General features: G+C 51.5%; 1 protein-coding gene across 1 annotated transcript; it reads right to left on the reverse strand.

Annotated features, from left to right (window-relative positions):
- Positions 1-38072: 38072 nt before the first annotated feature.
- Positions 38073-50243, reverse strand: LOC101558060 (aldo-keto reductase family 1 member B1). Its single transcript, XM_004608250.2, has 10 exons — positions 50085-50243; positions 44556-44723; positions 44029-44145; positions 43482-43559; positions 43196-43318; positions 42041-42147; positions 41674-41755; positions 41396-41479; positions 40538-40620; positions 38073-38472 (listed from the first exon to the last, which is right to left on the reverse strand). Exons 1-10 carry the CDS (start codon positions 50184-50186, stop codon positions 38430-38432), a joined length of 987 nt encoding a protein of 328 aa, XP_004608307.2. The 5' UTR covers positions 50187-50243; the 3' UTR covers positions 38073-38429.
- Between the last annotated feature and the right edge of the window lie 20956 nt (positions 50244-71199).

A 71199-nucleotide genomic window follows, 5' to 3' on the forward strand; every position in this document is an offset into this window, starting at 1 on the left:
ATGACGCTAAGCTGCTCAGCTGAGTCAGGAGACACCGTCGTGTACCTGCAGGCATCCAGACTGGAGGGGTTGGTCTTCAATCAGTTACAGGTGTGCATCCCTTAGCCTTATGTTGTCAACATGGATTCCCTCATACCCTGGGGGTCCCAGTGGGCTCTGGTTGACAGCCCGGGGGTGGACTAGGCAGTCCCATCAATCTAGGTTTACAAACTTTCACTCTCTGGCATTCACACTGCCACCAAATCCCCTTAGGATGCATTTCACAGCCCAAATCCGGTCTTTCCGCAACGCCTGACTGCCGTGATACAAACACATTCAAGATGCTCATTGTATTAGGTGCTTTGATGGAAACGCTCAACATGTGGGTTGCCTTGTCAAGGAGAGGGATTTGCTCTAGTCTGGGGAATGTCTGAGTTGAAATGGGAAGGAGTCCAAGATGAAGGGAAGAGACAGGCCCAGGGACTCGGCCCGGGCCCTTGCCAAGGCCCTGGGGTAGAAGGGGGCATTTATTTAACACCCATGTGCCCTTCGGGCTGGAGTGATAGCCCAGTGGGTAGGGCATTTGCCTTGCACGTGGCTGACCTGGGTTTGACTCCTCCGCCCCTCTCGGAGAGCCCGGCAAGCTACCGAGAGTATCCCCCCGCACAGCAGAGCCTGGCAAGCTCCTCGTGGCATATTCGATATGCCAAAAACAGTAACAATAAGTCTCACAATGGAGACGTTACTGGTGCAGCTCGAGCAAATCGACAAACAACGGGAGGACAGTGCTACAGTGCCCTTCATGATTTTCTAAAATTGCCCTCCTTCAGATGTGCGGCTCTGTGAGCACAGGGACGACACTGGCCCCGTCCACCCTTCTCTCCCCTCGCTCACCAAAACCTGCCACACAGCAGCTGCTGAGAAAGTGCGTGTGGAAGGAGTGAGTGAGCAGCAAGGCAAAGCCGTAGACGGGAGTGCTGAGACCGTCCGAGTGGCCTTCCCAGGAGAGGGGGGCCTTAGCCGCGACACCAAAGACAGGTGGGATTTTCCTACAGGAAAATTGGGAGAAGCAGCAGGGGCAATCGGGGCTTTAGCAATAGCTCATGAGACCCATCAAGTCCCCACAGAGGCACCATCAGCCAGGGCCATAGAGTGAGGACAGAGCAGAGCATGGCAGGGCATGTAGAGGGTCCTGGCAGGGCCAGCCTCGGCGGTCCCTGCAAAGGGCCATCATGTGTGAAGCAGGGTGTGGAGGGGAGGTGGATATTGATCCTGCTGAATTTGAAGTGCTTTTGCCGCAACCTCAGACACCAAATCTGGTGTTAAAATAACCAGGTTGGGGCTGGAGCGATAGCACAGCGGGTAGGGCATTTGCCTTGCACACAGCTGACCTGGGTTCGATTCCCAGCATCCTATATGGTCCCCTGAGCACAGCCAGGAGTAATTCCTGAGTGCATGAGCCAGGAATAACCCCTGTGCATTGCCAGGTGTGACCCAAAAAGCCAGGAAAAAAATGGCCAGGGGGCTGGAGCAATAGCACAGCGGGTAGGGCGTTTGCCTTGCACACAGCTGACCTGGGTTTGATTCCCAGCATCCCATATGGTCCCCTGAGCACCGCCAGGAGTAATTCCTGAGTGCAGAGCCAGGAGTAACCCCTGTGCATCGCCGGGTGTGACCCAAAAAGCTAAAAAAAAAAAAAATGGCCGGGTCTCAGGTCACTGTGACAGTACAGCAGACCTGGGGCTTATCTGGCATGTAACCGACCTGGGTTCTGTCCCCAGCACCACCTGGGGTCGCCTGAGCTCGAGCACTGCCGGGTGTAGCCCTCAAAACAAAAATTGCTGGGTCTCAGGGCCGGAGCCTTGATAGTACAGCAGGTAGGGTGTTTGCCTTGCATGTGGCTGACCCGGGTTCGATTCCCAGCATCTCATATGGTTCCCCAAGCACCTCCAGGAGTAATTCCTGAGCACAGAGCCAGGAGTAACCCCTGTGCATCGGCTGGGTGTGACCCAAAAAGAAAGAAAAAATCACTAGGTCTCTCAAATGCCCATCGGTGAATAAGTCTCTCAAATGCCCGTTGGAAAATGATTGGCTTGAGAAGTCTCGAGGTGCATCCCAGTGGCATACTCCTTGGTGACATTAAAAAAAAAAAAAAGGTTGTGCAAAGTGCAATAAGGCAGAAGCTAATGACAAGGATAGTTTCACTTGTGTAAGTAACCAAAGCAAACCAGCTGGAACACACAGCCCAAATACTCGGAGATTGGGTGAAAAATCTGCAGGTCACCTGAAAGAGAGAGAGAGAAAGAGAAAGGTGGGAGGGATGTTGGATAGATTAACGCTGCTGGGTCTTTCAGGGGATACAGTGAGACCTATACATGCCCACAGAGGATGTGAAGCTGGGCCCCCCCCAAAAAATAACACAGCGGTGTCAACCAATGGCAAATCAATCCCTTTTCCCCCCCTTTTATTTGCATCACACCTGGCAATGCTCATGGGGTCACACTGGCATTCTCAGTGCCAGGGATTGAACCTGCATCAGCTGTGTGCAAGGCAGGTGTCTTACCTGTTAGATTATCTCTCCGGCTTCCATCAAACCCATTTATGTGCATGAAAATTAAAAGGTTACCTGGTCTGCAGCTCCTCCGCTCCTGAACAGCCATGATCCCAGCGCCACAGAAACCAATCTCGGAATGCAACGGCTGCTGGCAGAAATACCTCTGGATTTAATACTAGAATCCCAAATCTGGGCGGCCGCTTTCGCGACCGTGCAACATCATATGCTCCTTGTTACCAACAATAGAAAACATACGATCTAATGACGCCATTCCGACAGGTCTGACTGCGGGAGGAAAAACTCCAAATAATGATCGTGAGTTTCCTGTCGAAAATTGAATGTAATCATAGTAAGGAAAGAGTAAAGTGAAAATCATCTGCCACACAGGCAGAGGGGGAGTGGGGGGAGTGGGGGGGTATGCTGGGGTTTTTGGTGGTGGAACATGTGCACTGGTGAAGGGACGGGTGTTTGAGCATAGTATGACTGAGACTCGATCCTAAAAGCCCTGTAACTGTTCTCACGGTGACTCAATTAAAAAATAAATTTAAAAAAAAGTTACCTGGTCTGAAGTCATGCTGTCTTTTCTGACTGAAGGTGGGCGCCCCTGGGTCAAGACCCTCAGCATACAGAGCAGGTACCCCTCTTATCACACTTTGCCTGGCAAGGGCGGTTTATGCCCATGGAATGGCCCGAGAGGGAGAGAGAGCTAAGGGAGAGAGGGGACGGCGGGGAACTCGGAAGGGACAGCGCTGGGAGGGCCCTGCTGAAGGGCGAGAGGAGGGCTGGCAAGCGGCTCCCGGAGCAGGGGGGAGGCGGGAGGAGTGTCAGCTGGCACGCACCTCCCAAAGCAAGTCCCTTTAAGAAACCCCGATTCCAGAGTGACTTTTAAAAATAGCCATTAGCGAGGAGCCTTTTTGGAAGTCTAAATGAATGACCGTCGTTGGCTCCCTCTTGTGCGCACATTAATCTTCCCCGCGGCTGGCGCGCATTCATCACCCGGCCCGTCTGGGACCGCCTGGCCGCCCGCGTCTGCATGTCTGAGCGCGCCTCATCGATCGCTCCTCCTGCCTGCGCCGGCGGGGGCTGCCCGGGTCCGCAGGGCCCCCCCCTGCAGAGCTGTCCCCGGGCAGGAGGGGGTGTGCTGCAGGGGGGCGAGGGCGGTCCCACCGCAGCTGCCTGGACCCGGCTCTCAAGGTTCTCTATCGTGATGGGCCCCGCAAGGGCTGAGAATTACACAGTTGCACTCCCCTCCCTCCCGCCCCCCCCCCCCCCGACCTCCCACCCAAACCAGCTTCTCTGAAGTCATGGGTGAGCTGCAGCCTCGCCAGTGTATTTACACGGACTTGAGGAACTCAATAATTTAACGCTATTTGCTTAGCTGTCTCCCAAGGACCTGCTTCAATAAATCCAGAAATGACTCAGCCTGGCCTCTGGGTCCCATAGGTCGGACACATACACCTTCTCCCTCCGTCCGGGTCAGGCCATCGGCCAGGGACCGAGGGGCCCGTTGACTTGTGAGAGCCTCGAAGGCAGAGAGGATCCTATTCCCCACAAAGCATATTGGAAGTATTTATTATTATTACTATTATTAGTAGTAGAAGGTACATTTTAATTTTATTTATTTATTTAATTGACTCACCAGGCTGGAGCAATAGCACAGCGGCTAAGGCATTAGCCTTGCACACAGCCGACCTGGGTTTGATTCCTCTGCCCTTCTCAGAGAGCCCAGCAAGCTACTGAGAGTATCTCGCCCGGGTAAGACAGAGCCTGGCAAGCTCCCCTAGGTGTATTCAATATGTCAAAAACAGTAACAACAAGTCTCACAATGGAGATGTTACTGGTGCCCGCTCAAGCAAATCGATGAGCAACGGGACAACAGTGATATACAGTGACAGTGATTGACTCACCATCATATAATGAGTCATGACTTGAAATAGAACATTACAAAACTGTTATGATTGGGTTTTAGTCATGCAATGTTTCAACCTTCCACCTGTGTATGGGAAGGTTTTTTTGTTTTTCTTTTCTTTCTTTCTTTCTTTCTTTCTTTCTTTCTTTCTTTCTTTCTTTCTTTCTTTCTTTCTTTCTTTCTTTCTTTCTTTCTTTCTTTCTTTCTTTCTTGCTTTTTGAGTCACACCCGGCGATGCACAGGGCTTACCCCTGGCTCATGCACTCAGGAATTACTCCTGGCAGTGCTCAGGGGACCATATGGTATGCTGGGAATCAAACCCAGTTCGGCCGCATGTAAGGTGTGTGCAAGGCCCTACCCGCTGTGCTATCACTCCAGCCCCGTTTTTTTTTTCTTTTTTATTCTGTTGCTTCTATTTTGCCCCAGATCTGCCATACTTCAAGGGCTCCCAGATTTTGTTAAATGAATCCCCATCATGGAGAGAAGGCACAGCCCCCTTCTCTTCAGCCTTCCCTCAGGGGTTTGGTCTGGGTGGAGGCTTGTCTGGGCTTCCTGTGAGCTAGTTAGCCCCTAAGAGTACATGAGTCCAGACTAAGTCAAAGACCTGAGTCCAGCTCTTTTGGGGGGGATGAATCTACAGAGGAGAGGCGTCGGGGGTGATACCAGGCACAGGAGCTCTGGAGCTTTAGGGAAAGGTGGGAGCATATTTTTACGACTTGCCTCGAGGTCCTTAGTTGACTTCAGGTCTGGGAAATATATTTTGTCTCTCTCTCTTCCAGGGCCATCTCTAAAACAGTTAAATTAACCGATTCCTAGATCATCCCCAAATGAAGTCCATCAGATCTGATCTTCATGTGGAGGGAAGAGTCTACGCTGTTGGAAGAGATGATTTCATCTTGGGACAGGCTTTGGGGGTCCCTGGGATGTCCATGCCCAGTCTCAGGCGGCTGACCATCACTCCTGCAGAAGTCGGGTGAGAAGCTTCCCTCCTACTGATCCACCATCCCCTCTTTGCTGCCTGAAATTGGGCTTGCTTTACCTGCCCACGATGTCCAGACCTCCTCTACCCATTAGTCAAACAGCTATCTAAAAAATCTGAAACATGGCATCCCAAAAGTTCAAAATGACCCAGGTTGTTAATATTAGAGAAATAATGTTAGAGAATAATGTTAGAAATAATGTTAGAGAAATGTGAAGTGGCTAAATCCTTGCTCAGCATGACAAGGAGAGAGCTCTGGATCAGAGAAGTTATTTTTGTTGTTGTTTAAGATTCTCTCATTTTTTTTATTAGTGAATCCCCGTGGAGGTACTGTTACAGACTTACAAACTTTCATGCTTGCGTTTCAGTCATACAATGATCGAGTCCGCATCCCTCCACCAGTGCCTATTTTCCACCACCAATGTCCCAGCATCCACCCCGCCTCTGTGGCAGGGCATTCATTCCCTTTTGCTCTCTCTCTCTCTCTCTCTCTCTCTCTCTCTCTCTCTCTCTCTCTCTCTCTCTCTCTCTCTCTCTCTCTCTCTCTCTCTCTCTCTCTCTCTCTCTCTCTCTCCTTTTGTGTGCTGTGGTTTGCTGAGAAGCTATTTGAGTAATTCCCTGAGTTTATTGTCAGACAAGGTGTGTGTGAGTGGTTAGGCTAGAAGATGCTGAACTTCCCTTTTGTTTTGTTTTCTTTAAATTTTTCTTAAGACACATTGATTGGGCCTGGAGCGATAGTACAGCAGGTAGGGCATTTGCCTTGCACGCGGCTGACCTGGGTTCGATTCCTAGCATCCCATATGGTCCCCTGAGCACTGCCAGGAGTAATTCCTGAGTGCAAATCCAGGAGTAACCCCTGTGCATCTCCAGGTGTGACCCAAAAAGAAATTAAAAAAAAGACACCATGATTTACAAAGCTTTTCATAATAGAGCTATTTCAGACATTCAGACCTACTATGTTCCCATACCAACAACCCCATCCCAACCTCCACCACTGTCCCGAAGTTCCCTCTCACCCCCACCCTGACCTGTTGGCCGGCATATTGCAAATTTATTTCATATTAGTTGCTCAGTAACATTTAAAGAAATGGCAAATGGAATTATCAGAAAATAAATCAATAAAAATCAATTTGTGATGACTGATTGCTAAGTGATTTTAACAAATATTAATGTCACTTTTGTCTGTGATCTCCTTGTTTCTCTTAGGTGATCTGAGAAGCAAAGGACACAATGGAAAGGTGATATACCTTCATCTGAAGCAAACCCAAGTCTCAGGAAGAAGGTCAGCCTGGAATAAGAAGACAGTAGGGAAACCCTGGTTAGGTACAATACCTATCTTTAGGGTTGCTTTAGAATAGAATGTCTATAGAAGGACTGCACTCATTTGTGGAGTATAGAATAACATCACATGAGGCTGACACCCAAGGACAGTAGATACAAGGGCCAGGAGGATTGCCCCATAGCTGGAAGTCTGCTTCATGAGCGGAGGGGAGAAGGCAGACAGAATAGAGAAGGGATCACTAAGAAAATGATGGCTGGAGGAATCAGTTGGGATGGGAGATGAATGCCAAAAGTAGATAATGGACCAAACACGATGACCTCTCAGTGTCTGTGTTGCAAGCCATAACGCCCAAAGTAGGGAGAGAATATGGGGAATATTATCTGCCATGGAGGCAGGGGGAGGCTGGAGAAGAGGAGGGTATACCGGGGATATTGGTGGTGGGGATTGTGCACTGGTGGAGGAATGGGTGTTTGATCATTATGTGATTGTAACCCAAACATGAAAGCTTGTAACTATCTCACAGTGATTCAATAAAATTTAAAAAAAAGAATAGAATGTCTATTACAACAAAACAGTAGTAATAGAGCAAGCAAGTAGAAGCAAAGATAAACAAATGTGACTACATTAAATTAAGAAGCTTCTGCACCTCAAAGAAAACAATGAGCAGGGAACAAAAACAGCCCAGGGAATGAGAAAAACTATTTGCCCAGCACTGATCTGATAAAGTGTTAATATCCAAGATATACCCAAAAAGTTTACAAGGAAAAAGTCCAACCCAATAAAAAAAAATGGAGAGAAAATATGGACAGAAGAAGAAATACAAAGGGCCAGAGGCACATGAAAAAAGTTCTATATCATTAATCATCAGGGAGATAAAAATCAAAACAACAGTGAGATATCATCTCATGCCATAGATACTGGCACACATCAAAAAGAACTGGAACAATCAGTGCTGGTGTGGATGTGGGGAGAAAGGGACTCTCGTTCACTACTGGTGAGAATATCGACTGATCCAGCCTTTTTTGTAAAGCGATACTGGCATCCCTAAAAAATCTAGGAATTGAGCTTCCATTTGGCTCAGCAACCCTGCCTCTCAGATTATATCCCAAGGGTTCGAAACTAATTGGGGAAAAGACTTTTGCACCACAAATGTTCCCTGCAGCTTTATCCACAGTAACCAAATTCAAGATTCAACCCAAATGTCCAAGAATAGATCACCGGATAAAGAAACTAGGGCACATACACACAATGGAATATTACTTAGCCATAGACAAGATAAAGTCATGCACTTTGCCGCTACATGGAGAGATTTAGATTTAGCATCGTGTTGAGTGAAGTTAGTCACGGGGGAGAGAGACTGACACAGAATGATCTCTCTCATATGCTGAGTCTAGGGAAACATGATGGGGGCATCACAAAGTCCCAAAGACAATGGAAACAAGGAGCATGAGAACTGGTCATCAGTGGGACACATGGTACTTTGGGAGGCGGGTGCCGAGGGTAGCCAGCAGGGGACAACAGCAACGGAGGCTGAGGGGAGTTCAATCAGGAGGAGGAAGTGGTGCTGAAAGGCGGAAAAGTGTCATGCATGAAAGCTGATCCGCCACAGCCCTGTCAACCACAGTGCGGGAACATGTATACTAAAGAACTGCCCTTGTAGAGGCAGACTGGTAGGTGGGAGGCAAATGGCGGGGAGGGGGAACGAGGTGGAGGGAAGTGGACGCTGGTGAAGAGATTTGTGTTGAAACAATGTATGTCCCAAACGGAGTCATGAGTAGCTTTGTAATTCCCACAGTGACTAAAATAAATACATAAATAAATATGGAATATCTTGGGCCAGAGAGACAGCACAGGGTAGTACTATCTTCCTTGCTTCCTGCTGGCTCCAGTTCAGATTCCCACTGCCAAGGGTCTTGTTTGAGCACAGAGCTAGGGGTAGCTTCTGAGAACCACCCGGTGTTGGTCACCCACCCCCAAAAGAGTCAGGGATCAGAGGGATAGTACAATGGGTAGCGTACTTCTTTTGTACGCAGAAGATGTGGGCTCCATAGCTGGCACTGCGTATGCTCCCCCAAAGTACCACCTAGAGTCATCCCTGAGCACTGAGCCAGGAGTAAACCCTGAGGACAGCTGAGTTTGGCTCCCACATCAACATCCAAAACAAATACATACAATAAAAAAAGATAATGGCAGGGCGGGGGGGGGGGAATGCCTTTCCTTGGAGGATGGAGGAGAGAGCCTTGGAGAAGGAGAGTGGTACCCGGTTCTGAGATGCACTGAAGTCCTGGATTCAAGGTTTGGATTCAGTTAGAACTGAGACTCGTGGCAAAGGCTTGAGCAAATAGAAAGATAGAGCAACGACTGGAGTGGCCAGATCAGGACCAGATAGAGACTAATAGCCTAGGTGGACTGATTCTACCTACTGGCTAGAGGCAATTCAATTTCTCCTACCTAGATATATAGATATATAACGGAAAGAGCTCAATGTGGGCAGGGCGGTGGGGGGGGGGGAAGGAACCGTGCGTCTCAGCTGGTTATCGATGTCAATCTTGCTGAATCAACTTTGAAAAATGCAGAGAGAGAGAGAGAGTGGCAGGATCTTAGAGAACATCTGCACAGACAGCAAAGCCAGCAGAGGGGTTTTTCAGGGCTAACTTTTACATCTGTTAGATGTACCATCCTCTGGGAACCCTTAAATGGGGATTTTCACACAGCAGTAAATCAGGGAAAGTGCTGAGTCGGCCAGACCTGAGTGCATCATCAGAAATCAGCGCACACGCCAGGGACGGACCATCAATGGGAGAGGAAGGAGACACCTCAGGTCACCGTAAAGCAACTCAGCGACTGAAAAGAATCTCGCCCAGGCAGGGTAGTGGTGTGTGTGTGGGTGTGTGGGTGTGGGTGTGGGTGTGTGGGTGTGTGTGTGTGTGTGTGTGTGTGATAGTGTTCTATGGTTCTATGTCCCCGGTTCTACAGAACATAGAGGGTTTCTTTGACCTTCTAGGAAATCTCATCAGAGAAAAGCCACCAGGAAATGCGACACAGTCAGTAGTTTGCGCTTACACTGCTCCCTGATCCTCCCCTGGTCTCGGCTCCTACTGTCCCCAGCTTGCCACGCACCCCGCCCCGGCTCCTGTGACTCCACTCGTGCTTTGGAGGGGGACCCTCAGGGAAGGGGAAAGAGCTGGGCATCCCAGCTGGCCTCTGAGGAATCCGCCTGAACGCCACTTCTCCCCCTGTTGCTGTCCCACTATGTGCATGAGCCTTCTGGCACAAGCGCCTTTGCCGGCCATGTGCTTGGGAGACAGCACGGACATGGGTGTGTATATCCGGGGCCTCAGACCGGACTCAGTGAGTAGAGGGCAGGCAGGTGGAGAGAGGTGAGAACGAGTAGAGCATCAAGGGACCCCACCTTTCTCTTATCTTTTTTTTTTTTTTGCTATTCGGGTCACACCTGGCAATTTACAGGGGACACCCCTGGCTCTGCACTCAGGAATTACACCTGGCAGTGCTCAGGGGACCATATGGGATGCTGGGAATTGAACCCGGGTCAACCACGTGCAAGGCAAATGCCCTACCCTCTGTGCTATCACTCCAGCTCCTCTCTTATCATTTTATTTTTAAATTTTTTGGTTTGAGGCCATGCCTGGTGGTGCTCAGGAGTTACTTCTGGCTTTGCACTCAGGAATTACTCCTGGCATCCCAGGAGGACCATACGGGATGCTGGGGATCGAACCAATATCCATCGCATGCAAGGCAAGTGCTCTACCCACTGTGCTATCTCTCTGGCTCAATAGAGGTGTTCGGGATGTGACTCGGTTGTAGGATGTATAGTTTTGTTTTGTTTTTGGGTTTGGGGGCTGCTCACAACAGTGCTCAGGGGTTACTCCTGGTTCTGCATTCAGGAGTTACTCCTGGTGGGGCTCGGGGGACCATATGAGATGCCGGGTATCCAATCCAGCGGTGGGGGGTTGGCAGGCAAACACCCTACCCACTGTGCTATCGCTCTGACCCCTCTTTTTCCCATCTTGAGGACATAAGCAACCTGCAAATCAGACGCTTCTGAAATGTATGGCACAAAGTTGGGGACGGAGCTGTCCTGATGGTGGGGGGGAGGGAGCGTGCTGTTTGGGAACCATCCCCTCGCACCCACCACCTGGGCCTGAGTTAGGTGACACAGTGTGGAATCAGGCACACACAGGGATGCAGATAGGGGGCGAGAGGGAGCACCACTGACCAGCGGCAGGCATATGTGAGTGATGGGGCCAAGGGATGATGCTCTTGGCCGGGCAGAATCCAAGACCATCCACCGGCCCCTACCTCCTGGGGCGACACCCTCACCCCTTTAGCTCTGGCTTTTACCGCACATGGACAATGGAAACAGGTGGAGGCACCAGAGTGACCGTCAGCCCTGGTTCCTGAGCCTCAAATGCTACGAGAAGCTCTCAAGTCAGGGAAGGGTCATTTCTGTCATGTGGACGGCTGAGATGCTCTGCAGGTGGGTGTGTGCTCTGGGCCACCGGCCTTTTGTCCCTGCTGCGGTCACGAAGGCCAAGAAAGGCTCATGCAGAAACATGTGCAGGCATAGATCGCTCAGAGAAGAGAGATTTTGTGCGTCTAGGTCTCACCAGGGGGAGCTTGTACGTGACCTTCCCAGGCTGACTGCTGAGGAGAACGGGGCAAGGGTGTGTGTGTGTGTGTGTGTGTGTGTGTGTGTGTGTGTGTGTAGGGGTGGGAAGCAGAGAAGGGGGTTGTAGCTGTTGTTGCCTTTTTTTTTTTTTAGTGAGAAAATTACTGCCTGGTAAGAGAATTATAGTTGGGCTAGTAAAGAAGAAAGGGACTGTGTACGGCAGGGCGAGAGTATTGCATTACAATAGATCGACTTCAGAGCGTGCTCTGCATTTCTGCCTCCCAACCTTTCCCTCACCGAGGGGGCCTGGAAAATAGGGCAGGAGGGCAGGTGAGCATGAAAGGAGAGGTAGCTTCTGGCCGAGGCAGACATCGGGGACACGGGTCTACCAGGGCAGGGCAGCTCCAAGGGCGGAGAAGGTCAGAAGCCTGCAGACCAGTGAGCCGCTGGCAGTAGGTGTGTCCGAGGGGCTCCTCAGCGGACCCTCTGAGAGATTGACACGTGTCGGGATCAGAGGCGTGACTGGGCTAGGGAGCAGCTGGGTGATAATAAAGCGGCCCAGAGCCGGAGTGAGAGTGCAGCGGGAACTTGCCTTACACTCGCCTCTCACGTGGCCAGCTCAGATTCTACCTCTGGCATCCCATATGGTCTCCCGAACCCGCCAGGAGTGATCCCTGAGCACAGAGTCAGGAGGAAGCCCTGAGCCTGATGGGATGTGGCCCCCAAACTAAAATAAAAAGTTCCAGAAATCCTTGGGAGCCCCTGGGGGAGCTCCAGAGCTGCCTACTTTGAGAGATTGGCAATCAGGTCTGACTACCAGTGCCCAAACCCCGACCAGGACGAACACGGGAGGGATGTGGCTTTCCACAAGGGTCTCTTCAGAGCAAAGGCAATGCCAGATCCAGACTCAGACAAGAGCCCCTGGGTGCCGTGACTGCCAGCTGCTGACAGAGCAGATTCTTCAGCCCTAATGGGGTAGGAGTTCTGGGTAGTCTTCACACTCACTTCCGGCAGGTTGACATTCTATGATCCGAGGGAACGGCCACACTCTCCCACAGAACGTTCTTGGTGGTCAAAGAAGAAAACCAGAAAGCATGAAACCAAGGTCTTACCCAGAATGCCACTGGGGGGTGTTCTTTTAAGGACAGGCATCCCAGCAGACGGCCAAGGTTCAGAAGGCTGCAGGAAAAGATTGTCGGTCTTCACACAGCACCAGCAGGTTGACGAATGCATTCCACACACTGCTATTTATTTGAATTCAAGCAGACTCTTCTGCAGCATTTAATTGTCATGGACATCATGTAGCAAGAGGCAGCTGAGAGACTGAAATGAGCTTCCAATTTGTCTTTGGAAAATTTTCTCCATTATGAGACTAGAAAGATTAAAGGGATAATAATACCTCCTGCCCATATCATGCTTTCTACTAGCAGAGAGCTTTCATAGTCACATTATCTCATTTCGGTGTCCTGATAGTCGTGTGAGGGAATTAGAATGGGAATATATTCATCTTAGAGGTGAAAAAATTATAACTTTGGAAACTTTATTTAAAATTTTTTATTGAGACTCCGTGGTTTATAACTGCTATTAATAATGATTTCTCGTGCACATAATTCCACCTTCTATTGCACAAATGGGTTGAAGCTCTCTGCAAGGGACTGAAGGGCAAATTTGTGGCCCTCTTGTTCCTCATCAATCACACGAGAAGACGGGCTTTCCTGGCCTGGGCAGTTGCTTCCATCCCAGAATCAAGAGGTCTGTAAACGCGTCCCTTGGCTGAATCTTTCAACATCACCGTTGGCACCACAGGAAATGAAACCAGGCCTTGCTCAGGACCACCTCCTCTCACAGGGGGACCGGGGAAAGGAGGGTATGGCACCAGGACCCCCATCTCCCTCCAGGGAAGGCGGGAAAGTGAGACTCTACCTTTGAGGCTGGAGAAGGGAAAAGGCACGAGTCTGCTGGGAGACACAGTCAGGGAGTAACACACGGCCAAAGGCAGTAGAACCTAAGAACAGGTCTATAGAACTGGACTTGCTATGCGGGGCATGGGGGGGAAGAGGAGGGGGGGCGGGGGGGTTGGAGGGTCACTCTGGGGGAGGGGTGGTTTTGGAGCATTGTAAACACAAGATTCTATCACTAACAGTATTGTAAACCAAGGTGCTTAAAGACGGGAAGGGAAGGGGAGGGAAGGGGAGGGAAGGGAAGGGAAGGGAAGGGAAGGGAAGGGAAGGGAAGGGAAGGGAAGGGAAGGGAAGGGAAGGGAAGGGAAGGGAAGGGAAGGGAAGGGAAGGGAAGGGAAGGGAAGGGAAGGGAAGGGGAGGGAAGGGAAGGGGAGGGGAGGGGAGGGGAGGAGAGGGGAGGGGAGGGGAGGGGAGGGAAGGGAAGGGGAGGGGAGGGAAGGGAAGGGAAGGGAAGGGGAGGGAAGGGAAGGGGAGGGAAGGGGAGGGGAGGGGAGGGAAGGGAAGGGGAGGGAAGGGGAAAGGGGAGGGAAGGGGAAAGGGGAGGGGAGGGGAGGGGGGAGGGGAGGGGAGGGGAGGGGGGAGGGAAAGGGAAAGGGAGGGAAGGGGAAGGGAAAGGGAAAGGGGAGGGGAGGAGAGGAGAGGGGAGGAGAGGGAAGGGGAGGAAAGGGGAGGGAGGGGAGAGAGGAGGGGAGGGGAGGGGAGGGAAGGGAAGAAGGATGAATCTCTCTATTGGGACTGCCAGCCTGTCTAGGATTTATTCCTGGTGCCAAGTACTACCAGGTGTGGCCAACAACAAATAAATCAGTCACTGTCACTGTCATCCCGTTGCTCACCAATTTGCTTGAGCGGGCACCAGTAACGTCTCCATTATAAGACTTGTTGTTACTGTTTTTGGCATATTGAATACGCCACAGGTAGCTTGCCAGCCTCTGCCGTGTGGGCGGGATACTCTCTATAGCTTGCCAGGCTCTCCGAGAGGGACATAGGAATTGAACCAGGGTCAGCCACATGCAAGGCAATTGCCCTACCCGCTGTACTATCCCTCCAAATACAACAAAATATTATATTTAGCAAAACAACCCAAATGGGACCAAGAGGATGCTTCCTGCACCCCTGCCCGCGCTGCCCGGATTCCACAGGCAGTGTCGTCGGGCGGTTAGAGCTCGTGTCTCCCGCCACTCCTTCACTTTGTCCCTGCTTTGACCCACTCGCCTGACGACTGTGGTTCTTACATGGGGCCCTTCTCTTCGTACCTGCACCAACCTGGGTCCCCTCCTGCCTGCACCCAGACGAGCCCCTAGAGAAGGGCCAAGGCGTCTGAGAGGGTCTCCAGTTTGGGGTGCCTTGGAATCAGAAGGAAACGTGGGCTTCTGGGCCCCAGAGACCTTCCCTCTGGCTGGTCCAAAGACCGTCCACGGACCTCAGCTGCCCCAGGCACTGGGTCTGTGAACTCCTGAGCCTTTCCCCTCCCTTCTTCCCAGCTCCTCTCTGTCTTTTCCTCTCTTTCCCTCCTCTCTGTCCTGGGCAGTACAGGGGAGTTAGTTGCTTGGCAACCCAGGGTGCGGCACTTTCCCTTCACGTGCAGGAGAGACCGAGTACCCATCCCTTCGAGGGAACAGCAAATGCTGAGGATCTACTCCATAACCAGTGCTTGAACAGGCAGGGGGCAGAAATAGGGGACCAGGAAGAAACTGGGGCCTGGAGCCATCTCTCACAATGGTCTTTCCTCCTGAGAGAGAAATAAAACACAGGACTGGGGTGTGGACTAAATGACTTGACTCGCTAAGTGCTCGGCTCCCAGAAGGCAATCAACCAATGCTGGGCCGTTAGGGTGCTTAGGATAGATCGTTACTGAGTTAGAACAGGGGGCAGAAAAGTGACCAGGAAGCAGAAAAGTGACCCACTGCACCATCAGGACTTTGAGTTATGGGGAAACCTTTCCTAAATTGGCTGTCCCAGAATCCTGGTCTTGGTGGATGCTTTGTTATCATCATCATCATCATCCTGTTGATCGTCGATTTTCTCGAGCGGTCTCAGTAACGTCTCCATTCATCCTAGCCCTGGGATTTTAGAAGCCTCTCTCTACTCGTCCTTCCCAACAGTGCCACATTGGAGGCTCTTTCAGGGTCAGGGGTATGAGACCCAGCATTGTTACTGGGTTTGGCATATGAATACACCATGGGGAGTTTGCTAGGCTCTCCCATGTGGGCAGGAAACTCTCGGTAGCTTGCCAGGTTCTCCCAGGGGAGAAGTAGGCTATAATATGTCCAAGCTTCCGGGAGCTTGGTTTTATAGTCTCTGGCTGTTGGCCGTTGGTGGGATTACACAGCGCCGGGGGCAGTCCCTGGGTGTGACTGCCTAGCTATTGGAAAATGGGGGATCTGGGCGGAAGAGGCCCAGTCCCAATCCGAGCAAGCTTGGAGGTCTCAGCCCCGGATCCTGCACACCTGGGTTTCTCTGCCGGTACCTTCATGCGTGAGGCTCGTCCTAATGTGTGGAGAGGAGCCTTGAGCATGGCTGGGGCTGGGCTACAGAGGTCTTCGGCTGTCAGGAGCTCTGCTCAGGGCGGGCAGGGAAGCTGGACTCCACCCCCTCCGAGGGGCCCTAGGGAAGACAGCTAGGTGCTAAATTGGTTGTCCCAGAATCCTGATCTTAGTGGATGCTTTGGTATGATCTTTAATGAAATCCAGTATGTACACCCCCCCCCCACACACACACACACATACACACACACAAAACCTGTACTGAGGGCCAGAGAAATGCATTCCACCTTCCAGACCTACCGTGTGTGCCACCGTCTCTCGGAACTGAAGATTGCAACAGAGGATGAAAAACTGATCCGGACAAACACAAAACTACGTCAACCATCAACGCAATGAGGTGGGAATTTGCCGGGCTCCTCAGCCCTCTGGGAAATGGAAAGTGGAGCAATGGCGCCACCAAGTGGTGTGATTGGGGAAGAGCGTGTTGACGACTGGCTGGGCATTCGCTTTAACATCCTCAGAGTTCCGGGTACCAGGCTGGTCCAGAGCCAGGCTCCTGAGAGTGTAGGGAGGTTGAAAGCAGCCGCCCCAACACAGAACAACCTCCTCAGACGGCTGGGCAAGCAAGGCAGTAGCGATGGAGCAGCAGAACTGAGTCATCTCTAGAGGGCAAACAAGAAAGGGTCCCCCGGGTCAGAGCGATGGTCCAGCGGCTTGGACGCTCGCCACCCACGCGGGCTGTCAACCACAGTCCAATCAGCGGCACCACACTTTGGTACCACAAGCCCCACCAGGAGCGGTTCCTGAGCTCAGACCCAGGAGTAAGCCCTGAGCACTGCCAGGTCTGACTCCAAAACAGACAGACAGACAAATAAACAAACGAAAAGATAGTGACACAGGAAAGCAATAGAAACAAAACCTGGGGTTGGGCCCATGACTACTATGGTCAGGGCTTCCTCCCACCCGGAGATGCACAGGGGTTACTCCTGGCTCTGCACTCAGGAATTACCCCTGGCGGTGCTCAGGGGACCATATGGGATGCTGGGAATCGAACCCGGGTCGGCCCCTGCATGCAAGGCAAACGCCCTACCCGCTATGCTATTGCTCCAGCCCCAAGGGCTTCCTCCTTTTTAAAAATATTTTTTAATTAAATAGCTGGGAGATAAGCAGCTACAAAGTTGTCATGATTGAGTTTCAGTCATATGCTGTTCCAACACTGTCCCTTTACAAGTGTACATTATCCATTACCAAGGTCCCCAATTTCCCTCCCTTCACCCCCCACCCCCAGTTTGCCTCTACATTCTACAACTGACACTTTCTCCTCTCTCTGTCTCTCTGTCTCTGTCTGTCTGTCTGTCTGTCTGTCTCTCTCTCTCTCTCTCCCTCTCTTGCCTTTTGGTCATTATGGTTTGTGGTACAAGTACCATAGGTTATCATGTTTCTCCCGTTACCTCCTTCCAGCACTTTCTTGTCCAGAGCGAGGGACCATTTCCAACTGTCATCGTCATAGTGGTCCCTTTTCTATCCTAACTGCCCTCTCCCCCCACCCCTGCCACTTGTGACAAGCTTCCAACTGTGGCCAGTCCTTATTTCTATTATCCTTGGGTATTAGTTTCATACTGTTATTTTTTTTATATCCCACAAACGAGTGCAATCACTTTATGTCTATCCCTCTTCTTCTGACTCAGTCCACTCAGCACAAGACTGTCCGTATGTCCATATCCTCCCATTTTAAGCCAATTTCAAGCATACTCCTGGCTTTGTTCTCAGGAGCTACTCCAGGAGGGGACTGGGGGACCGTTGAGGTGCCAGCAATCAAACTCGGGCGGGCCGCATGCAAGACAAGAACTTGTCTTCTGTACTAGTCCTCCGGCCCCTTGGAGTCTGCGTTTATGTTTTGCTCTGGGCCTCACCCAGCAATGCTCGGGAGTTGCTCATCTTGGCAGTGCTCTGCAGTGCCAGGAATTGAAAGCAGGGTTGGTGGTGTGAAAGGCCAGCACCTTACTATCTCGGTGGTCTCTGGAGCCTGCACTTCAGCAGGACCCCGGGTGGGTCTGGTGAGCATATTAAAAGGTGCCCACACATGCATGTATCCATATACTTACATGCAGGAACACACAAGTGCATGTGTTCATACATCCTAGACATGCAACTGGGCACATATGGGTGTAGAGACAAATTTTGTTTGCTAAACCACAATCTTTCCTTGACCTTAACACATTGATACCAGTGCAATGACCCCTGGTAGCTCACACTTGGATGTAGCTTAACATGTTTTGCAGTACACATGATGTCACTGTGTTTCAAATCCAGTACAGTTGCCTTGCTTAAACACATCCCACTTCTTGAAAAAAAAAAAAGTATTATAGCCCTGTGGGCTGGAGCAATAGCACAGTGGGTGGGCATTTGCCTTGCACACCGCTGACCAGGTTCAATTCCTTCGTCCCTCTCGGAGAGCCCAGCAAGCTACCAAGAATATCCAGCCCCCATGGCAGAGCCTGGCAAGCTCCCCATGGCATACTCGATATGCCAAAAACAGTAACAACAAATCTCACAATGGAGACGTTACTGGTGCCCGCTCGAGCAAATCGATGAACAACAGGACAACCGTGCTACAATAGTGCTATAGCCCTGTGATTTACTAAGTTGTTCACAATGCAATTGTTTCAGGCATTGAATGTTCCAACACCAATCCCACGACCAGTGTGCCCTTCCCTCTAGCAATGTCCCCAGTTTCCCACCCACCACCCCAGCCTGCACCCCCCCACCCCAAGCTGGCACAAAAACATTTACTTCATATGCTTGTTACAACCTAAAGGGCAATGGAATTATCAAAACTCAGATCAATGAAAATCAGTTTGTGACTATAGCTCTGTCTGACAGTGGTGTCACTGAAGTGATCTGGGGAGTTGCTGGGTTGCTCGGTGCCAGTTGAGCCTTCTGTGTTACTGTTTTTGTTCGGGGAACCTGGTGGTCTTCCAGGTTGGTGCCTGATGGGAAACATCACATTTCCCGTCAGATTTTCCGGGACCCTCCTGGGCTGCGGATACTAAGGAATGTGGAGGTGTCTCCAGGGGCTCCGGAGCTGGGGCGATGTGACATCTGGCAGCTTGATGAGGTCCAGTTGTGGAGCTGGGCCATTTCGGCGTCAGCCAGGAGGGTATTGAGGGTGTTGGGTGTGGCTGTGGGCTGCTCTGCCTTCAGGCGGGAAGGGGAACCTGCCTGCCTTGTTCTGAGTTGTCAGCCTACTGGGACGAGGAAGCATCATGTTCTTCCTGAGACTAGCAGGGCAGCTGGGCCATTGTCCCTGCAGGCAAGATACAGGAGGTGGGCGGTGGGGATGCTGGGTTGTTGGTTTGACTCTTTCTAGACCTCGGTTTCCTCATCTGTAACAAGATGGAGTTAGGTCACATGATTCTACGTTTTCTTTGGTATCCCGGGATTCTCTCGTCCTGGGTCCCTGTCTCTGGGTCCCCCTGGCCATCCCCAACCTGGGCTCTGACTGACTTGGCTTGTCATTGACCTCTACCTTTTTTTTTTTAAGTAAAACAGATTTTATTTGGAGGGTTTTGAAGGTGTGGAGGAGAGAGAGAGAGAGAGAGAGAGAGAGAGAGAGAGAGAGAGAGAGAGAGAGAGAGAGAGAGAGAGAAGAAACGCACTCAAGAGAGAAGACCCTGGGGTTCTCCACGGGTGGAGAGAGCCTGCCCTCTGCCACCGACCTCCCTGTGGGGTCAGAACTCTCTCATTTTCATGGACTCATGAGTGGAGCTTTGTCCTGTGTAACCCTGAGGCAAAGGTTCCCCAATACCTGACCTGGCCCACCCAAGGCAGGATTCCCTTGGAAATTCCAGAGAGTTCCAGAGACGGGCAGGTCTGTGCCAGCTGGGAGCAGTAGCCTTGGGGTCTGAGGTGCTGGCTTCTGAGAGGGTGTGTTGGTTCTTAGGCTCAGGAGAAAGCGTGGATCTGAGTCCACGAGTGTGGGGACCCATTCCTGATGAGGTGACAGGCTGGTAGAGTCGGGGGCAGCACCCGGCCTTCCTGGGGGTCCATCTCAGCTCCCAAAAAGGGTCAGTTAGGTGCTCTGGGGTCTCCTGACCCCCAGAGCCCATTTGTGGAAAAAAACCCTTTACCCTTTGACTCAGCCTAGACTGCGCTGGAATTTTCCAGAAGGAACTTTTCCTCAAAACAAGGAAATCAAACAGGCGCGAAGACCTGAGGAAAAATCCCACTCACTGGGGTGGAGATTTCCAGAGTGATGACAGAAAAGGTGGGGTTCCCTCACAAAGGCCCCCACAGGGCCCTGGGTGTCCCCGCTCCTCTGCACTGCACACCTACACACACACACACACACACACACACACACACACACACACACCTACACACACACACATACACACAGAGACCTAGGTGCCTGCAGCTACCACAAAGTCACACCACACACACATACACACACACTCTCTCTCTCTCACACACACACACCACACACACTCTCTCTCACACACACACTCTCTCTCTCTCACACACACACTCTCTCACACACACACACTTTCTCTCACACACACACACTCTCTCTCTCAAACACACTCTCTCTCTCTCTCTCTCTCTCTCTCTCTCTCTCTCTCTCTCTCTCTCTCAGGCCTTGGTGTCTGCAGCTTCCACGACGCCGAGGCCAGGGCTTGATGCAGGGGCCCCAAGCAGCCTCCTGTCTCTGGGCTCAGGCCCCGCCTTCTCAGGCCTCGCTCTCCTCATCCTGGGGTTGCTCCTGGCCTCCTGGCCCGCACCCCCTTTACCGCCTTGCCCAGGCCAGCCCCGGGGTCCCTGGAGGGAGCCTTCGTGAGGGCGGCCAGCACAGAGCGGCCTCCCGGCATCGGCTCCCAGCCCAGGCCAGGCCCAGCCCACGGTGGCTTCAGAGAGGACACCCTGACTTGTTGTCCTCGGCCCGCAGGCCCTGGTGGCCTGGGCGGTGGCCTGGCTGGAGAGGTGACCCGGGGGAGTTTGTGGAGAGGAAAATCGTTTTATTTTTCCCAAGATTTTTTTTTTTAATTGAATCACTGCGAGACAGAGCCTTCCAAAGTCGCCCATGATCAGGTCTCCGTCACACAGGGAGAACTCTTCTCAGTCGGCCGTGGGGGGCTGGCTGTGGGGGGTGGCCGGGCCATGTGGAGCCCCGGGGGCTTCAGAGACCCCAGCTCTGCTCAGCTGCGGGCCTGGGGCCCCACGGCCAGAGTCGCCCCACTCAGGTCAGATCACAGAACTCTGGGTTCTGCCCAAAGTGCCCATGAATGTCAGTGACAAGGCCTGGTGGCCCCCGTGACCCCAGTTTCTGACCCCCCAGCAGTCCTAGGCCCCCAAAGGTGCTGAGTTCAATGGCCTGGGCCCCTGACCCACAAATGACTCTCAACAAGCTGAGCGACCTTGGGAGGGAGAGACCGTGACACTCAGGGCCCTCTGCCTCTTACGACTGCCTCCCTCCCTCCCTCCCTCTCCTTTCCTCCCTCCCTCCCTCCCTCCCTCCCTCCCCTCCCTCCCTCTCCTCTCCCCCCTCCCTCCCTTCCTCTCTTTCCTCCCTCCCTCCCTCCCTCCCTCTCCTTTCCTCCCTCCCTCCCTCCCCTCCCTCCCTCTCCTCTCCCCCTCCCTCCCTTCCTCCCTTTCCTCCCTCCCTCCCTTCCTCCCTCTCCTCTCCTCCCTCCCTCCTTCTCCTCTCCTTCCTCCCTCCCTGCCTCCCTCCCTCCTCTCCTCTCCTCCCTCCTTCCTTCTCCTCTCCTCCCTCCCTCTCCTCTCCTCCCCCTTCCTCTCTTCTCCTCCCTCCCTCCCTCTCCCTGTCCTCCCTCCCTTCCTCTCCTCTCCTCCCTCCCTTCTTCTCTTCCCCTCCCTCCCTCCCTCTCCCTGTCCTCACTCCCTTCCTCTCCCTCTCCTCCTTCCCTCCCTCTCCCTCTCCTCCCTCCCTTCCTCTTCCTCACAAATGCACACACATTCACACACACTCACACACAGACCCTTCATACCTTTACACACACACACACTCACATATATATATACTCACACATATATACTCACATACACATATATACATACTCACTCGATCACAACACACACATTCATACAAACCCTCTCTCACTTATTCATACATATATATTCACACTCATATATGCACTCACAGACATTTATATATTCACCACACACTCATATACACGTACATACCCTCACACATACTCATACACACACACACTCACACACATATAGACACTCATATAGACATACTCTCATACACACACTCATAATATATCCTCACACACATACTCATACATACACAATAATGTTCATTTACACATATAAATACACACTCATATAAGCACTCACATAAGCTAATATATGCATACACATCCTCACACACATCCTCACATACAGAAACACACACACACTCACTTAGACTTAAACACACACCACACACACATATACACACACTCATACACACTCATATACATATACACTCATAGATACCTCATAGATACATACCTTCGTTTGCCAAGGCATCAAAAATCAGATGGGCTGGACACATGATGTGATTCAGAGATGACCGCTGGACTAGAGCTGTTACCAACTAGATTCCATGGGACGTCAAAAGACCGAATGGCCGCCCACCTACAAGATGGTCAGACTTCTTCGTCAAAACCCTGAACAAACGGTTTGAGGCTCTTCCTGTTCCTGGAGCGAGCAGATACCATTGGGCTACACTAGCACGCACCAGGGACGAATGAAGATGTTACTGGCACCCGCTCGAGCAACTCGAAGATCAACGGGATGACAAGTGATGCAAGATATATACTCATGCATGCCCTCAAACACACATACTCATATATACGTACACACATTCATACTCACCCTCACAGACATACTCATATAGATACCTCACACACTTTCACACATTCACACACACATACTCATATATACATGCACACTCACACACACTCAAACACACTCATATACATGTACACACACACTGACATACACACACACACATGCCCACTCACAGCTACTTCTGTCAGGGAGGTGCCCAGGGCCACAGGGTTGAGACTCCACCAGGTGCCCCTGGCCCTTAGATCCTACCAGCACCTGCCCCGGGGCCCGCGGGCCTCAGTCGACTCGGCTCAGAAAACTCCAGTGTCCCCTAGGCATCATCCCCATGGTGTTTCTCCATTTCAGTCTTGAGTTTCATTCCCTGGTGACTGGGCCTGAGCCGTGAGTCCCCCCCACCCCCCATGGCTCTCATCCCTCTCTCTCCTCCACAGTCTGCCGTCTGGCTGGCTTGCCAGAGACACAATCTCCTGAGAACAACCGCCCCCATGATCCAGCCCTGGGAACTTTCATTCCAGAGGAACCTGGGATTGGAAATCACCCAGTCTTAGTTGTCACAAACCTCCCTTCACACACATGCGCACACACACACACACACACACACACACACACACATTCATAGTCAAATTCATTCTCTGTCTCTGTCTCTCTCCCACTTTCTCTCTCACCCTTATACTCTGGGACCGGGAGCACGGGGGGAAGGAAACCAGAGTCTGGAGGGGAGCTTGGTTTTAAGGATGCTCGCAGACGCCCAGCAGGTAGCCGAGCACCAAAGCCAGAGCCCGGCCAAGCCTCCAGCCTGAGCAGACCCAGAGAGGAGAGACTGAAACGGGAAGCGTGTGAAACTCTCTGGTTTTCTCTTCTGTCTTCAGAAGTCTGTGCCCTCGACCCAGATCTTGCCTTGGGTCTGGGAAGAGACGAGCATGTGGTGCAACTACAAGACAGCCAAGTCACCCTTCAACTTCCCAGCGGAATCACGTGGCAGGATGGCAGCCTGTGGTCTTGAGGGAAAAAATAGAGTTCCTCATTCGCCCTCTCCCGACGCCTGCACCAAGGCGGTGAGGCGCCTTGATTTGGGACTCAGGAGAAACTCTGGATGAGGGTCCAAGGAGCCTAAGGGCAGTTGTAAAAAGCAACTATGCTGCCTTCTTTTTTTTTAATTAATTAATTTATTTTTTAATTAGTGAGTCACAGTGAGGGTACAGTTACAGATTTATACATTTTCGTGCTCATGTTTCCCTCATATAAAGTTCGAGAACCCAGCCCTTCACCAGTGCCCATTCTCCACCACCAGTAAACCCAGCATCCCTCCCACCCCCCCAATCCCATCTCCCCCCACCACACTCTGCCACTGAGGCAGGGTATTCCCTTTTGTTCTCTCTCTCTAATTAGGTGTTGTGGTTTGAAATAAAGGTGTTGAGTGGCCATTGTGTTCAGTCTCTAGTCTACATTCAGCATCATCACCCTTCCCCCGCATGGCCTCCAACCACATTTTACTTGGTGTTCCCTTCTGGATCTGAGTTGCCCTCTCCCCAGAATGTGAGGCCAGCTTCCAAGCCACGGAGTCAACCTCCTGGTACTTATTTCTACTATTCTTGGGTGTTAGTCTCCTACTCTGTTATTCTATATCCCACAGATGAGTGCAATCTTTCTGTCTGTCTCTCTCTTCCTGACTCATTTCACTTAGCATGATACTTTCCATGTTGATCCAAGCCTTTTGGATCAGGAAGTGAAGGGGGAGGGGAGTGAGGCAGACCCGGTGAAGAGTCCTGCAGCCGGAGGCAGCTGAGATGCGGCTGGGCACCCAGAGACTCCCCGGGCCCCGATAGCTGGCTCAGGACCAGAGGCCAGCAAAGTCCCCAGAGGCTAGTGAAGGGCTGCGGAGCGTCCCATGGGCCGCTGGACCCACACACCCCAGGGCAGCAGGCTACTCCTTGATGAGAAAGTCTGTGCTCGCTGAAAAACCGGACATACCCATCCATGAAAGGTGTCAAAAGTAAAAGAACTTTACAACAAAGGATCTCTGGATATTCTTTATCTGATCCTGCATGGGTCAGAGTTCTTGCTATTCCTCCTTTTAAACTGCAAGTCATAGTTCATTAGTAGAGAAATAAAATTGGAGGTACTCAGGATCAGCACTCTGCAATTCACTTGAAAACCAGGGGGGAGAAACTCCAAACAATAATAGTGACTTTTTCGTTGAAATATTGAATGTAATCAAAGTAAAGTGAAAGTAAAGTGAAATTTACCAGTTACACATTCGGGGTGGGGGGCTGGGGAGGTGGGGGGGTTGGGGGGAGGTATACTGTGATTATTGGTGGTGGAATATGTGCACTGGTGAAGGGATGGGTGTTGCGTATTGTATAACTGAGACTTAAACCTGAAAGCTTTGTAACTTTCCACATGGTGATTCAATAAAAGAATAAATTATTAATAATAATAATAATAATAAAGAGAAAAGAACCAGAGCAGGCGAGAATAGAATAAGAAAATATGAAGATTACATTCCAATTATACTATCAGTCTAGAATAAAAATATTCTCCTGTAATGTACAGGGTGAGGTTTTTTTTAAATAAAAAAACAAAGTTTTTTTTTTTTGCAAAAGTTTTGCTTCAATCTAAGTATGCATTTGGGCCATGATGTAAAACACTCTTTTTTCTTAGTCGAGGCTACAAACTGCTTTTAGAACTTGGCCTGATGAAAACAAATGCATTCACCCCTTTTCCTGCGGCTCCAAGGGTCTCCTCAGCCACATCTTCCTTTTTTTTTTTCAACTGAATTCTCTTTCGTTTGCACCACTTCCATTTTTCATGTGATCAGGCCCATCTGTCCTTTGTGATTTCTTATTTCAGTTGAAAACAGAAATTCATCTTGTCTTTACAAAGGTGATAAATGATCCATCCTGTGTTTAGGTTTTTTTTTTTTTGGTCAACCCAATTTCTTCTGAAGCACCCTCCGGATGGCCCCCTCATTTATAAAAAATTTACACCAGGGCTGGAGTGATAGCACAGCAGGTAGGGCATTTGCCTTGCACGCGGCTGACCTGGGTTTGAATCCCAGCATCCCATATGGTCCCCCAAGCACCGTCAGGAGCGACTCCCGAGTGCATGAGCCAGGAGTAACCCCTGTGCATCGCCGGTTGTGACCCAAAAAGAAAAAAAAACAAAACAAAAATTTACACCAATTCAGCAAAATGCAAGTACAGAACGTGGGTACAAGTGCCTGTCTAGACTGGGAAAAATCGAGAGTCTGTGCTTATCCTGGGAGGGCGGCCTTTCTTCCCTTCCCTGCATCAGAATTTCTGCTACATCTGCAAAATGAGTTCTGGTGCGAATAAATCCTGGCGAAGCAAATGTTAGAACCGTCACCCACAGAGAGCTCGGGAGTGACGGGGAAGAAAGTCAAGTGGAACTTTGCAGAGCACGTAGAGATGAAATGATACAGGCTGGATAAGACGCAATATGGAACATTGTAAGAGGACATGAAATATGATACATATTAAAATCAGAATAATTTATGAGAGACAAGTTTTGAGACAACACAGAGACTGAAAACGATGATAAGAATGATTGTCAGGGGGTCTGAGAGATAAGAGAGCAAGGAAGCCACTTGCTTTGCATGGGCCCCCACGCATCACTGGGTGCAGCCCTAGAGGTCACTGGCATCAGTGGGGTGATGCAGGTAGAACCGAGAGGCCTGAGCAGCACTGCACCCCCCAGGCCTTTGCATCGAACTACCAGCCTGGGAAGCTGAGAATAGCCAGGTCTCCTGAGCTTACCTGGGAGGCACCAAAAGGAAAAAGAAGAAATTCCATCAATAGTTAATACTAATAGCAATGAAGGGGCAAAAAGATCAGACAGTGGGTAAGGCATTTATTTCCCTTGCATGTGGGTGACCCTGGGCTGGAGTGATAGCATAGCAGTAGGGCATTTGCCTTGCACGGGGCCAACCTGGGTTCGATTCCTCCGCCCTCTAGGAGAGCCCGGCAAGCTACCGAGAGTATCTCGCCCTCAAGGCAGAGCCTGGCAAGCTCCCTGTGGCGTATTCGATATGCCAAAAACAGTAACAACAAGTCTCACAATGGAGACGTTACTGGTGCCCACTTGAGCAAATCGATGAGCAATGGGATGAGAGTGACAGTGACCATGGGTGACCCTGATTTGATCCCTGACCCTGAAAACAGCCTCCAATCGTTGGGAAAAATGAGTAAGGAGAGGCCGCTAGAATCTCAGGGCTGGGATGAATGGAGACGTTACTGGTGCCCGCTTGAATAAATCGATGAACAATGGGATGACAGTGATACAGTGATACAGTGATTGAACAACAAGATCAGTGGGTCCAGAGTGATAGTACAGTGAGCAGAGCATTAGCCTTGCACACGGCTGACCCGAGTTCCATCCCCAGCATTCCATTAGCCCTCCCCTCCCCCACCATCTCCAGGAGTAATTCCCCAGCACAGATCCAGGAGCAACGTCTGAGCATTGCTGGGTGTGATCCCAAAACCCAAAATATAAGTAAATAAAATAACCAAGACCAGTGACATCATAATTATAAGCAATGTTGAGCCTAACTGGTATTTTTGAGGTATTTGTAACTGTGAAAAGCGGGTGTCGAAATGCTTGCAATTTCTTTCCATGACAAAGTGAAGATGGGCGGAATATGTTTTTCCCACGTCCGCATGCTCAGGACTCTTGAACTTCTGTCCGAGCTCCTGGTAGAGCCACTAGGGTGAATGAATGTTAGTTTCGAGGAGAAAGGTGAAAAATTGCACAAAGATCCAGAAAGCTTTGTAAGAGAAGGCCTGGATGGCCCTAGGTCTGGTGATGGAGAGGAGGGGAGAGGCGACGAAGGGCAGCGGGTGCCAGGATACGGGTGATGGAATGAAGAAGCCACACACCTTTGTGTGTGGCTGGAGAGGCTCAAGGGTCCTAGACCATCCCGCACACAGCCTGCCTGAGATGGGGGCTCAGAACGTGGACGTTGGGCAGCAGAGTTTGAGCCCCACCTGGCCACCAACCGGCGTGTACTTCACAGGAGGAAGGGGTTGAGGAAGCCCCTCAACCCACGACCAACTTCCTCCTACGCTTAGTTCACCTGCCTCTTTAGAAATCCCTTTGAGGATTGAAGGAGACGCTGGCTGCATAAGGCTCAGTACAGTCCCGGGCGTACTTTTATAACCCGTTACCTGTAGTTCTGGAGATAGCATTGTGACTGTGGTTACCAGGAAAGCCCACCTGCCATACCGAAGGGAACCCCACCCACCCGCCCGCCCCAAGCACGTGTTTTTAAATCGATGTTGATGCTCATGGCCAGCAGGGGGCAGCAAACACAGCATCCTACCAGGGTGAGTGTGTGTGCGCGAGCGCGCGTGTGTGTGTGTGTGTGTGTGTGTGTGTGTGTGCGCGCGTGTGTTGCACATCTAGTGATAGTGATAGCACAGTGGGCATGGCGTTTGCCTTGCACGTGGCCGACCCGGGTTCGATTCCTCCGTCCCTCTCGGAGAGCCCAGCAAGCTACCAGGAGTATCTCGCCCAAACGGCAGAGTCTGGCAAGCTCCCCGTGACTGTATTTGATATGCCAAAAACAGTAACAAGTCTCAACAATGGAGACGTTACTGGTGCCCGCTTGAACAAATCGATGAGCAACGGAATGGCAGTGATACAGTGATACAGTGAAGTTTTATCCATTAGTGTTATTAAATTCTCTTTTTTAGTTTTGTGGACCACAGCTGAAAGTGCTTCGGGCATAATCCTAGCTTTGAGATCAGGGGTCACTCCTGGCAGGGTTCGGGTGATGATATGGAATGCCAGGGATTGGGTCTGGGTTGGTCATTAACAAGGCAAGTGCCTTACTTGCTGTCCTATCACTCCAGCCCTGAAGTCTTTAGCATGATGCCGTGTCCTGGAAATAGATGTAAGACGGTAGGCTAGAAACCAAGAATCCAGGATTCTTGTTTCGTGACCTTTGGCTGGCTGCTCTCTGATGCTCAAAGATTTTTGTTGTTACCATTATAAGACAAAATGGTTTGCTTGGCTGGTAAGACCAACCGCACATATATCACGGTATCACTGTATTGCTATATCACTGTCATCCTGTTGTTCACCGGTTTGCTCGAGCGGGCGGCAGTAATGTCTCCATTTGTCCCAGCCCTGAGATGTTAGCAGCTTCTCATTACTCGTCCTTCCAAACGGTGCCGCAGTGGAGGCTCTTTCAGGGTCAGTGGAATGAGACCCGTAATTGTTACTGTATTTGGCTGGATTCCGGAGGTCTTCAACTGCCGGGGCTCTCCTCCCCTCTCCTCTCCTCTCCTCCCCTCCCCTTCCCTCTCCTCCTCTCCTCTCTTCCCCTCCCCTCCCCCTCCCCTCTCCTCCCCTCCCTCCCCTCCCCTCTCCTCTCCTCTCCTCTCCTCCCCTCCCCTCCCCTCCTTCTCCTCTCCATTCCTCCCCTCTCCATTCCTCCCCTCCCCTCCCTTCTCCTCTCCTCTCCTGTCTCTCCTGTCCTCCCCTCCCCTCCCCTCCTCTCCTCTCCTCCCCTATCCTCCCCTCCCCTCCCTTCTCCTCTCCTCCCCTCCCCTCCCTCTCCTCTCCATTCCTCCCCTCTCCATTCCTCCCCTCCCCTCCCTTCTCCTCTCCTCTCCTGTCTCTCCTCTCCTCCCCTCCCCTTCCCTCCCCTCCTCTCCTCTCCTCTCCTCTCCTCTCCTCTCCTCCTCTCCTCTCCTCCCCTCCCCTTCCCTCCCTTCCTCTCCTCTCCTCTCCTCTCCTCTCCTCTCCTCTCCTCTCCTCTCCTCTCCTCTCCTCTCCTCTCCTCTCCTCTCCTCTCCTCTCCTCTCCTCTCCTCTCCTCTCCTCTTCTCTCCTTTCCTCCCCTCTCCATTCTTCTCCTCTTCCCCCTCCCCTCCTCTCCTCCTCTCCCCTCCTCTCCTCTTCCCCCTCCCCTCCTCTCCTCCTCTCCCCTCCTCTCCTCTTCCCCCTCCCCTCCTCTCCTTCCCTCCTCCTCCCCTTGCACCTCCCTCCTCCCTCTGGGATTTTAGTAATTTAGTAGTTACTTCTGTAATCCTTTCTGAACCACATTCCTCCGCAGTCAGAGGACAGGAGATCAAGTGGAGACAGGAGATTGGTATGACGTCACTGGTCTTGTTATTTTATTTACTTATATTTTGTGTTTTGGGATCACACCCAGCAATGCTCAGACGTTGCTCCTGGATCTGTGCTGAGGAATTACTCCTGGAGATGGTGGGGGAGGGGGAGGGCTAATGGAATGCTGGGGATCGAACTCGGGTCAGCTGTGTGCAGGGCTAATGCTCTGCCCAGTGTACTATCGCTCTGGACCCACTGATCTTGTTATTCAATCACTGTATCACTGTCATCCCCTTGTTCATCAAGTTATTCAAGTGGGCATCAGTAATGTCTCTATTCGTCCCAGCCCTGAGATTTTAGCAGCCTCTCTTTACTCGTTTTTCCCAACGACTGGAGGCTCTTTTCAGGGTCAGGGGAATGAGACCTGTTGTTGTTATTGTATTTGGCATATCGAATACACCACGGGGAGCTTGCCACACTCTTCTGTGCGGGTGCCATACTCTCAGTAGCTTGCCGGGCTCTCTGAGAGGCATATATATATATATATATATTTTTTTTTCCCTTTATGATTATGTGTCATGCGCAAAGCGGCCGTGTGGTCCAGGAATATGTTCACTCATGTATGAGGCTCGGCCCAAGCATGTGCAAAGTGGCCTGCAGTGTGGCGGCGGTGGGGTAGTGGAGGTCAGTTGCTGGGGCTGGCTGGGTCCCTTTGGGCAGGGAGGGCTCTCACCCGCCCCCCTCTGGGGCACCCCTGGTGCGGAGTCCAGTGGCATGGTTACGGGGGCCTCATTTTATGCTCCCTTCCAGGAGAAGCAGAAGTTCTGGAGGGTGGCCTATGAGGAGATTATCTGGCACCGGCAAGAGGTAGCTTAGGTGTGTGACCCCTGAGTCGACGCAGACTGGGGGAAGCAGGCAGAGGATCTCTGCTCCTGGGTCCCGTTGAGCCCAGAGTCCAAGGTCACAAAGTTCCGCATGACAGACAGTGCTTCGGAACGGAGAAGCCTCTCGGGGGCTGGATGGGGGTTGTCTGAGCTGCACTGATTTCACATGGAGAAGCTTGAGGGTTTTTATGTTTTATTGATTTTTTTTTTGGTTTTGTTTTATTTGCTTGTTTGTTGGGGGTACTGTGCTTTACAATTTTGCAACCCTGTCCATGAGCTGGTTGCATGAACGCAATAGTCCCTCACCGCCTTCCTCCCCAGAGAGCTCCTTCCCCTCCCCTATTCTCTCAGGAGCCCCTCTGCCTCTTCCCCCACCAACACCCCCACAGCCCACTGCCATGGTAAGCTCTCCACTCTGTATTTTTGTTCTGTTGTTTTCGTTTTGTGTTTGGGGGCCCACATCCGGAGGTGCTCAGGGGACCGGCTGCGGTTGGTACCTGCAGGCACGTGCCAAGCCAGCGCCTTACCCACTGCACTATCTCTCTGGCCCCTAAGCTTCTGCTCCGAAGACCAATTCTTAGAGTCTGTAGCTTTTTTTTTTTTATTATTTTGGGTCACACCCGGTGATGCACAGGGAGTCACTTCTGGCTCCACACTCAGGAATTACCCCTGGCTGTGCTTGGGGGACCATATGGGATGCTGGGAATCGAACCCGAGTAGGCAGCGTGCAAGGCAAACGCCCTACCCGCTGTGCTATCGCTCCAGCCCCAAGTCTGTGGCTTTGAGCCTCTCGTTCTCCCCCTCCTCTGATTCCTTGTGCCCCACCTGTGAAGGAGACGGCTCTGGGTCTGTCTCTACTCATCTGCCTGGCTTCACTCAGCACGATGCGCACACCAGGATTTGGTCTGTTTATAGTTGGGGGACTCTCCATGGTGCCAAGAAGGGGACCCAAGGCTCTGCCCCGCACTTAGAGGTTCCATTAATTTTTGTTGCTGTTGTGCTGGGACGTTAGGTAGGGGCTACTCCTGGTTCTGTGCTTGAGCATGCACCATGGGACGCCCGGTCTCCTCACCGTGAAGCCCACGTTGCATGCGCACCGCCTCGAGGAATGTCTCCAGCCCGGGGTCCATTCACTGTTATAAGACAAGTTCTGACCTGCTCAGGGGGCTGTTCCATGCCCCGCGGCGGAGGGAAGAGCACGGAAACAAAAGCTGGTGTCCCCTCGGACTCAGCCAGGATTGGGGATGGACAAGGGTCTGGGGAAGCCATCCGCAATTCTACCAGCTGGGGCCAAACTCCCAGCAGGAGCAGCCAAAGGTTCTTGGGATTCTGAAGACCAAAGGGCTTCCTTGGAGAGCGTCACCAGAACATGCCTTTGAGACAGAAAGTCTCAGATGTGACTTACAACTGGCTCCCAAGAAGGCATGAACCCCCAGAGGCAGCTGGTCCCCCCCCACCCCAGGAAGCTTCCTGGGATGAAGCCGGGGCTAGCTTCTCTAGGCCAGATACCTCCCAAGATTTTGGAAAGGAGAACCTCCTAAGAATCAGGGTAGAGGTGCTGGAGCGATAGCACAGCGGGTGGGGCGTTTGCCTTGCACGCGGCCAACCCAGGTTCGATTCCCAGCATCCCGTATGGTCCCCTGAGTACTGCCAGGAGTAATTCCTGCGTGCATGAGCCAGGAGTAACCCCTGTGTATTGCCGGGTGTGACCCAAAAAAAAAAAAAAAAAAGAATCAAGGTAGAGAACCAACCTTGCACGTGTGAAGTGCTGGGTTTCATCCCTCGCTCTGCAGATTAAAAAAAAAAAATAGTGTGGACTTATTTTGGCCCACGCTGTATGAATGGCTGGAATTTTACCAAAACAAAATTTCACACCCAGAGCGCACAATGGGGACTAAGTTAAGGAGACCACAGGGCATCAACACAGCCCTGATTGCAACAGCGCGGCTTCTTGCAGTCTGCCTGCACGAGTGAGCACCGTCCACACCACTGTTCCCGGGGCCGCAATTCTGGAATAACCTGCTCCAGCAGACGTGCCCGGGCTGGGGTTCTGCTCCGTGATGCCCTCACCTACACAAGGCGAGGCCCTTCCTCTGGGGTCTGGCCCCCACCGCCGGGGAGCCATGGTGAACAATGGAATGAAGCAGGCCAGGATGCAAGCAATGGAATGAAACTGACCCAGCCGGAGGCTACATTCCAGCACTGAGCCGGGCCCCCGGGGAGCCCCTCGTGCACCGAGGTCACCCACTGTGGCCCAAATCTCCTGCTATCTTCAGTGCACGTGTGGGACCAGCCTCAGTGTCGGGCCTTGATTCTTCTCCAAGTCACGCTGAGGGAAGGAGGGCAGGAGGCGAGTGTGTGTGCACCTGGGGGCATCGTGGGAGTGTGGGGCATTTCTGGCTGAAATTTTTTTTTTTTTGCTTTTTGGGTCACACCCAGCAATGCACAGGGGTTACTCCTGGCTCATGCACTCAGGAATTACCCTTGGCGGTGCTCAGGGGACCATATGGGATGATGGGATTCGAACCCGGGTTGGCTGCGTGCAAGGCAAACACCCTACCTGTTGTGCTATCACTCCAGCCCCTCTGGCTGATTTTTAAATTCTCTCGATTTGACGTAGACTCCCGCAGGTCTCTGATTGTAAAAACTTACTACGAGGCTAGATTCAGTGTACGGGGTGAAGGGGATTGCCTCGCACCCCTGCCCACCCCAGTTGGATCCCCTGAAATAGATATGGTTCCCCAGCTCAGGAATGATGCCTGAGCACGGAGCCAGGGGTAGCCCATGAACACCGCTGGGTGTCACAAAACTGAGTGTAGCACTGTCGTCGAGCTGTTCATCGATTTGCTCGAGCGGGCACCAGTAACATCTCCATCGGGAGACTTGTTACTGTTCTTGGCATATGGAATATGCCACAGGGAGCTTGCCAGGCTCTGCCATGCGGGCAGGATACTCTCGGCAGCTTGCCTAAATAATAAATAAAAGTAAAACTTGCCACAGTGCCAGTGCCCAGGGCTGGTGCTTTGGTACTCTGGAGGTGGTGAGATACATCTGAAGAGGTGTCTGCCTGTGCTCCTAAAACAGGGTTTGATTAGTGGATGTTACCACAGTCAAAAAATCGTAAATAGAAAGCCCTAAGAGATAGTACAGCGGGTAAGGGGCTTGCCTCGCATATGGCTGGCCTGGGTTCGAGCCCCTGCACCATAGAAGATGCACCAAGCAGTGCCAGGAGTGATCTAGGAACGCAGAGCCAGCAGGAATCCCTGAGCACTGCAGGTGTGCCCCTGGCCCCCCACCCCAAATAAACAAGTATATGTATATTTAATGGCGTTCAGTTTCTGTTGTGTGGTTTTTGCCAGGGTTTGGGTTGGGGCATGGTTCGAGGCCCACATATGGCAGGGCTGGTACCCTTAGCGGAGCTAAGGCCTCGCACAAGCAGACCATATCCTCTCCCCAGCCCCATCATTTCAAAGATGACTTTCCCGGCCAGAAAGACAGTCTGGCAGGCTGGGCGCTTCTCAGCATGTAGCGGACCGCAGTTCCATTGCCGGCACCCCGTAGGTCCCCTGAGCCCTCCCAGGAGCCATTCCTGAGCACAGAGCCAGGAGTTCTGAGCCGAGGTGAGGTGTGCCCCACCCCCAAACAAACAAAATGAACGACTTTCCACAGAAAGTTCATGCCTCTGGGTCGTCTGTATTGGGTGGCAGGGAGTGTCACTACCAAGCCATGCTCAGGCAGCTGAGAGCCACTTCCGGTTGGGGCTGGCATCTCTAGGCCAGATACCTCCCAAGATTTTGGAAAGGAGAAAGAACCTCCTGAGCATCAGGGTAGAGAACCAACCTTGCACATACGTGTGCTGCAAATTAAAAAAAAAAAAAAAAAAGATAGTACCCGCTGTACTATCTCTTAGGACTTTCTATTTATGATTTTTTGATTGAGGTAACATCCGCTAATCAAACCCTATTTTAGGAGCTCAGGCGGACACCTCTTCAGATGTATCTTACCTCACCCTGCTGATTTTAAATGAAAAAAAAAAAAGTGTGGACTTAGTTTGCCCCACACTGTATGAATGGCTGGAATTTTACCGAAACAAAATTTCATACCCAGAGCTTAGCACGATGAGTACTAAGTTAGGGAGACCACAGGGCATCTACACAGCCTTGATGGCAACGGTGCGGCCTCGCTGGCTGGCAGTTCAGGGCTAGAATACGGTGTTACTTGGGCTCTGCCGCATTTGAGGGCTCCCGGGAGGGGCCGTGGGTACCCAGCACTGAAGCAGGGGCTGTCCCCTAGGGTGGCAGCCATGCACCCTAGGGTGGCAGCCATGCACCCTAACCCCTGACCCTTGACAGAGTTGATCAAAATTGTGAAATGAAGGGCCAGAGAAATGAAGGCACCGTGCTTGCCTGCAAGAGGCAGACCCAGGTTCGATCCCCAGTACCCCTTATCGTCCCCTGGGCCCCGTTAGGAAGAATCTTTGAGCACAGAGCCAGGAGTAAGCTCTGAGCACTGCTGGATGTGAGCCCCAAACCACCAGAAATTTGTGAAATTTGTTGGAAATTTGTTTTGTTTTGTTTTGTTGGGCTTTGGGGTCACGCCCAGTGATACTCAGGGCTCACTCCCGGCTCTCCACTCAGGAATTACTCCTGGTGGTGCTCGGGGGACCAAGTGGGATGCTGGGGATCGAACCCAGGTCGGCCGCGTGCCAGGCAAACGCCCTCCCTGCTGTGCTACCGCTCCGGCCCGAGGGGGGTATTGCCCTAGGGGGAGACTCATGCGTCCCTCAGTGCTGGTGCTGAGTACCTGGACTGGGCGGATGATGGGAACAAGCCTCACCATCCAGTGCTCCGCTCGGGGAGACCCCGAGGGAGACTGAAGAGGTTTGCAGCTGGACGAGGGAGAAGGTGGGGCCTGCCTTGCCCAGCTGGGAAGTGTGGCCAGGTGTGTACCTTGGGTTTCCAGGCGGCGAGCAGCATGAGCGGTAGGGGCGGTAGGGGGGAGGCGCGGCTCAGTCCCCCACAGTCAAGCCACTCGGGAGCCTTGGCGCTCAGCACCACAAACCCGACACAATTATCAGAGTCTGAAGAGGCCCTCGGGCACCCAGCAGCTGTCACGCAGCCTCTGACAATCACAGATTCGGGGGCTTCCTGACCTTGGTCCATCCAATTCTTGGTAAAATGTCATTAAGAAAAACTCAAGAGCAACGCGGCCCGGAAAATGCTCCGGACCCGAATTGGGGCCAACAACACCAGGGAGCCGGAAGGAGGAAGTGCAGCCTGCACACCTTCTCCAGATGGAGCCCTGGCGACACTGAGCAGCAACTAACACGGCTCCGGGATTCGGGACTGGGACACATCTGAGCCGCGCGACCTTTTCTAAAACCTGAAAACATACAATCTTTTAATGGAAAACTAATTATCAAATGCTTCCTTATTAGGGTTATCTTGTTTGGGGGTATAACTCCCACACAATAGTGAGTTTTGTATTGAAATATGGAACGTAATCAAGGTGAAGAGAAAATGAAGTGAAATTCATCAGTTATACAGTTGGGGTGGGGGGCGGAGGGTATACCGGGGATTTTGGTGATGGAATATGGGCACTGGTGAAGGGATGGTGTTTGAATATGGTATAACTGAGACATAAACCTGAGAACTCTGTAACTTTCCACATGGTGATAAAATAAAATTAATTAATTAATTAATTAAAAAAAGAAAAACTCAATACCTCTACTGCAAACCCCGACACCCAAAGGGAGAGAGAACAAAAGGGAATGCCCTGCCGCTGAGGCGGGGTGGGGGTGGGGGGTGGGGAATGGGGTGGGGGTGGTGGGAGGGATACTGGGACCCCTGGTGGTGGAGAATGGGCACTGGTGGAGAGACGGCTACTGGGTCATTGTATGACTGAAACTGCAAATTGGAAACTTTGTAAGTGTGTAACTGTACCTCTTTGTAAGTATGTAACTATCTGACGGTGATTCACTAATAAAAATAATAAAAACAGGCGGGGGTGCTGGAGAGACGGCACATGGGGTGTTAAGGTCCTGGCGTTGCCGGTGGCCAACCAGAGTTCCGCCTATGACGCCCTGGCACTGGCAGGGTGACTCCGGAACACAGCCTGAAGGCCTGGGCACAAGCAGCTGTGACTCACTCCTCCTCCCCACACCCCAACGCTGGGGAATGTATGGAGATCGTACAATGTAACACGCTTGCCTTGCACACAGCCCGCAGTGGTTGGCACTGGGGGTGATCCCTCGGCACAGAGCCGAGGGTAAGTCCCTCGCAGAGCCCCGCGTGCTCACCCCACCAGCACAGCAACCTGCAACGGCGTCTGCAAACATCAAAGAAAGGAAACGGGCTGGAAAGACAGCTCCGAGGGCTGGAGCACAGCATTCCTGTGTGCGCGAGCCGGGCACTGCACGGTCCCCTGAGCACTGGAGGGTGGCCTTGGTCGCCCCCACACAGCCGGGTCTCCGCAGTGAAGAGTCTGCACCAGTTGGCCCAGTTCCCCCAGGAGTGGCACTGCTTGGGGGGGCGGGGGGACGGGGAGGGGCACACACCATTCACAAGCCCTTGCTGATTAGTACAGCGGTCTGGAGCTTCGCTTTGACTGGGCCCAACCTGGGTTTAATTCCCAGCACCCCCCAAGCCCCTTGAGCCCGTCAGGGGTGAGCCCCGAGCACAGAGCTGGGTGTGGCCCAAGACACAAAACTCAATTAAAAATAAGGGTTTGCAGGGTCAGAGTGATAGTACAGTGAGTGGGGAGTTTGCCTGGCACGTGGCCGACCCAGGCTCAATCCCTGGCATCTATATGGCCGCTCCTGCACCGCTAGGAGTAATTCTGAGTGCAGAGCCAGGAGTAACCCCTGAGCATCGCTGGGTGTGACCCAAAAAGAAAAAAGAAATTAGGAGGTTGGAGGGAGTACAGCTGGTGGGACACTTGCTTTGCAGGGGGGCTGGCTGACCCAGGTTTGATCTCCGGCATCCCATACAGTCCCCTGAGCCCCAGCAGGAGCAAGCCCTAGTAGGCAGAGCCCAGAAGAAGCCCCGAGAACCACCTGGAGTGGCCCGCAAAACAGAATACAAGAGTCGCTCTCCCCCTCTCTGCCCTGGGGAGGCGGCCGTCAGCAGAGCAGCACGGGAGCTTATTGGCCCACGGGCCTTGACACGGAGGGGACCTGGCTCTCAACTCCTCGGTGCGGGTGGGACGAGGGGGAGAGCTGGCTCCTCCCACAGGGTGGGACCCTCAGCCCTGGCCCCTAAGCAGAGGCGTCTCAGGGGTCCAGCCCAGCACGTGATGCCAACCCACAGCCACGGGGAGACCTGAACCCTAAGCCCCCAAAGGCGAGCCCCTGGAAGGGGAGACAGCCCGCCCCCCCACTTCCTGCACAGCCGCGTGGGCTGTGGTGGGTGTTGAGGGTAGGCTGGGGGGGTGGGGCGGGGAGGAGGTAGGGAATCATTTCAACAAAGCAAAGCCAACATGGTCAGATTCACAAAAGCACTTTTTATTGAGGGGGGAGGGGAGGGAGGGCAGGGGGTTGGGGGGCGCCCGCCTGAGAGGCTTACAATTCCCAGAGTGGCTCTCGCGCCACTCTTCACTTCCTAGATTGGAACCAGAAACGTCTGCGGTGACTTCCTCAGCCAGACGGGAAGGAGGCTTCGAACCCACGGACCCTGTCCTCTGACCCCATCCCCAGGAGTGTGGGGGGGTGAGGGAGGGGTGCAGGAGGCCGAGCAGCATAGAGGGACCCCTGGCCACATGGCCTTGATGTGGGGCGGGGGGGAGGACGGGGCAGGAGGAGAGGCAGCTGGCCACCAGGGACGGGGCGGGCACGGCGGCTTCAGAACTCGATGGTGAAGGGGTAATTCCGGTGCGAGGTGCAGCTGTGGGGACACAGACCCGTCAGCAGGGGGATTCCTCCACGGACACCGGGTGGGAGGGGGCAGAAACAGCCGCTCTGCCAGCCACTCCCCCCTCCTCCTCTGCCCCAAGCGCCCAGTGCTATGCCCCGGGGTGCTGGACGCCACGCCCGGTGCCCGATCCTATGTTACTCCCTTCACGTGCCACCCCACCGCCCTGCCCTCTCCCGGCTTGCCCGGTGCAGCCCCGGGGGAATGGGTCTGGGTCTGAGCACGGGGCCCAGCTCTGCCCACTCGCCATTCCCGGGTGGGGTGCCTCCCGACCCCGTTAGCAAGTTCCGCGGGGAGACTGGCTTCAAGGGAGAGGGGAGTGGCCCGGCCAGAGCGCGGAGAACGCGGGCACAGAGGGCCACAGGGTCCGTTCCCTACAACTCCCCCCGGCCCTCCCACCCCGGCAGTGGCCCTGAGCCCCAGCGAGGGGCTGAGGATCCCTGCAAACAGCAGAGGGACAGGCTGGGGGCAGAAGGCGGTGGTCCTGGCCCAAGGCTGGTTTTTTTTTTTTTTTTGCTTTTTTGGGTCACACCCGGTGATGCACAGGGGTTACTCCTGGCAGTGCTCAGGGGACCATATGAGATGCTAGGAATCGAACCGGGGTCGCCCGCATGCAAGGCAAACGCCCTCCCCGCTGTACTATCGCCCCAGCCCCTCCGGGCCCAAGGTGGGTTCCACGCCCCGCCCCCGCCCAAGCGGGGCCTGAGGGGCGTGGCCAAGAAGGGGAAGTGATGCAACTTATAAAGACCGTGTTGGGTTGGGGGGAGAGGGGGACCCGACGAGGACCCGGAGTCTGACTCTGATGTTGAGACACTCAAGTTCCCCGCGCCCTTTTCTTCTTGCACTGCATCCCCCTAAGCCTGAAGGTCAGGCTCAACGGCCACCTAGCCCCAGGTGCCCCTGGCAAAAAGGTAACGGAAATGCAGGAGAAAGTTCCCGAGGGGCCCGACCCGGGCTCCCCAGCAGCTAGAGGACGTGCTTAGCGCTGCCTGCGCACAGCTGCGGCTCCCAAGGCTGGGGGGGGGGGAGGGCGGGGTCTGTGGGTGCAGGGGATGGGCCAGACCCTCCCCCGCCGCAGGGGGCCAGAGCAAGGAGCTCCAGGAATCAAGGGCTGAGGTGCGCGCAGGTAAAGACGCAACCTTGTGAATGAGTCACTTCTCTCCCCCACCCCACGCCCCTTAGATCCAAAACAGCGTTCAGGGGGGCTCAGGGTCACCGACCCGTGAACACAAACAAGGGCAGGAGAAAGAGCCCTGGCTTGGGGCTGCCTGCCGGGGACTTAACTTTCATTTTTTTCCTTTTCTTTTTTCTAGGTTTTGGGCCACACCTGCCGGTGCTCAGGGCTTAGTCCTGGCTCTGAGCTCAGCTCTCACCCCTAGCAGTGCTCAGGGGACCATATGGGGTGGCGGGGATCGAACTCACGTGAGCCTGACACTCTGTTACTATTTCTCCACGCCCCAATGCCAGTGACGGTATAAAAAGTAAAAAAAATTCAATTAAAAAATTTTTAAAAAGCTCCCGAGGTGGCTTCTGTGGAATGAGAGGTTGCAAGAGCAAGCCTGGGGCGGGGGGCGCCACCCACGGGTCTAAGAGCCACTCCCAGGGAGACAGACAGACACACCAAGGAGGGCAGAGGGCAGGGCGGTGCCAGTCCACTGTGGTCAGTGGAGTCTCCTGGGTGGGGACAACGCCGGCCCACCCACAGCTGACCAGGACACTGCCGGGGACCGCACCAGCTCCTTTGGGGACCCAGGAGCCGCCCGGGGCCTGCGGGAGCCTCTCGGGGTGTCTCTGCCTTCCAGCCCCTGGCCAGCGGCACCCACCAGCTCCTGAGACTTGGATCTGGGCTAGGGTGCAAGAGGGGCGGCCGCTGCCCGGGGACTCCCACCCTCTGAGTGGACACGGATAGCCCAGGGCCTTTCCCTCGGGCTCACTGGCCGGAACTCCCACCCGGGCAGAGGCGGCGGCGGCGGCTGCTGCGCGGGGACCCTCATCCAGGGCGGCGTCCAGCCAGGGGCGGGGGGCGGGGCTCGCTCACCTCACCAGGGCGCAGACCCTCCAGTTGCGGTTGAAGCTCAGCAAGGTGTTCACCTCCTCGGGGCTCAGCTCGAAGTCGAACACCTGCAAGGAGGCCGCGGGGGCCGCGCTGCTGAGGGGTTCCCGCACCACCCTAGGGGGCCCCAGGGGGTCGACCCGCGCGGGTGGGCGACCGAGGAATCCCCCCATCGACGCACGGCAGCTGGCGCGACATCTGCTTTATCCCCAACTCCCAGAGGCTCGGGGTGCCCCACCCCGCCACCCCGAGAACGAGCCGGGCGAGAGCGGCGCTCACTGCACAAGGCCAGCGGGACGCGACCCTCCGGCTGCGAACCCCCCCCCCAGTCCCTCCCACCGAGTCTATAACATCCGGGCATGCGCAGCAGGAGCCGCTCCGTTCCCGGCCCTCCCCAGGGCGGGAACATGGCCTGGGCGGGGTGGGGGAAGGGGACCCCGCCCTGCCAGCGGCCAGTGGGGCCAGGGTGAAGACATGAGGTCCCAGAGGCAGGAAAGAGGGGGGCAGAATCCCATGCCAGCGAGGGAGACACCCGCCCACTCCAGGTCAGCCCAGGCCCGTTCCCTGCCCTGGACGACGCTAAGCACCGGGCCCCCTTCCCGCATGACGTTTCGCATTTGGTGACAGCTCCTGAAAACGGCTTAACAGCCCAGACATTCTTGGGGCCCCCTGGGCACCCCCCACCCAGTAATATGCCTCCTGCTGCATCCTCACGGGGCTCCCTGCAGCTGGGCCTTGAGGGCTGGGAGAGAGGGGCCCCACCCACCCACAGCCCGCGGGGAGGAGAAGCCACACGCCCCCACCCACCCCGCCCCCACCCCTACCCACCGCCGCGGGTCTCACCTTGAAGTTCTCAGCTATGCGTTCGGGCGTCACGGACTTGGGGATGACGATCAGGTTCCTCTGCATCGGGAAGCGGATGAGCACCTGGGACGGGAGGAGCCGGGGCGGGTGTTGGCCAGAGGCCAGAGCTGCTGGACACCCAGACGCAGAGACGGGAGGGTCCCCCCCATACCCCCCCCCCCCGCAATGGGCAGGCGTCCCTGCCCGGGGGCATCCCGAGCCTGCAGGCCCCTGCCAGGGACCCCACCCGAGGCTGATTTCCTGGAAGGCCGGTCTACCTGGGCCGTGGTTTTCTTGTGCCGGGCCGCGATCTCTTTGATCCTGGGGTCCTCCAGCAGGGAGGGGTCCTCGGGCTTGGCCCTGGACACAGAGATGGGGCTGCATGAGCAGGCTAGCAACACCCCCAGCGGGGAGCCCCCAGGCCCGTGGCCTCCTGGGAAGCTGGCCAGAGCCCGAGCCCGCCCCTGCAGGCTGCAGAGCTCTGGCGAGCAGCGGTCCTGCTTCTGGAAACGCCCGGCAGCCAGGCTGGTAGAGGGGAGGCTCAGCAGGGTCCCGGGGCAGTGCCAGGGGGCACGTCCCTTCCTGCCCACAAAGTCCCTTCCCGGGGCTGTTTCTCGTCGTGCCCAGTGCTGGGAGGACTCGCACCAGGGCCTGTCGGGTGAGCCGAGGGGGCTGTAGGCGGTGACGGCGATGCCTTTGGACTGGCAGTATTGGATCAGCTTCTCCTGGGTGAGGTAGGGGTGGCACTCGATCTGCGGGGGCAAGCAGGCGGCACTGTGGGCCCGGCCCCGGGATGGGGGACGCCCGGGGGCTTTCCCCAGAAGCATCTGTCTCTTCCCTCCCCGCAGAACCCACTTTCATCCCGTCCGGGACCTCTAGGGATTGCTAACCGCCCTCTTGTTTCCCAGAGCCCGTCCTTGGCCTGGACACAGATGGGCCGGCCCCTGATGACGCACCTCCGGGCCCTTTATCAGCTGGCAGGGGGCTGAAAAGCTCAGTTCCTTTTTACACTAATCAGAGTCGTCACAAGCCTGGGCCAAGGCCTCCCTCCCCTGCTCTTCCTACTTTGATCCCCCGCCAGGTCACTTTTCTTTCTTTCTTTTTTTGCGCATCATGATATGAATCAGGCTTCTACATAGATGAGAAGCAACAGGGGGCCCTTGAAGCAAAGGCGTCAAGTCAAGGGCACTCCTGATACAGGGTGTCCAGGAAGGAGAGCCCCGAATACCCAAACCAGAGCCAACAACACTGAAATTGCAAGACCCACATTTTTTTTTAAAAATTTGTTTGTTTGCTTTTGGGGTCACACCCGGCGATGCACAGGGGTTACTCCTGGCTCTGCACTCAGGAATCACCCCTGGTGGTGCTCAGGGGACCACATGGGATGCTGGGAATCGAACCCAGGTCGGCCGTGTACAAGGCAAATGCCCTACCCACTGTGCTATCGCTCCAGCCCCAAGACCCACATTTTAATAGCCAGGTTTAAAAATGTTCCACCAAGAGGGCAGACTGGGGCTAGGCAGGGGCGGGGGAATGGGGGTCTGGGGGAGGAGAGGGGTCCTGGGAACGCCGGTGGAGGGAGGCTGACACTGGTGGCGGGATGGGTGATGGAACACGACGTGTCAAAAAAAACAAATGTGGATAACTCTGAAATACATGGCGCTTGAACAAAATAAAATTGGGGGGTGGGAGGGTATAATAAAATAAAATAAATAAGTCAGGTCTCTGCTAGTGCTGGGGGACCTGTCTCCGGACTGCTCCCCGCGGGGGACAGGGACGAGCAGTGACCCCGGGGCTTACCTGGTTCACCGCCGGCTTGTACTTCAGGCCAGGTTTGTTCAGGATCTTCTCGATCTGCAGGTGGTTGAAGTTGGAGATTCCGATGGCTTTCACCAGCCCTTCGTCCACCAGCTCTTCCATGGCCTGGAGACAAGCAGGAGGGTCTGCGTGCTGCCCACCGGGGTCCCCTCCGGGGGCGGCCGGCTCGACAGGCCCCCGCTGGATCGGACTTCCGCGAAGCCGGCACGGAAGAGCAGGGCTGGCCTGCGGGGGCCGGGGAGGGCAGGGGCAGGGGCAGCGGCCTCACCGTCCACGTGTCCACGAAGTCCGTCTCACAGGGAATCACTTTGCCGTCCCCATCGAGCGGGAAAAACTCCTTGGCGGGCTGTCAGGACACACAACACACAGACACACACAGACACAGACACACACACACACACCACACGCAGAGTCAGTGTTGACCCTTCCAGAGCCCTGAAGACAGTGCCAGGAGCCCTGGGCGTCTAAAGATGACCACGGGCACATCCGGGAGCAGGCAGGGACAAGGAGGGCGGGCTTCCACAGCCCCTGCTGCCCCCCAGCTCTGGTGAAGACACTGTGTGCGCCCCCTCGGGGAACCAGGATGTAAGATGTGGAGGCCCCCAGGAGGGATTCTCACAAGTAAATCCAGCCCCGACGCCCCGAGCTAACAAAGGCCCCCTGACAGCGAGCGCTATGTGCAGTGATCCCGGGGCCGGCGTCCCCCCTCCCCCCTCCCCTGACCCGGCCAACGGAGCAGAAGGCACAGAGGCCACAGCTAGAAGGCAGCAGGTGTGAGCCACCCCCCCCCCCCGCCCCCACTGTCCCGGCCCTACCTTGAAGCCGGTGGGCCAGTGGATCAGGTAGAGGTCCAGGTAGTCCAGCTTGAGGTCACTCAGCGTCTTCTGGCATGCGCCCCTCACCAGGTTTTTCTCGTGGTACGTGCACCACAGCTGCAGCCGGGGTGGGGGGGAGGGGGGGAGGGGAGCAGGGAACGAGGCCGTCACACACACCCATTCTGGGGCACAAGGTGACGTCCCCTCCCGTGAGGCTGCACGCCCTGGCAGGGCCTCTCAGCTGGGGGGGAGGGCGCGGGCGTGGGGCGTGACCCGTCCCACAGAGGGTCCCGGGTCACAGGAACCGCTCAGAGGCGGGGAGGCCGCAGAAACCACCCCACGGCCTCCTGGCTGGTCCTCCTGGAGCCCGGCCCCTGTCTCGGCTGCAGGACCAACTCCCCGGGCAGGGAGGGTCGACCACCACCCCCGCCTTGGCGGCCGGGGTTGCTGACTCTCGGGCCCCCCCCACGGAGGACCTTGGGGCACCAGCGGCCCCCGAGGGGGCCCCCAGGGGCGCGCCCCGCTACCTTGCTGACGATGAAGAGGTCCTCCCGCTTCACCACCTTCTGCTGGATCTTCTCCTGGATGGCCCCGCCCACCTCGTTCTCGTTCTGGTAGACGTGGGCGCAGTCGATGTGGCGGTACCCGACGTCGATGGCCGCCTTCACCGCCTCCGCCACCTTGCCCGGGGGGGACTGCGTGCAGGGGGAGGGCAGGGGGTGGGGGGACAGACAGACAGGGACCCGAGGTTAGCAGGTGAGCCGGAAGAGGAGTGTGAGCCCCGGTTTCCTTCCAGAAGGTTCCAGAGTCAAACACAGGTGCTGGGGGCGAGGGGCGGGCAGAGGAGCTTCCTGAGACCCCCCACGACCGCCCGCTTCCCCCAGCGGGGACAGGCCAAATAGCACCTTGCCTCTCACGCCGCAGCCCCTCGACCACAGCACATGGCAGCCACCCCCCCACACACCGACCCACACACACAAACACACACACACACACACACACACACACACACACACACACACACACACACACACACTCTCCTGGACTCTTGTCCCCAGGACAGGGCAGGGGCCATGGCCTTTGAGGACCTTGAAATCTCGGCCGTCATCTGCCCGCACCCCACGGGGTCTGTGACCTCGGCGGGGGCCTGGCCCCAGCCACCCCCCTGCGCCCACGCTGACGGCGACCGTCGCTTCGTGTGTGTCATTCCAGGACGTTTATCGCGGAAGCTTCAAGGCCTTCCATTCTCACTGTGCAAGAGGAAGAGCGCGGTGGGGGGTGGGGGTGGGGTGCAGGGGTGCAGACAGGGGCCCCGCGAGGAGAGGGAGCGAGGAGGGGCCTGTGAGTGCCCTCTGAGTGGGCCGCACCCACAGCAGTGCCCAGGCGGGCGGCGCGGACGCTTCCCTCCCTCTGGCTCTACTTGCTTGCCCCCTCCCCCCTCCCCCCTCCCCCCCAGCCTAGCTGCTACTGCAGCTGTTGCTCTTTCGCAGCCAGCTGTGGAGGGCAGGAGAAGCGGGTTGGCACAGCCCGTTTTCCCCTGCCGTCACACACGCCAGCGGCCTCGCTGGGCCACTTCCTACTCTTTCCCATCCTACTCTGATCCGTCGGCTCGGACGCATGCGCCGTCAGCAGGCCTTTCACTTCTGACCCAACTCACTGCTCAGGATGTATTATTCCAAGGACCGACAAATTGGGGTAGAATCTTCTGGAAGAGGAGCTGGCACGCTTCCTCCCGGGAGACAGGGAGACTCTCACTGATGGGCCCCTCAGCCCCCCCGGGAGCGGAGACGGGGCATCCCCCCCTGACACCCCCGTTTCCCAGGAGGTGCGGGCGGTGAACATCGGACCTTTGGGGACCCGGCAGCATCTGTCCCTGCTCCACTGTCAGCAGTTCCACTCGGCGGTGGCCGAGAGGGACCTAGCTGGGCCGTTCACTCTGACGCTCTCCAAGCCATGCTCAGTCCGCACCCCTGGGAGACGCCCCCCCCCCCCCACTCCAGGAGAGAACGCTGCTGAGTGCAGTGCACGGGGTGACCAGCGTGACCCTGGTAGGCGACACTAAACGTGCCTCCCCGTGTTCAAGAAGTCTAGCTGCGCCCCCTCCCCCCCCCCCCCCACACACACGCCCTCCCACGCACCTACCTGGCTTCCAGCCCGCGGGCCCAAGCTCAGTTTCCAGATTCATCTCGTCAACCCCAGTCTCCAATCAGAGAGCCGGGGGATGCGGAATCTTTCCCGGCCGCCTTATCACAGGAGCACACGGGGCTACTACTGGGCAGCTCGCAACTGGCTCTGACCACAGACAAACGCTCACATGGGGATCACCTCCCCCAGCTCCCTGTGCCACCTGCGCCCGCCCGAGGATGCCAGAGGAGGGAGGGCCAGACCAATTGCAGGGCAGGGGGTAATTCAATCTCTCATGGCCAGCCGAGGCCTGGAGCGGGGGAAAAGGAGGGACCTGACCCTCGGCAGGCCTGGGGCCGCTCCCCTCTTGTTTCACTTGGGACAAGTGACGGAAGTCTTGCGTGGGGCAATTCCCACCTCGGACAGTCTCTGCTTGGGAAAATATCGGAGGGTTTTTTTTTTTAGGTTTTTTGTTTTTCAGTCTTTCGATTTTTGTTTTTTAATTTTTTTGCTTTTGGGGTCACACCCGGCAATGCACAGGGGTTATTCCTGACTCATGCAGTCAGGAATTTCTCCTGGCAGTACTTGGGGGACCATATGGGATGCTGGGAATCGAACCTGGGTTGGCTGCGTGCAAGGCAAACGCCCTACCCGCTGTGCTATCACTCCAGCCCCAGTCTTTTGGGTTTTGGCAGGGACACACCCAGTGATGCTCAATGGTTACTTCTGGCTCTATGCTCAGGGATCACGCCTGGTGATGCTCGGAGAACCCTATGGGGGTGCTGAGGTATCAAAATGGGGTCAGCCAGGTGCAAGGCAAGTGCTCTAGCCCCATCATACAGTGTTAGAGGTGGTGACAGCAACCCCCACTCCCCAGACACCCCCCTCACTCTCTCTCTCTCTCTCTCACACACACACACACACACACACACATATACATTGACTTATGACTCTGCAAAGGGTATAAGGCCATAAATAGGCAGAGTCAAAGATATTTTAAAAACATTATCAAGGGCGAGGGGTGGACAAAACATGTCCGAGCTTCCTGGGTGGGGCAGGTGTGGAAAATGGGAAGGTGGAGAGACCAGGAAGGAATTTTAAGGACAGTTGCTGATGCCCCCCCGCCCCCCTTCTACAAGGCCAAGGACAGTCACGTGTTTCTGACCTTGGCCCCACTCACTGGAGGCCAGAGCAACAGTCCGGCAGGGAGGGCATCTGCCTTGCACACAGCTGACCTGGGTTCAACCCCCGGCACCCCCTGTGGTCCCCCAGCCCACCAGGAGTGCTCCCTGAGCACAAGGCCAGGAGTAAGTCCTGAGCACTTCCGGGTGTGCACCCACCCTCATCCCCAAAGAGGGATCTGTTGTAGGCTCAGGCACGATCCAACGAGGAGGCCGAGCCTTCTCAGCCACTCGGGGTCCAACTTGAGAAGCTCAGGGCAGTCCCGAGCAGTGCCCCCCTCCATGGCCGCACCCCCGCTCTGGTGTCACGGGGACCCCGGCACATGGTCTGCAGGCCACGTGGTGCCTGGTCCAGCCTGAGAAGACGTCTCAATCCACATGCTGGAGGAAAGGGGTTCGAGGATCACACACAGCGGGTGGGGCGTTTGCCTTGCACGCGGCCCACCGGGTTTGATCTCCGGCATCCCCTATGGTCTCCCCAGCAGAGCCAGAAGTAACCCCTGAGCATCACTGGGTGTGACCCAAAAAGAAAAAAAAAAAACAAACAAAAAATCACCTCATCTCCTCACTCCCCAGGCCAGAGCCTCTGATCATCTGAGCGCTCATTCGAGACAGGAGACACAGCCCCTGGGCAGCTGCCGGGCAGGCTGGAGATTAGTGCCACAGGGCAGAACAGGCTGTGAGGCCCATGCAACAGCCTCCACCAACCTCTCCCGCCCCAGCGAGTGACCGAAATCTAAGAGACCTTCTTGAACCGACTTCTACTCCTCCATGACCCTAGAGCAGTGGTTGTGAAACCCCAGGCACGAGGCAGGGCCACTGTTTCTGAAAGCACAAAAGACAACTGGAAAAACCTGGAAGGCAGTGCACTAGGTTAGTGGTGCCCAGTGGGACTCTTTTTTTTTTTGCTTTTTGGGTCACACCTGGCGATGCACAGGGGTTACTCCTGGCTCTGCACTCAGGAATTACTCCTGGCGGTGCTCAGGGGACCATATGGGATGCTGGGAATCGAACCGGGGTCGGCCGTGTGCAAGGCAAACACCCTACCCGCTGTGCTATTGCTCCAGCCCCCAGGGGCCCTTTTGCTCCAGTTATATGCCAACACTTGTGTGCCATGTCATTACAGGACTGGCTCTTTTGTTCCAGCCATTGCCTAAAGAAAAGACCCGCACAAGTGGAATTGGACTGTATCACGGTCATAATTCAATTACACTGGGCCAGAGAGACGGTCCATGCCCGTGGCCAACCCCCCATATACTGCCTGGTTTCCCCCTAGTTCTACGCACTTCAGTCTTTGAGCCCCCCCACATCTTTGCCTCATCACCTGGGTAGCACTTGGGAGCTGCCCCTCCCCCCACAACGATAATTTAATCACCCCCTGTGAGTGCAGTATTGGAAGGAAATCAAATTATGTAAAGTCTCTGGTCTCTCCTTATTCACCTTCCAGATAATCATTTTCTGATCGCAGGCATTAGGAGAAACACTAGCTGCTGCTTCATTTCAAACCAGGTTTGCCCTTGTTTCTTTTTATTTTTCTGGGTCGCCCACTCAGAGATGCTCAGGAATTACTCCTGGCAGTGCTCAGAGGGACCCTATAAGGTGCCAGGGTCCGAACCCAGGTCTGCTGAGTGCAAGGCAAGTAATCTACCCGCTCTGCCACTGTTTCTGGCCCTGCCCGTGTTTCCTGGCTTTCTCCTTCCGTGTCTATGGCCCCCCCAAAGCCCGCAGTGGATGCTCCTGCAGAAATCTGCTTTGCCTGAGGAGGGGGAGAAGGGATCACAGTGCGTATGGTCCTCTGAGCCCCACCAGGACAGTCGTGGCCCCCAAACAAGTGGTTTAAAAGTCTTCGGCAGCGGTGGTACAGTGGGTAGGGCCTCTTGCCTTGCCCGCAGCCAACCTATGTTCCATTCCCCAGGAAACCCAGGTGGTCGCCTGCAGGGGGATCCCAGAGCTCAGAGCCAGGAGGACGGCCTGAGCACCGCCGGGTGTGGCTCCAAAACCATCAACTAAAAAGTCTTGAGTCTGGCCCCGGCATGCATCCAGATTAGCCAATCCCGGGCTAGTTTTCACACCCCCGGGGCACCCCCGCCTGCTAACTGCTTTTGCATGAGCCCTAAAGACCCCCTGACTCCACCAGCGGTGGGATTCCGCCCAGGGTGGGGGATACGGAAAAGGGTGATTCCTGGGCACACTCGTGCGGCCTCCGGTTGGTTTCGGGATAGCCCCGAGAGCGAAGACCCCCGAACCCATGACATGCAAACTCTCCAGGGCGCAACAAGTTGCCGAAAGGGCGTGGAAGCTGGAGCAGAAGCTGGAGCGCCCCTCCCCACTTCACCTTTGGCTCCATCTCCCCGCTGCCTTCCCCGGAAGCCCCCCTCCCCGCCCTCCCCGTCCCCGGAAGCCCCCTTTCCCTCCCCATCCCCCCCGTCTCTGGCTTTCAGCAAAATGAAAGGCACGGTGAGGCCTGGGGGTCCAGCCACCGCGCCGGTGCAGCGTGGCCTCGCCCCCTCTCTCGCCCCCAAGACCGTACATACAAAGCCCGAGGGTCTCGGGCTGCAGGGCCAGGCTCGGGACCCCGCCTCTGCACCCGAGTTAGCCGGGACAATCCCCCCAAAAACGGCTCCTCCGAGGCCTGGCATACGCCGCACCGCGCCGCTCGGGGTCCCTCCTGGTCGTCTCCGCCCCCCACCACTCGCCTCGGGAGCGCAGGACCCTAAAGGAGTCGCCGAAAGGCGTCCTCGGGATACCTACCTTCCAGGTGCCCAACCCCAAGATGGGCATCTTGGCGCCAGTGTAGAGAGTGATGTGCTTAGCCATGACCGCTACCTTAGCCAGTCCCCGCTCAAGGACCATGCGGTTGCGGTGGCGGCGCCGGCGCCGACCTTTAAATAGCCGCTGCGCCCGCTCAAGGGGGCGGGTCCTGTGGGCGCGCGGCTGCCCGAAGGAGGCTTCTGATTGGCCGGGTCTCAACCAGGCCTCCTCGCCGCGTCAGCCCAGTGTCTCCTTGAGGACCCGTCGTCTCCCGCTAGGTCCTAGCGGGATCCGGCTTCTTCTGGCCGCCTGGACTCTTAAGTCCTGGCTGCGCGCGCGCGGCTGCTGAGATTTCTCTAACGGTGGGAACCAGGGCAACCACAATGGTTTTAGCAAAAGCAATAGACATCGCACACACAAATCAGCCGGAGAAGTGTTTCGGTACTTTTTTTTCCCCAGAGCACAAAAAGGTTCGTTTATTCATTGTCCAAACCTCGGGATCAATGGCTTTGGAAATTTGACATATGTCCTGAATGTGTGAAGATCCCACTGGCGGCCGGTATAGTGCTCTTCTAAAGGTGCTCAGCTAAAATCATTTGCAATCTTCTTACAAGAGGCCTTTTCGAGATTTGGGGTTGCCCCTCCGCTGTGTAGGCTCCTGAGCTGTATATAACCTGGAGCCCGCCCTTGAGTGCTGAGTCTGTCAGGTCCTGTGAAACCCAGCAAGCTCCCAAAGACAGCACTGATGACAATCTGTAGGACCCTCTCAGAGCTACCGAGAGGCCAGTTTCAACAGTCACGGGGTGAAACTCAATAAAGCTGAACAGGCAGAATTCCTTAACGATTAATTTTAATTTTAATATTTTTATCAAGTATTTCAGATGAGAAAGTTAAGTTACTGACGAGCCCTCATTGTGAAAGAACAAAACCCATTCATTCTTCACCAGATTAATGCAAGGAAAGTACTGGAAGAATTTTGAAGACAGTTTTGGCTTTTTCCCAGCAACTTCTGTGTGCGATGCTTTCACCGTCTCCCAATGGGCTCTTTCTGTCCCATCACCCTCCAGTCCTTCGCCGAATTATGCAAGTTTGAGAATGACATCTGCCTAGCAATGACTCAGGAGTCAGATCTCCCTAAATTCTCTTCTGGTGATTTTCCATCGAGTGACTACTACATGGTGGCCCCTAGGAAAAATTCATGTTGTCAGACGAGTCCAAATAGTTTTCCATTAGACTTTTATTAAAAAAAAAAAAAGTGAGTAGCAAGCTCTGATGCTCTGTTTCCCATGAAGAGATTTTTCCTTGGCACCTACAGCTGGGCGGTTGGTTTGTGGTAAAGGGGAGGCTGGTATCCACCACACTTCACTCATAAGATCCCTTTTGAAACAGAGGATGCCAACCACAAGCTGGTCTCTCGGGAAAATAATGTGGCTTGAGCCACCAGATTGGAATACGGGTTTTATCAACTAAGGAAGCTTCTGACTTCAATATGAAAAGCTTGCTTGTTGCCTGAATGAAAATTTGACCATAATGTCTCACCGCATGAAGGCATAATGGTCTATAGATGAAGTAACCGACAGTGGAATACTATGCAGCTGTAAGAAAGATAATCACGCAATTTGCTGCAACATGGATGGAATTAGAGGATATCCTACGGAGTGAAATCAGTCAGAAAGGAAGGAACAGATATCGAATGACCTCTCTCCTGTGTGGGACACAGCAAGGGAGCAACAAAGGTCCAAAGGCAACGTCCTAGGAGAAGTGACCCGCATAGTTGATTTGGGAGCAGGGGGAGTTGGGAAGGTGGGGTCTCGGGGTCCTTGGGAGAGGGAGGGAACATACTGGTGTGGGATTATGTGCATGAGAAGCCATTATTAATCGCCCTGTAAACCACAGAATCTTTTTTTAATAATTTATTTATTTTTAATTAGTGAATCACCATGAGGGTACAGTTACAGATTTATACATTTTTGTGCTCATGTTTCCCTCATACAAAGTTCGAGAACCCGGGGCTGGAGCAATAGCACAGCGGGTAGGGCATTTGCCTTGCACACGGCCAACCCGGGTTCAATTCCCAGCATCCCATATGGTCCCCTGAGCACCGCCAGGGGTGACTCCTGAGTGCAGAGCCAGGAGTAACCCCTGTGCATCGCCAGGTGTGACCCAAAAAGCAAAAATAAAATAAAATAAAATAAAAAAAACCCACAAAGTTCGAGAACCCATCCCTTCACCAGTGCCCATTCTCCACCACAAATAAACCCAGCATCCCTCCCACCCTCCCCAATCCCATCTCCCCCCACCCCACCCTGCCACTGTGGCAGGGTATTCCCTTTTGTTCTCTTTCTCTAAACCACAGAATCTTAATTGAGATTTTTTTAAAATCAACAAAAATGGAATATTGGGACTGGGTTATGCCAAATGAAAGAATCTGTGGAGCATCGGTGGCAATAATAGCCCTGCAGATGGCACATGTTAGGGTGTTTGTTTCCTTCTTTGTAAAAGGCCGCTGGACGCATATCAAAAGTCTGCTTCAACAGGAGCTGGGGGCACACACAGCTGGTCAAGTACATGCCTAGCATGTGCAAGGCCTAAGTTCAAGGAGTGGCACTCCATGCTTCTAGTCCCCAGTGCTCCTGGTGACCCCACACCGCCCCCATTTACTGCCGGAGGTGAAAGCCCTGGCACCAAGCTGTCAAGACCGTGGTTGGCAGTAGCCCCAGGCCTCATTTTTCATAGGCTTGGCCCCTGTGGGAAAAAAAAATCTTCAATGGGACCAACCCTTTTAAGAAATTTTTAGTATCTCCTTTCCAAAAGTAGCAAGATTCTTAATGTATTCTGAGTACATTATTTTGTTATGAGTAATTTCATGCTAAGGAAAGAATTTAAAAGGAAAAAAAATGCACAATGAAAAGAATGATTCTATCAAAAGAACAATGAGATATCATCTGACACCACAGAGTCTGGCCCACATCCAAAAGAACAAAAGCAACCGGTGTTGGCACCAATGTGGGGAGAAAGGGACTCTCCCTCACTGCTGGTGGGAATGCCGACTGGTTCAGCCCCTTTGGAAAACAATATGGATGCTTCTCAAACAATTAGAAACTGAGCTCCCATTTGACCAAGCAATACCACTTCTGGGAATAAATCCCAGAGAGGCAAAAAAGTATAGTAGAAATGACATCTGAATTGCATGTTCATCGCTGCACTGTTTATAATAGCTAAAAACTGGAAAAAACCAGAGTGTCCAAGAACAGATGACTGGCTAAAGAAGCTTTGGTTTCTTGGTTTCTAACACAATGGAATACTATGTACCTGTTCGAAAAGATGCTCATCGATTTGTTCGAGCAGGCACCAGTAATGTCTCTCATTGTGAGACTTGCTGTTACTAGTTTTGGCATATCAAATACGCCACGGGTAGTTTGCCAGGCTCTGTCATTCGGGCAAGATACTCTCGGTAGCTTGCTGGGCTCTCCGAGAGGGGCGGAGGAATCGAACATGGGTCGGCTGCATGAAAGGCGAACACTCTACCTCGGTGCTATCGCTCCAGCCCTTCGAAAAGATGAAGTCAGGTAATTTGCATGTAAGTGGGTCAACATGGAAAGTATCATGTTAAGTGAAACGAGTCAGAAAGAGAGGGACAGACAGACAGTCCGAAAGATTGCACTCATCTGTGGAATATAAAGTAACAGAATAGGAGACTAGCACCCAAGAGTAGTAGAGATAAGAACCAGGAGGTTTGCCCTACGGCTTGGAAGCCGGCCTCACATGCTGGGGGAAAAGGCAGCTCAGAGAAGGGAACACCAAGTAAAAGGGCCTGGGAGGACCCGCTCGGGTTGGGAGCTGCCGAAAATAGACTATAGACTGTACACGATGGCCCCTCAATACCTCTATTGCAAACCACAACACCCAAAAGGAGAGAGAGAACAAAAGGGGAATGTCCTGCCACAGAGGCGGGGTGGGGAGGGGTGTGGGGTGGGGGTGGTGGGAGGGATGCTGGGATCATTGGTGGTGGAGAATGGGCACTGGTGGAGGGATGAGTACTCGATCATTGTATGACTGAACCACAAACATGAAAGTTTGTAAGTAAGTAATTGTACCCCACGGTGATTCACTAAAAACAAAAAAAAGAAAAAAAATGGTTCTATATACATAAGGCAAAACAGTCAATGTGCAACAACAAGAGATGAGATATAGTACTGAAGATGAAAATAGTGAACTGGAGAGAGAGTACAGGAGGGGAAGCACTTGCCTTGCATGCGGCTGACTTAGGATTAGATCCCCAATGCCATACATGATCCCCAAGCCCCACCTGGAGGGGTCCCTGAGAGCAGAGGCATGAGCACCGCCTGAGCACCGCCAGGTATGGCCCAAACCCAAATGAGCAGAGTGTAGGCAGAAAGTCTGAAATAGTGCCATGCGGAAATAGAAAACAGAGTCATGATTTTGGGCATGAGAAAAAAAAAAAAGTCATCGTGCAACCTCTGAGTAAAGTTAGACAATGTCAGAGAAGATGGGGAATACTGTTTGTTAGATTATCTCATGAAGAAATGTGAAATGTGCTGTTTGATTTCTCAGTAACTTTCCAATTACTGTCACTCTCATCCCATTGCTCATCGATTTATTCGAGCAGGCACCAGTAACGTCTCTCATTGAGAGATTTATTGTTACTGTTTTTGGCATATCCAATACACACGGGTAACTTGCCAGGCTCTGCCTCGTGGGCTCGATACTCTTGGCAGCTTGCCGGGCTCTCCGAGAGGGGCAGAGGAATCAAACTCGGGTCGGCCGCATGAAAGGTGAAAGCCCAACCGCTGTGCTATTGCTCCAGTCCTACAGGATAAAATTTAAATGTCTTAGAATGGCATTCAGTTGCCTGGGAACTCTGCTATGACTCTGGACATATGAAAAACCCTCAAGTTGCTTAAAATATTAATAAGGTCCACACATGATAGGTGAATCATGGCTCAGTAAAGGTGTTAGAGATGAGCAAACATGCAAACATGTGAAGGTTACATGCTACTGTGTAACACAGGCTGCCCAGCAGTGTCCCTCAGAGACCCAGGATGGAGGGCCCACCACCTTCTCCACTACAAAAAAAAAAAAAGATGGGAGTATCTCAGATGAGTAATTAATTGCTTAGGCCTGGAAGTGGCACCCATTACTTCCCATTACAATCTACTAGCCAGCCTTGGAAGAAAGGTCCTGTGGCCTCTCTTCACTTGGTTGGGATAAGGGTCACATTCCTGTGTGCTCAAAACAGGAAAAAAAGGGAGGAGGTTTCAGTAAACCCTAGAAGTAGAAATTATTCCCCCAAAGTTGAATCTCTATTATGTTCAGGTGCCGTATCAGGCCGTCTAATCTATAGGAATTACAGAAAAGTAGAAATGAAACTAAGGTAAACGTTCACATCTGTTGAACTAGCTGTGTCGGGCACAATTCTTCCAGCATTACAAGCATGAAATAATTTTATCTTCATAAGAACTTTGCAGTGGGCACTATTATTAATATGCAGAAACTGACATAGAGAAGAGAGATCAATCGCTAAGTGTTCAGAACCAGTAAGTGGCCGGATCAAGCTATAAACCCAAGGAGTCTGACTGACCCCTGAACTTGTAGCCACCTACCCAGAGTTTTCTCATTATTTTATTGTGACTCACAGTGAGAAATTTGTTCTATGCAACACTCTATTCTTTCATCATAGTTATAGTGGGAACAAAGATTCACAAATATTTCTCATCTTTGTAGTGTGGGGCGCAATATATTCTGGATATATGCCATCAATATTTTGTATATTTCTATGTAGTTTACATACTCATATATACTTACATGTAAATCTCTCTATGCTGGTACTGATTTTAATCATAACTCACTCATGGTTCTTCTGACAAATGATTTCCTAATTCACCAAGGAGTAGCTGCCTGCATTTTGTGAAACTCTGTCTCCATCTACTCAGTGAACTGTCCGTTCCCCCCTCATCTCAGGTAGCTGAGACTGTGAGAATCATCCACAGGTGTGAAGAAATTTCTTATTCATTCTGTTTAGTTTCTTATGAATTCTCCAATTTCTATAGGATAAAATGTAAATGTCTTAGAAATCTATGGCTTGAGCACTCCTAACACACCAACAAAGATATCTTTTCCCTCTATCTGTACTCCTTCCTTTCTTCCAGGGAAGGAAGGAGAAAGAAGACCAGGAAAAAGAGAAAGAGCAAGAAACCAGAAGAGGAGTTTGGCCTCAGCAGCTGTGGTGGATGGGGTCGAAAGTCTCAGGATTTGGTCCAGGGAGGGGACTCGAGTCTGTAAATGTTTATTTGTGTTTGTTTGCAATATGGGGTGAGAAGACAAACAACATTTAGGGAACTTGTCAATATTCATCATCAGTGAAGCTGGAGAAGAGCCAAGAAAAAGAGAGAAAAGACATATGCGCTGCCCAGCTAGTCAATAAACTGAATAACAACCCTGTTTTCTGGGTGCCTTGCATATATATTATCAGTCATTTCAAATGCATTATATGACTTTACCCTTAAAGCCCCTTGGCAAAGATAAACCCAATTCCTTTCTCAGTTTTTCATATTGAAAAACCTCAGCTTTGGGAATAATAATGTGTCCAAGATTGAGAAGATAGTACATTCAAAAATTGGATTATTTGGGCTAGAGTGATCATACAATGGGTAGAGCTTTTGTCTTGCACATTGATGACTGGGGTTCAAGCCCCAGCACCCCATATGGTCCTCCAAGCACTGCCAGGGGAAATTCCTGAGAACAGAGCCAAGAAAATCCCTGAGCATCACTGGGCATGGCCCCCAAACAAACAAAATCTTGGATTATTGAGTGAGAGAAACAGTACAGAGGGCAAGGTGTTTGCCTTGAGGGCAGATGACTCAGATCCAGTCCCTGGCATCACACATGGTCCCTGCACCACTGTCAGGAGTGACCCCTAAGTGCAGAGCCAGGAATAAACCTTGAGTATGGGATAGGGGTTGGAGGTCCTAGTCCCCTAAATAAATAAGTAGATAAATAAAAATTGGATTATTTTATTCATCATCTGAAGGCATTAATTTGGATTTTTTAGACACTGTATCAAACATAATTCACTACCTGTGGAAATTTTTTCATTTTCTCTCTGCCTCCTTAATTTCTGTACGGAGGCACCAAGGTGATACAGGTGTCAGCCATCTGGAGCTCTGACCCACCCACTTTAGATCAGAGATTCCTAACACCACACCTCTTCAGGCTCAACACGCTTTCCAGAGTGACCCAAAGGACTCAGAGAAATATTTCACTTCCTTCATTAGTGACTTATGACAGAGAATATAAGTCAGGACCAGCAAATGCAAGAGATGCAGTAGACAAGATAAGAGAAAAGGAGGCAGAGCAGCTTAAGTGCCCTCTCCTGGGTGTCTCTCCCCCTGGGATTTGTATGGTGTCTTTATGGCATGGCAAGATAGATAAACTCATTTGACCACTGGTGACTGATTCAACTGCAGCTCTTTCCCACTACCTGGAAGTTGGGGAAAGAGACTGACAGCAGCAACATCTCTGCCCTTCAGTGTTCCCGGAAGTCTCCTGATTCACATACCAAAAGACATCTTTATCACTCTTAACTCTTGGAAATTTCAGGACTTGGGGGCACTGTGGTTCAAGAACTATGGATGAAGGCCAAAATATAATAGGTAGGTAGGTAGATTAGAACCGTATAGGTTTCAGTCTTTGAATAGCCAACTATTTATTTCTCAGTAGTCACAATCTCACACCATGCAAGCCATATTCCACTGTCCAGGAGCAAATGACCAAACAATCCTCTGTAGTGGACATTTCATTGCAAGGTCTCCAACGTATGAGCCAAATTTTGCTCCAGCTAGCATTATTCTGTGAATGGAGTGGATCAATGTGGGATGACCAGAAGTTTCAGGTTATCTTTGAACACAATAAAAGAGCAAAACAATGACCTTAACCATGGGACTTAACTTTAATTGCACACTCTTAAGTTTCCTGTTAGGATAAAAAAAAAATGGTCTCTGATCATCTATTGGTAGGAAGAGTAAAAAAATGATTTTCCAGCTAAACATAGGTACAAGGAATAACTGTTGTGTTAGACCATAAGCTCTTCGGGAAGGAAGCAAGAGAAGATAGGGACTCATTATGGTGCTGATGGAGGATGAGATGAGAAAAGTTTCTTAGAGATCTTAATGGAATCAAAGAATGGGTGGAGAATGCATTTGAGGGACTGAGGTGAGATAAGATGAGTTGGTCTGAACAGGAGGCTTAATTTGTGTAGTGGTAGTAAATCTTTGGTTATTTCAATAAAGAAAGGTCAGGCTCATCACGTTGAGATGCAGAGGCGACAAGAATGACAAGGATATGTGACAACAACTGCCAACAATAATTAAATAAGAGGTAGTGAGAAGCAGTAAAGTTTCTAACATCCCTGGAAGAGTGACTTTGAGGTGAGGAGAAGAGAGAGTGTTGCTTAGAACTTGATGCTGTGTGACTCAAGTTGCCTGTAGTCTCTCTCTCTCTCTCTCTCTCTCTCTCTCTCTCTCTCTCTCTCTCTCTCTCTCTCTCTCTCTCTCCCTGATGATAACAGCAAAGATGGTTCTCAGGTTCCAGAAATAGGACAAGGGTGAAGGCACTTACCTTGCATGCAGCCAACCCCAGTTCAATTCCCAGCACTGCATGATCCCTTGAGAATTCCTGGGAGAAAGCACCCAGCATAAGTCAGGAGTAGTCCATGAGTATCTCTGGTTGTAGCCCGAATTCTCCTCTCCCTCCCACACCCCCCTACCCCACTGAAAAAGCTATTTCTCAGGGGGAGAGGAAGTAGAAGGTGAGTTCTCATTTCCCCCGACTGCCAGTTTGGGTGGGTCCAATATTGCCTCCACCAAACCTTTCAAACTGCCAAAATTAGGGTGATCTGAGGTGAGCACCCTTAGACCCAAAATATAACACAGCACCTCAAACTCTAGTATTAATGATAAATAAAAATTTCGGGCTGAAGGAACTGGAGTGATAGCACAGCGGGTAGGGCATTTGCCTTGCATGCAGCCAACCAGGGTTCAATTCCCAGCATCCCATATGGTCCCCTGAGCACTGCCAGGAGTAATTCCTGAGTGCAGAGCCAGGAGTGACTCCTGTGCATCGCCAGGTGTGACCCAAAAAACAAACAAAAAAGAGAATTTTGGGCTGAAAATACCATATAGCAGTTAAGGTGTTGTCCTCCTCACAGCTGACTCAGATTTGATCCCTGGCATGGAGTATGGTCACTTCAGCACCTCCAGGGCTGACAATTGAGTGCAGAGCCAGGAGCAAGCCTGTATATTGTCGGACGTGGTCCCAAAACAACAACAACAACATAACAACAACAGAAAATAATTTGGTATGATATGAAGGAAAAAAGGAATTTCGACTTCAATAGTCAATGAAGGCATACAATGATTCCATAGAGTGATAACAACACCGAGGGTTCAAGCAGGAGGAGGGGGAGGGGTTGCGCCCAGGCACGGGGGAGGTACTCCTCGGGCTCTTCCTCCCGCTTCACCTACTCTGCGAAAATCCTGAAAGAAGGCTTGTCTGCTGCTGCTGCGGGCATCATCAGTTTCCTCAGAATTGGAGCTTTGAGTCACCGTTGAAGTCACAAGATTTTTGTCCAGAAAGAGGAGCACCCTCCCGAAGAACTCAATGACTCGGCAGAAACTTCTGGAAACACGTGATGAAACCTCAGTCTGGCTCTTTTCCCCTTTTGTTAAGAGAAAAGGCAGGGCCATTGTCTAAACAACTAGCCAAGCCTGAGCATTTTTATGAGTGTGAATGAGTGCTAATAATCATTGTGTATTTTTATCTAATTTATTTGCAGGATTTCTGTGAAGGAAATACATTTTTCTTGTAATACAAGTCCATTACAGGCATAAATCCAAGTATATGTTTTTGAGTAAATTCTTTTCAAGAAGTTCAACTTTCAGATCCTCAAATGGGTTTCTGACCCCCCCAAAGGTTAAGATTTTCAGAGTTCATAACATAAATCATAAAAACATATTATACTTTACAAAACATAAATCATAAAAGCATACTATAAGTGCATCGACTGCAGCACGCCTATGCACACATATATAATTTGTTACTTCAGATAGATGATCGATAGACATGGATATAGTTATAGCTACTTTACAGATGGCAAAGTTTTGGGTAACCTTGCAAGTTGAATAGCAAGCCTGTCAATCTTGAATTCTGATGGGAGGAAAACATTTTCTGAAGCTATATGATTAGTTCTAATCCGACCAGCAAGTTTTATAGAAAATAAAATTACATTAGAGCACATGTTTGAATTCCTTAACTAAGCAAAGGGAGTTGAGTTTTCTAAGAGAATGATTTTGGGTAAATCTGGGAATGGAGGGTGGCTGGATATTATAGAGTCTCTTCCTGCTTCTTTTTCTTTTCTTCTGTCTGGAGTGTGGATGTAATGACTGGTGCTCATGTCGCCGGCTGGAGTCACAGACAGCATGGGAGAGCAGCAAGAGAGAAGGACCCTGGAGTATTTAGTGGGCTTCAACCTTCACACACCTACAGACCAGCAAAAATCAGAAATATTTTACAGCTTTCTAAGACAGAAATTAAAACCTGTTATTTGTAATAAAAAATACTTAGCCTCGGATATGGTTCAGCAGTAGAACCTCGTATGTGTGAATCTCTAGGTTTGATTCTCATCACAAAAGAAAAAAGAATATTTGGTGCCCCATGATCTACGCAAACCATGTAGTTAAGCTTCTTGGACAGGCCCTTCCGTGAACCAGAGGTTGTAAATCACGACTTTCAACACCATAGTTTGACAAGAGACGTCAAACCTGACCAATGCCAAGAGTGGAACCTGTGCAGAGCACAAGGCCAAGAATAAGTAATGAGCACAGTCAGGTGTGCCTTTTCACTCCCCTGCCAAAAAAAAAGAAGAAGGAAAAAAACCACCAAACAAACAAACAAATTAACAAAAATACCCTAGAACCTAAAGTTGTCCTGTCATGCTTGGACTGCCTTCTTCCAATCTCATTTTTTTTTTCTTTTTGGGTCACACCTGGCGATGCTCAGGGGTTACTCCCTGCTCTGCACTCAGGAACCACTCCTGGCGGTGCTCAGGGGACCATATGGGATGCTGGGAATCGAACCCAGGTCACCCACCTGCAAGGCAAACGCCCTACCCGCTAGGCTATCGCTCCAGCCCCTCCAATCTCCTTCTTAGTAATAGAAAATCAATTTCCATCTTATTTCTGTATTTTGCCACAAAGCACACATAGGTGATCCCAGTTATGCATCATAAATACCCAAAGAGGTAAGTCTCTTAGACCTCGTAAGACCACAGAGCAGGGTAGGGTAGAGAGGAGCTTGATCTAGGCAGTCTGCTTCCAGAACCGATGGGATGGTACAGGAGTTCAGGTGCTTGCTTTGCGCTCAGTCATCTCCAGTTCAGTACCAGCGCTGCGTATGTGCCCCTGCACCCCCCTCTCCCCAAGCCCTACTAGGAGTCATCCCCCAACACAGAGCCGGAAGTATGCCCTTGGGATATCCAGTTTGTCTCCCCTCCAGCTTTGCAAAAAGAACAAAATAACTAAACAAACCAGAGCCACTGTTCTTCCTTGGGCACCAGGCGTTGTTCCGAGCTCTCTATAAGTAATAAATATTCTAAAAATCTCTACGGGAAATTGAGGAGATAGAACTACTACTCTGCCAAGAGAAAAGATGAGGCGGAGGTACGCAAGGTGAAAAAATATTGCAGGTCACAGTGAGTTAGAGGGCCCCAGGGTCTAAGATAGAGATCTGACTAGGGGGTTCGTGGTCTGGCATCAGTGAACTTGGCATATTTCACGAGCACAGATGAAGTCCTTAAGGGCCACCATCCGGTAAGGCCCATTGGATTGGGCCCAGTGAGCCAAGAGCAGTTCTGTGGATAAGCCAGATTCTGGGATGTGGTTAGGGTTGGCCTTGGTAGCCTTTTGGGTCCTGAAGAGGCATTGGTCAAAGTCAAGGTTCTGTGACAAAGCCAATAGCTATTGATTTTAAAGAGGCAGAAACGAAAGTCAATATTTGCAAGAATCCTCCTCAGGGTTCATTATTAAAAACAAATAATAACACAAATGAGCATCACTGTGGGAACCCAACTGAGAAAAATATTTACCCAGGGACCAGAGAGATAGTACAGCAGGCAGGACAATCTGGGTTCAATCCCTGACACCCCATCTGATTCCCCCAAGCTCTGAGCACCGCTGGTTGTGGCCCTGGCCCCCAGCCCTCTAAAAAAAGAAAAGAAAAGAAAGAAAAATACCCAAGGCCTCTGTAGATTTCATGCATCACACACTGAAGTTGAATTTCTTGGTTTTGAAGGGTTACCCAAGTTTGCGGGACTGGAGCTATAGCACAGCGGGTTGGGTGTTTGCCTTGCATGCGGCCAACCCAGATTCGATTCCTCTGTCCCTCTCGGAGAGCCCAGCAAGCTACCGAGAGTATCCCGCCCGCATGGTAGAGCCTGGCAAGCTACCTGTGGCGTATCCAGTATGCCAAAAACAGTAACAACAAGTCTCACTATAGAGACGTTACTGGTGCCCACTCAAGCAAATCAGTGAACAACAGGAAGACAGTGCCACAGCGCTACCCGAGTTTGCATCATTAGAGAACCCAAGTCTGACACTCATCAAAACTATGATCATTCACAGAAGTCTCTGGGAAACCAAAATTAAAGGTGAAAGTGTCAGCATGTTAATCAAGTTCTTTGGGACCGGAGGTGTCTACTCTTCCCTTCCGGGAGAGTCAGGTCTATGAAGATGAGCTTGGTTTCTGATGAGGCTGAATGACAGGCTCTGGTATCAGCTTTGCTCACAGGCTCCATGGTCTGCTTTTCTAGAAGGAATACTTCCCTCGGTGTCAGGCAAATGACAGCCATGGTGTGTCCCCATGTCTGCCTGCCACAAGTAAGCCATTTATCCCAAGGGGCAGGTGTGCTTGTGATTCCTCCTCTCTGAGAGAGGGAGACAGTGAGGCAGGCAGGAAGAGGGGAGGAGAGCTGTACCAACCATGCCCAATTCAAGTTCAGGAGAAATCTCCAATTCACCACGGAAGTCTTTCACGCACCAAGAAGTAAATGAGGGGAAGGGTGAAAAAGGATAGATATTATGTTCTGAAGAGATCCACAGCTCAGTGTCTAAGGGGGAAAATTGGAAATCAGAGAAATATAACAAAGAGGTCCCATTAGGATCATTTGTGTAAAAGGCAACGTGCTCAGTGTTTCATGTGGCCAAGTGGCAGGAAGTGAGGTCTCTGGCTCCAGAGATCCCATAAGGGCCCATCAGCATTTCCTGTGCAAGAGGAAGAGCCATCTTTAAGGTCCCACTCTGAGGGCCCACTGTACACACACCGGTCTAGGTAAGTGTACATCACTCTCTTTACCCATAAACTGGGTATGTGAACAAAGAAGTTCTAAAATATTGAGGACTAGAGGTGGAACGCCTCCTCTGTGTTGCCTGTTTCCACCCAGGTTTCTTGAACCTCTTTGTAGGTGGGAAGTTTGACCTTTACTTATTGGCAAAGTCTTCAAGACTCTCTGAAAGTAAGGGAAAGGAAAGGAAGTGAGAGGAAGAAGAAAGATCACTGTAGACACACTGCTCAAATACAAGCACTAATTTAACATTTGGACTTTCTGCTTTCCTTTGACCATTTCTTATTTGATTTTCACAATTGAGATTATACTGTAGACACAGTTGTGTATTCTACTTCCTCAAAGTTTACAATACATATTTTTCCATGGTATTATAAGCTTTTCATAGACTTTAGTACAGTCTTTTCATGAATCCTTGTGGGCTATTTCTTGGCTTCTTGACTCACTGATCTCTCCTTCCCTACCTTTAGGCCCAATTCCTGAGCTGTGAAATCAGAACAAAATGAAGTAAATAGGCTTCCTTGGTTTTCCTACTTTAAATGTCACCTAGTCTGATTCTTCACTTTCCACAGTCAGCAAGAGACGTGGCCCTATTTTGGTTTGGAAGCATGTTATAGTATGCTTGATTCTATGACCAGCTGATGGGATTTTGTGGAAACACCGAGTCCAGAACAGGAGAGCAGCTGGAGGCAGCTGCAGTCCCAGAGGTGGCTACGGACAGGGTCCAGGGTCCAGTGTGGCTTTCATTCTGCTTTTAAACTACCTAGAGACAAAGTGAACCTCTTTGTTCCTCTTGATAAAATGTGCAGTTTCCAGTATAGTGCTATTTTGTGTGCCCAAGGAATGAAGAAGAAGAAGAAGAAGAAGAAGAAGAAGAAGAAGAAGAAGAAGAAGAAGAAGGAGGAGGAGGAGGAGGAGGAGGAGGAGGAGGAGGAGGAGGAGGAGGAGGAGGAGGAGGAGGAGGAGGAGGAGGAGGGGGAGGAGGAGGAGGAGGAGGAGGAGGAGGAGGAGGAGGAGGAGGAGAAGGAGGAGGAGGAGAAGGAGAAGGAGAAGAAGAAGAAGAAGAAGAAGAAGAAGAAGAAGAAGAAGAAGAAGAAGAAGAAGAAGAAGAAGAAGAAGAAGAAGAAGAAGAAGAAGAGGAGGAGGAGGAGGAGGAGGAGGAGGAGGAGGAGGAGGAGGAGGAGGCTGGAGCAATAGTACAGTGGATAGGGAGTTTGCCTTGCATGCGGCCGACCCGGGTTTGATTCCCAGCATCCCACATAGTCTCCTGAGCACTGCCAGGAGTAATTCTTGAGTGCATGAGCCAGGAGTAACCCCTGTGCATCGTCAGGTGTGACCCAAAAAGCAAAAAAGGGAGGAGATTAGGGTGTTTCCTTAAATGTGTCTGACACCGGTTCAATCCCTACCACCACAAATGATCTCCCAAGAACCTCCACAGGCCAGAAATCAAACCAATGTTGGCTGAATTTCAAGGCAAATACTTTAACTCTTGTACAAAGTCTGGTCACCAGAGTTAAAGGAAAGCTTTGGAAGCTACCCTTATATTTGTTAGAGTTCACCACAAAACAGAACATATAGGATATATAAATACACATATGTAATATACACTATATATATAAAATGTATAGTAGGATATATAGGCTCAATAAAGAATAGCATAATAAAAATGTCATAGTCATCATCATCATCATCATCATCATCATCCTGTTGATCATAGATTTTCTCGAGCGGTCTCAGTAACGTCTCCATTCATCCTAGCCCTGAGATTTTAGCAGCCTCTCTTTACTCGTCCTTCCCAACCATGCCACATTGGAGGCTCTTTCAGGGTCAGGGGAATGAGACCCATCATTGTTACTGGTTTTGGTGTATTTTATATCTGTAGATATCACTTTAGAAAGGGATTGTAAGGAATTGACTCATACTGCATAGAAGTGAGCAAGATGGGCACCCAAAGAGTCAGTGATGTGAGTTACTGTTAGAGAGTTGTTCTAACTTCAAGAGTCGGTACATGAAATTTCCTCTTACTCTGCTTTTTTTTTTTTCTAACTCAGATCTTCAGTTGTTTGGATGAGACCTACCCACACCACCGGCAATGGCAATTTGCATTACTCACTTTACTGATTCAAATTTCATCTCATCCAGAAATAGCCTCCCAGACACTCTCAATATAACATTTTGTCAAGTGATTGGTCACCCCAAGACCCAGTCATGTAACAGATAAACTTAACTATCACAATCGCTACTCCAGGAGGAGACCCAAATCTTTACTGCTCTTATGGGCTGCAGAATAAAAGGACAATCACTATATTGGTAAAAAAAATCTTGAAGTTTGCATTAATTACATAATTCCTCACTCCCTCTCTTGTATTCTCACTTTCTCTGCCTCTCTCTCTCTCTCTCTCTCTCTCTCTCTCTCTCACACACACACACACACACACACACACACACCATTTGCTTTATCCACAGTCGTCTATATTAAGCTGCTTCATATTTCCACTTGGCAGTCTTTGTCCAACTAAAAATAGACTTAACTGACAACAAAAAATAGTATGACACTAAGGACTAGGGCCCAGGAGATTTGAGTTTAGATTTGGGTTTGCACCTTTCTAGTGAACCTAAGATGCAACTGTACAAAATAGCTAATATTCCACCTTTTAAGATAATTGGATATCAATTTTATGTGGTTCAATATAATCCTGATTAGAGGGCATGTTTGATCCATGCTCTCTCAGGCAGCTCTTGCAAACCCATTGCAAAATAGGCTTCTCAAAATACGGTTTACTGGTGAAGGGACAGAGGTTCAGGGGAATTGACTAAGGCCACAAAGCCATGTGAGACCAAACTGAGTGACAAGTGCTCCCTGTTTCCAGAGCCAACAAGCCTCCAGACTCTACCTCCCCTTTACGATATGGGCAAGTCACATCAGTATTTCAGGACTCTGAGCTCATCTCTTCTATTTCCCCTACCTGAGAGGAAATTCTGGGGGGGGGGTCCCTTTTCTGCATCTGTTACTATTAAAGAAGAATAGAATAATGATTAAGGAAGGTCATGCTGAAAATAAAAAGAATAAATATCAAGGTGAAGTTTGGATACATGCAATAATGATAGAGCCTTGCCATTGAAGGTGGTAATTCGGCACGCTCTCCGCCCAGACGAGATCCAGAGCAGCCGCACACGAAACTGTGAACTGAGCTAAAATATCAGAAATCCAAAACTATGCGGCCGCACTTGCGGCCGCATGAGCTCATATATTCTTCATTCTCAGCAATGGAAAACAAATTATCAAATGATACCTTTTCAGTAGGTTTGATTTTGGGGGGAAAATTCTAAATAATAATAGTTTTCTGTTGAAATATTGACGGTATTCAAAGTAGAGAGAGAATAAAGTGAAGATCATTAGCCACACAGGTGGGGGTGGGTGGGAGGAGGGTATACTGGGGTTCTTGGTGGTGGAACATTGCACTGGTGAAGGGATGGGGATCTGATCATTGAGTGACTGAAACTTGAAACTGAAAGCTTTGTAACTTTTTTCATGGTGATTCAATAACAATTAAAAAGTTTAAAAAAGGAAAGAAAATGGTAATTGTTGATATAAATGAATGATGCCTTCTGTACTTAAGGCTTATTGGGGAACTGAGCAATAGTACAGGAGGAAGGACACTTGATAGGTATGTGGTAGATGCTGTTTTAAATCCCCTGCACCAGATATGTTCCTCTAAACACTATAGGGGTCATTCTTGAGGACATTGGGTATGCTCCCCACCAAAACTAAATAAAAATAAAACACAACTCACTGAATTTTATTTTATTTCTTGGTAAATAAAAAAAAGGTATCTTTGACCAACTACTGTAGTGTGTCCATGGTACGGACAATACACAGAAATGATAGATCTCATTCTAGATGTTCATTTAAATTTACATTTCAGTCCCATTGCAAACTTGCCTGTTCAACGTGTGGGTATATCATGGGCTGGAGACCCTCAGCCTCAGTGATGGAGGGTATTTTTCCTCCTTGGGTTCAAGACTTGGATGATCCTAGTGGAGACTTACCTTTGCATTGACTTTTGTATGGGTTATTCCACTTGGGATTTGGCAGGCCATGGAAGCCTTCCTCTGGAAGTCTTCCTCTCCCATCCTAGATCTGCCACAGTTGAGACAAAATGTCATTAAAAAATATGACATCTTCTGCTCTACCTCCAGAACCATTTCCAGGCTACCTGACATGACAACTGCCTTAGAAAATGGTATTCAAGACACATGTCACCTCAGGTGTATGGGGTTACAACTGGGATGGGTAACAGAGGTAAGAGCTCAGGAAGAGGGCAGGGAGGCCTCAAGGAGAATGGAGGACATGGAAAGAAAACATCTCATTTCTGTTGCTTGACATGATCTCCCAGCCCCAGTTAACTGAAGGAACAGGAAGAAGGTCCTTCATTCATTCCTTCACTGGCTTATTTTCAACCACCAGTGGTCCTAGCATCCCTCCCACCACCCCCACCCTGTCCCCTCCACCCCACCCTGCTTCTGTGGCAGGGCATTCCCTTTTGCTCTCTCTCTCCTTTTGGGTGTTGTGGTTTACAATAGAGGTATTAAGTGGCCATCATGTTCAGACTATAGTCTACTTTCAGCCCACATCTCCCATCCCGAGCGGGTCCTCCTAGCATCCTTTACTTGGTGGTCCCTTCTCTATCCTATCTGAGCTGCCTATTCTCCCAGCATGTGAGGCCGGTTTCTAAGCTGTGGAGTAATCCTCCTGGTCCTTATCTCTACTAATCTCGGGTGTTAGTCTCCCATTCTGTTACTTTATATTCCACAAATGAGTGCAATCTTTCTTTGTCTGTCCCTCTCTTTCTGACTCATTCCCACCAGCAATAAATGAGAGCCCCTTTTCCCCAGTATCCATGCCAGCACTGGTTGTTCTTGCTATTTTTGATGTGTGCCAGTCTCTGTGGCGTGAGATGTTAGCTCATTGTGGTTTTGATTTGCATCTCCCTGATGATTAGTGACATATTTCATGTGCCCTCTGGCCATTTGCATTTCTTCATTGAGCAAGTTTCTGCTCAAAACAATAAAAACTTTTTAAAATTCTAGTTTTAATTTCAAATGTGGTAGATGTTGCTTAATGTAATCCGCATTAAGTTAACACACTTTGGAGTCCTTAATGCCTTTATATTTTATTTATTGAATCACTGTGAGATACACAGTTACAAAGTTGTTTGTGATTGGGTTTCAGTCATAGAATTTTCCAATACCCATCCCTTCATCAGTGTACATTACCCACCACCAATGTCCCCGTTCTCTATCCTGCCACCTCTCCACCTGTTCCCCGACACCCCGTCATGGTGTGTCCCAATCTGCCTTTGTGGAAGTCACTTTTCTTCTCTCTCTCTCTGTATCTCTCTGTATCTCTCTTTTTTCCCTTCTGGGTATTATGATTTGCAGTACAGGTACTGAGAGGTTATCATGCATATCCCTTCTTTGTTTTCAGCACTCAGTTCTTGTCCAGAGTGGTCATTTCCAACTTAAATACCTTTATTAAAATGTGGAGAGGTCTGAAACAATGAATAAATAAATAAATAAATAAAGTTTGAGACCACTGCTATAAATTTCTATAACTGTTCACTCAGTGAAAAAAATATTGTATAGCATCTTTAAGACAACTCAGGGGAGGGGCTGGAGCGATAGCACAGCAGGGAGGGCGTTTGCCTTGCATGCGGCCGAGCCGGGTTTGATTCCCAGCATCCCATATGGCCCCCTGAGCACCGCCAGGGGTGATTCCTGAGTGCAGAGCCAGGAGTAACCCCTGTGCATCGCCGGGTGTGACCCAAAAAGCAAAAAAAAAAAAAAAAAAAAAAGGAGACAACTCAGGGGAAAAGAACTCTTGATGAGGACAGAGATTTGGTAAACTTCTTATCAATTTATCATTAGTCTCCACTGACATCATGCTTTTATTTTGTGCACGTTATAGAATCTTTCTTTTTAGTTTTTGTGCCTGCTTTGATGTCCTACAAGTTTCATACAACAGTTTCTCCAGACTCTGGAGTAGTACTGTATCTAGCCAGGTTTACTCTCTGAGCACAGCATTCCTAGTTCATTTTAATCATCTCTGTCCACCGTGATTTTAGTTTCTAAGTTTCTCTTTAGCACACTCCAACTTTTTATGGGCTCTGCACTTAAGCTTAGAAAAGAGAGTGTTTCAGGGAAGGATTTATGCAGAACAAGATAAAGATGATCAATTTTCTTCATTTGTCTTGTTTCCCTTTCTATTGTTTCTTACTGAATTGCTGGAGGCAAAATTCTACCTTCTTTCTTTTTATTATGACTTTCTCCAAAAATTGGGTCTTTCCTGTTCTATGTTGCTGCAAAAAAATTCTTTAAAGCCTTACCCTTATTCAGAAATTGTTATGGTTGTTTTGGCTTCACATTTTATCTTAACACATTCTAAATCTTCTCTTAAATAAAAAGTGCCAAGCCCTTATGCTGCTATTATCTTCTTCCATTCATAAAGAATTGGAATATGAAATTGAATATAAAAATAAAATGAAAAATAAAATAAAAATAAAGCAGGCCAGTGAATGCCACAGATTCATTGTTCAAACTCAATTACACTATTGAGTTTCTTCAGAGGGAGGGGAATGAGCTTTTTTTTTTTTTTTTTTTTTTTTTAGTTTATTGAATCACTGTGAGAGCAGTTACAAAGCTTTTGGGTTTAAGTCTCGGTCACACAATGATAAAACACCCACCCCTTCACCAGTGCACATTTTCCATCACCAAAAAACCCGGAATACCCCCCATCCCACACCCTCCCCCTACCTACGTGGCAGATGACTTCCACATTGTTCTCTCTCTACTTTGATTACATTCAATATTTCAACACAAGATTCACCATTTTTATTTGAGATTTTATTTTATTTTATTGGCAATTCTCAGGGGTTACTCCTGGCTCTGCACTCAGGAATTACTCCTGGCGGTGCTTAGGGGACCATATGGGATACTGGGAATCGAACCCGGGTCAGCCGAGTGCAAGGCAAACGCCCTGCCCGCTGTGCTATCGCTCTAGCCCCCTTTATTTGGTATTTTACTCCAACAATCAAATCTGCCAAAAAAAGGCAACATTAGACAATTTGTTTTCTATTGCTGATTATGAATAACATATGATAAATAGCAGATTTTGGAATTCTGAAGTTTTAATAATTAAATCTGGAGGGATTTCTGTTAAAAGCCCTGGGTTCTGAGATTTGTTTCTGAGTCTCTGGGATCTTGGCTGTTAAGCAGCTTGCTCGGTTGACAGAGGGCTCGTTCATGGGCAGGGACTCAGGATCTGGTTGGGAGGAAAGGGCCGGCTCCACCCCCATCCCAGGAGGCCCTGCCTGTCTCATCACTGCGGGGCCCCTAAGTGGCTGTCCAAAGGCCTCTGGAAGATGGCAGCGACCGAGCCGCCAGGGGAAACAGGCCAAGGCATGAAACCTGTTCCTACCTGGGGTGGCCCTGTGCTGGAAGCCTAATTCGAAATCTGGGCACGTTTCTGCCGAAAGCCACTGGGTTCCGAGATTTGTTTCTGAGCCTGTGGGATCATGGCCATTAAGCAGCTTGGGAAATGAGCTATTCTTATCCTGCCATAAGACAGAACTGCTTTTAACCTCTCCAGTCCTATTTATTGATGAGTCTCTTTCCGTTTTCAGGGAATAAGAGCTCCGATGC

This window comes from Sorex araneus, chromosome 1 (genome assembly GCF_027595985.1).
Source record: "Sorex araneus isolate mSorAra2 chromosome 1, mSorAra2.pri, whole genome shotgun sequence".
NCBI lineage: Eukaryota > Metazoa > Chordata > Mammalia > Eulipotyphla > Soricidae > Sorex > Sorex araneus.

Bases quoted from the DNA above. Each gene is read 5' to 3' on its own strand.
- LOC101558060 (XM_004608250.2), bottom strand. From the start codon at position 50,186: ATGGTCCTTGAGCGGGGACTGGCTAAGGTAGCGGTCATGGCTAAGCAC. The intron at 41,756-42,040 runs GTGCGAGTCCTC...CTCTGTGTCCAG, and splicing joins GGCTCACCCGACAGGCCCTG to GGCCAAGCCCGAGGACCCCT. The intron at 38,473-40,537 runs GTGAGCGAGCCC...GTGTCCCCACAG, and splicing joins AGGGTCTGCGCCCTGGTGAG to CTGCACCTCGCACCGGAATT.